Here is a 72,089-nt window from a genome sequence, read left to right on the forward strand (position 1 = left end):
GAAAGGCCAACCCTACTAAAAATTACAATACACATTGTTAAATGTGACTTGGTTAAAGGATTTCAATCACCTTGTTGAAAGTGAGCCTTGTTAGAGGACTTTAGGCCATTCAATTGGAATGCCACCCTGTTAAAGGATTTACAAATGAATTTTAAGTCAACCTTAATCCAAAGGATTTACCTAAACTGATTACAATTGCTAGAGAGTAATAGTAAGGCTTGATCTGATACAAACTTACAACTATACTTATAGATTTTAGATCTTAGCGTTAGTCCTCCATTTTTCTTGGCTTATACTCATTGTAGTTTTGATTTCTTGTTCATCCTTCAAGCACTCATCTCCTTAAGCCTTCTTGCTTAACATGCCATTGCAAACTCTTCTCTTAGGTCATTTGATCAAGCATAAACCCTTATGTCTCCTTCTCCCTTAGGTTCTCACATTTGACAACCTTTGCTTCTTGACCAGTCATTCCTTATATAGGAAGTTAAGATATTTTGCAGCTCATTTTCCATCATCCATTTTAGGGTTAGGTAGGATAAAATGTATCTACCCGATATCTCATTTCTCTTTTAGAAAGTTCTCCTTTAGATCCACTTTAGATTCGTGTTAAAATGGTTTACATAGAATTATGTGCCACCAGCTCATCATCCTTATTTTCCACCTCGTATAAAAAATCCAAGGAAACAAACTTTTTGACTTGGATTCATCGAATCTACGATCATTAAAATAATGCAACATCTTGGCACTATCTTATTTCTGATGCTTGGCACACATTGGGTTACTTGGCATCCTCTATGAAATCACTTGGCATCAACTAAAGTTTATTGATGTTGGACACAAACTAACTTGCTCGACATCCACTAGAATTTGCATTTACTCAGCACTAACTAATTTTTTGCTCAGCTTACACTGACTTTTCTCGGCACCTACTATCCATTCAGTCAAGCTTAGCAGATAAAATTCGTATTACATGTTCTTCTATTCTTTCTAAGTATAGCCAAAATTTGTGACCTCAAGTAGATAATCAATACATCATGTTACCACTATCTTAATTGATTCTTGTACTTCATTACATAATCATAACTCAACCTTTCCTCTAGGTGCTATTGTTATATCTACTGATCAAATCCTCTTCATCAATCAACTAAGTGATAGTACTTGAATCTTATAAGTAATTGTCTTACTAGAAAACAATGAGTTTATCAAGTTTGACATCAGTGACAAAATAATGATTGAAACACAAAAAAATCTCCCTCATAATAATCTTTTTCATACATTGATCTTTTCAATTAGATTTCAACAATCTCCCTCTTTGGCATTGATGGCAAACCAAACTGATCAACCCGAAAACAAAATGATGAACATCTTGTTCAATCAGTTTGACTAGGTTAAAACAGTAAGACAATACCAAAAAGAAAACTTGTATCAACATTACTCCCTCTATTAGCCACTTCCATCTTCTGATTAGGTTACAAAAACTCTCACTTACAACTCTCTTTGAGTTTCTTCACTTGTATCTGCCTCTTGTGCTTTCTTATAACTCCCTCTTTCTTGTACTTCCTCTCTCTCTGATCAACAACAATATCAACATATCATTAACCTCTTTGTCTATCAACAACTTTTGGATATTTCCCTCTTTAATAATACTGATGATTAGTTTATGTACTATCTCCCTCTTTGAAAAAAATGCCATAGACATATACCATCTTAACATCTTATCATGCAGATATAGAATTTGTAGTTTCTTTAGTTTCTTCTTTTGTCACCTTTCTTGTGATTGATTGGAAGTTTCAGCTCTATGAATACTTTAGGTAGATCCTAAAGTAAGATCCTCTGCATCAATTTGTAACATATGTCAATCAACTAATTTGATGCAGGAACTCCCTTTGTTACTTAGATAGCCTTAGATAGGGGTATCACCCCTAATTTACCTCTCTGATACTCATGAGCATCCTTAGGTAATGCTTTTGTGAAGATATGAACAATTTTCTCCTTTGTGTTAACATATTCCATCTTCACCTCTTTATCTTCAACTAGCTCTCTTACATAATGATACTTGATTGCAATGTGCTTAGTCTTTGAGTGTATCACTAGATTCTTTGATATGTTTATAACATTTGTATTATCACAATAAAGTATCACTGGTTTTGTAATCAATTCCTTCATTCCTTTGAGTAGCTGTTTGATCCATACAATGTTTGTACAATTTACAATAGCATCAACATATTTAGCTTTAGCACTAGATTGTGAGGTACAATTTTGTTTCTTACTAGTCCATGTAACTAGTCTCTTGCCTAAGAAAAATGCTTCTCCATTGGTGCTCTTTCTGTCATCAATGTTTCCAGCACAGTTAGCATCAATGTAGGCTCTCAATTCAAATTTCTCATTCTTCTTGTAGTATAGACCAAACTCTTGTGTTCCTTTGAGATATCTCATTATTCTCTTCACAACCATTAAGAGATTCTCCCTGGGATTAGTAGAGAATATTGCAACTATCCCTACCGATAATGCAATGTCAGGTCTACTATGTACAACATATTGCAATTTACCAATCATAGACCTATATAATGTTTGATTCACCTCAGCTGAATCATCATTTTTTGTCAACTTGTGTGTTGTTACCATAGGTGTACTTATAGGTTTGGAATCCTCCAATCCAAAGTCTTCAATATCTCTTTCACATATTTTGATTGAGTGATGTTAATACCATATTTCATCTGATATACTTGCAAACCCACAAAAAATTTAATCTCTCCAAACATAGACATTTCAAATTCTTGCTTCATCTAATTTGCAAACTCCTTACATAAAGCATCTTGACCTCCAAATATGATATCATCAACAAAAATTTCAGATGTTAAAATACCTTTGCCTTTGTTTGTCTTCATGTATAGATTGCTATTATCATCAGCCCTTTCAAATCCAATCTTCACAAGATAGCTATGAAGTCTCTCACACCATGCTCTTGGTGCTTTCTTTAAACCATATAAAGCTTTGTGAAGTCTACAAACCATGTTCTTATTGTTAACATCAACAAATCCTTCTGTCTGTTCTATGTAAACTTCTTCCTCCAATATGCCATTCAGAAATGATGACTTAACATCCATTTGATAAACCTTAAAACCTTTGTATGCAAAATAAGCAAGTAGAGTTCTTACTCCTTCCATTCTTGCAACAGGGGAAAATGTTTCACCATAGACAATTCCTTCGTCTTGTGCATATCCCTTGCAAACTAATCTTGGTTTGTTCCTTGTGACTTCACCATTTTCATCTAGCTTATTCCTGAATACCCACTTGGTTCCAATCATAATTTTATCTTGTAGTCTAGGAACTAAACTCCATCTTTTGTTCTTCTGAATTTGTTCAATCTCTTCTTCCATGGCCTTATACCAATCATCATCTTCTAATGCATCTTTTACTATTTTGGGCTCCTTCATGCTCAGCAAACAAGTATCACTTCTCATTCTATTCCTTGTCATTGGCCTAGCATCTTTATCTCCAATGATTTGTTTAGCAGGATGATGTTTTTTAACATATTTTGCCAATCTTGGCTTTGCTCTTGTTTCTTCATTTTGTCTCTTAGCTTTTGAATCACTATGTGCATCTCTGTTAGGTATTTTAGTATTTCTCTCATTTATACTAGCTTCAAAGTTAGAGTGTGCATTTACTTCATTCTTTAACTCAACATCTAAATGTAGCTTGGTTCCTGACTGTAACTCGACATTTACAGTATGTGACTCTGCATACACTGAAACTTGTTCTTGATTTATGACTTGATTCATAGAATCCTCTTCAGCATGCATACCTTTATAAAAGTATAGAAATGCGTTGTATTGTTTTGGTTCCTTTGCTGGTTAGCCTCATGTGTTTCTATATATTCATCAAAGTTCACATATGCACTTTCCACAACTTTTTTAGTGTTAGTATTCAAACACTTATAAGCTTTACTTCTTGTGGAGTAACCAAGGAATATACCTTCTTCACTTTTTGCATCAAGTTTATCTTTCCTAAAATCTTTAAGAATGTAACATTTACTTCCAAATACCTTAAAATATTTCACATTGGGTAAATGTCCATACAATAGCTCAAAAGGTGTTGTTTGGGTACCTTTCTTGACTTGTACTCTATTCAAGGTATAGATAGCTATACTTACAGCTTCTCTCCAGTATTTCAAAGCAACATTCTTCTCCATCATGAGTGTCCTAGCACAATCCATTACAAATCTACTCCTCCTTTCAACAATTCCATTTTGTGGAGGGATTCTAGGAGCATATGTCTATCTTTTGATTCCTCTGTCATTACAAAACAACTCAAATTCATGTGATGTGGATTCTCCTCCTCTATCTGATCTGAAGCACTTTAGACTCTCACTTGTTTCTTTCTCAACTCTTGCTAAGTACCACTTAAACATTTGGAAAGCATCAAATTTCTATTTCAAAAATATAACTGTCATCATTCTAGAATAATCATCAACAAACAACATAATATACTTATCTCCTTTGTAGCTTTGCACATCTATTGGTCCACACAAGTTAGTATGAAAAATCTCAAGTATTTCCTTAGATGTATAAGTTTTACTCTTAAAACTTGACTTTGTCATTTTGCCTAGTTGCCATTGTTTGCACATTGTATTGTTAGGTTTCTTCAATTTTGGCAAACCTCTAACTTTCTTCATGTCACTGATACTAACCAAGTTATCAAAGTTAACATGACATAACCTCTTTTTCCATAGCCATACATCATCAAATTTAACAACTAGACAAGTAGCATCTTCTATATCAAGGTAGAATAGATTTCCTCTAGTTTGATCACCCTTTCTAATCAGTTTATCATCAACATCAAATATCTTGGCAGTCTTATTCACAAATTCAACCTTGCATCCAGTGTTATTCAATTGTGACACACTTAAAAGATTATAATTTAGTCCTTCAACATAGTAAGCATTGTCACATGAAATCTTATCTATGAGGTTGATAGAACCTTTTCCTTTTATAAAACATGGTGCATCATTACCAAATCTTACACTATTTCCATCATAAAAATTTAGGGTAATGAACTTACTTTTGTCTCCACTCATGTGATGTGAGCATCCACTGTCAATGATCCATCTATCATTCTTGTTCACACATGTCACAAGTGAAATTGCGTCATCTTCATCAGATTCATCCTTCATTGCAACATACACCACTTCATCATCATGATCATCAGAATCATCCATAGTATCTTCTTCAACAATGTAGCATGACTTCTTTCCTTTGTCTCTGTAGTCCTTGTTTTTATCATCCCTTTTGCTCTTGTATTTATCACCACCTTTATAGTTCTTCTTCAGAATCCTTCAACAATAGTTTAGCTTTGAAAGAAGATTCAAGAGCTTCAGGTTTGTAATTATCAAAGTTAGACAGCTCAAAAGTAGTGAGTCTACCTACTAGACCTTCAAGGGTTAGATCATTTCATGCAAGACATCTTAGTTCTTGAATTGTAGAAACTCTAATAGCATAAACAGGCAACAATGTCCTCAAGACTTTGCTTAACATAGTATCATCATCTATCTGACCAGTAACACCTTTTATTGCACTAACAACTTCTTTTATCCTAGCAACATATTGAGCAATGTTTTCACCTTCTTCCATTCTCATGTCATCAAAATTACCTGTGAGACTTTTAGATTTGTCTCTTTGAACATTCTTGTCTCCTCCATAGATAGTGGTTAGGGCATCCTGCATCTTCTTTGCTGTGTTACAACCTTTGATATCATCAAATTCAGCATAGCTTAGGGCAAAGGCAATCTCCAACATTATTTGATAGTGTTCTTTTTTTTTCTTCAAATCCTTAGCGGTTAGGGCTCCATCAGGATCAACATGTTCAGTATCAATGGTAGTCTGCGCATGATCTCCAATTCCTCCAAGGTGTAACTTCATCAGACTTTTCCATGCTACAAATTTATCTCTGTTGAGCTTGGGTACATCTTTTTTTGTCATCTTGATCTTTGTGCTTCTAGTACCTTCAAACTAGTCCTTTTAAGTAGATGGTTTTGATACCAATTGTTGGAATTCTTTAGAATAAATGAGAGGGGGGGTGAATGTATTATCCAAGGTCCAAATGTAAAAATAAAACTTTTCACAGCTTAGTTAACCCATAAAACATTTATCATTATGCATCCATCCATAAGATTATGCAAAATAGAAATAGTCAATGTTAAAAATAGAGAGTAAAATATTATTCTTGTATGCCCCATCTATTGTCCATACCCTAGTATTTAGATGGATGATGCATCACTAATGCATTGTCTTATTCCATATTTTTTCGATTGGGAAATTATACAATGAATCAAATTCACATAATTTAAAACACAACATCTTTTTTTGAGTGTGTTTTAGAACTTTTCATGTAAACATCACAAGAATTTGGCAGTGATATTAATGAGATAATACACCCATACTTTAACCAATTGGATAGTGTGTTCTTTCAAATGCTATATTTCACATTTTAGTTTATATTTTCCTCACAATCTTCTGTGTACAATTTAAAATTTTCTCCAAATATGCAAGTGCATTTTTAAAATTTTGAAGCACTGGACAATCTATATCAAAATTTAGATAATAATCACATTTTGAGTTTGACTCAATAGAGACCCTTGTGTTTTGGAAGATTAGAGTGAGAATGGAAAAATAATTAGTCAAATTAGAGAATAAAAATCATAATTTTCATCTTACAACTAAATAACATAGATAAACATATAGACATTTTGTCAAGGAAAATAAATTTTTTTGTAAATGGACTACTACAACAACCCCAAAATATCCTAGATAGAAAGATATTTAATAAGTTGTCTCTATTATTACTCGATCATTTACCTTTAATTTATTTCCATAATAACATACTCTATGGAATAATAAGGGATTAAGCCCTCTTCATGCCCCTTCTCAATTCATGACAACATCCTCTACAATCATTGTCCAATGTTATCATGTCTTTACAAAAGTAGTACCAACATATTTTCCCAAACTAACTCTCCCCAAAACTTCTCTATTATAGACCATTTAGTTTTCTAGACCCACTTCATTCTTAATTCATCATTTGTTCTTGTGTCAAAGTCATGCTAGCTAGTAGTTTTAATGATGAATTATAAGGTCCCACATGTTAGAATGGTGATGAAGACGTAAGCATGATATTTGAAATAAATTGTAGGTGTTAATCTCATTGGAAGAACTAAATTATTAAGGTCAAAGCTTTGATTTTTTTAATTTTACCTTAGCAATCACCATACTATACATGGTGAGTTTACTCTTACGAGCTAATTATATCATCCTAATTTTTTTTTTTCCTTTTTCTGGATAGCGAGAACATTGTAAACATGTGAGGATGTAAGAAAATACTATCAAATTAGAATTAATAATATTTTTATTCAAAATGAACAAGAAATAGCATAAGTTTTCTTTTAAAGGTATTTTTTTCATTTTTCTCTTAATTCAATAAAAGACAATTTTTTATACTTCAAATGAATCCAAGGAAGTTGGATTTTAGAATTGGAAAAAGAAGATAGCAAATCTTTGATTCACTGATTAACATTCATGTATTACATATATAAGATTTGAGTACTAACATAAATGAAAATGATGTAATTATATGAAAAAAATCTTAAGGTAAAGTCAGAAAAGGGTTTGACCCTCATATGTCATTTTTAAAGATATTTTACCTTCTAACACAAACAATTTTCTGTTTAATATTAGGGAAGATTGTCAAAAGATACTTGATTTAAAGATGAAGTTTATAAATAGAAATCTAAATGATGCTCTTTTACATTTAAAAAACAGTAAAAAAATGAAAGAAAGTTAATAAATTATTAATGTAAAGAAAATGAATCATAACGAGTCCAACACACAAAAAGAAACCATTCTAGTTTTGAACATGATTTTTCAAATGGACAATTCAAATAAATATTGCAAAGGTTGTCAGCACTCACAACCAAACTGACAAAGAAATTGTCACAAAAAATTTGAAGTTCATATCATTTTTTATGGCTGCTTAATTAACACCCTAAAGAGAGAAAATACACATGACTAAATAATCTTCAAGTAGAAAATAATATCCTTACTATTCCCATTTCTTCACCAACCATACTTATCTATGATCTCGACTTTAAGTAGTCAATTATGTAACTTAGTGTTGTTATTTTTCCATGCAAGAAAATAGGTATTTGATATTGAGTTACGAGAGACACATGATATATTCTATTTGCACTTTATGCATGTGAAATATAATATGTTAGAATGGCTCAACAACAAACTAAAACAAATGTTTAATGAAAAATATGAAAATAATAATTAAAGTATCCCCTAGGGGAAATGACCTAGTAGCCACCCAGGCTAACATCGCACACCTACAGTTCCTAATCTATATATTGAAATTTGCAAAATTTTCTAGTGAACCTTTGTAGGTGAGTGAAGAGCTTAAAACTAACCTTTCAACTTTCTTGTATTTATGGAGATCTTTGTAGAACTCATAGAGTGTGAGGTGGTCTAAATATTCCATTTTAAAATGTTCGCGTGATACGCACCACTAAGACCCTGAATAGACACTCACCCAAAAAATAGTACTTTTTGCATAAATAGACCAATAAGAAACCAAGAAAATAAAAAAAATGACCAATTATTAATACATGTGTGATCAATAATTATTACATGTACAATCAATTTTTGGGGCTTTTTATGACAATGATTAGGGGGGAAAGATAGTGATAATTAGGGGAGTGGATGTGGAGGCAATGCGTGCAGGGGCGACAATTGGCTTGTTTCCCCTACTTAAGTCTTGCATTTTAGTTTTTTCTTTAGACGACCCTGTCAACTAAAATACTCATTACAATAAAAGATTCATCATGTCATTATTTAAATGTTTGCACATCCCTCGTTGTATCTCTTATAGTCCATTATGTCTAATTTTAATAGCAGTTATAATCTATATGAAATTGAATTCAAAAAAAAAAAATTGAATACAACTAGAAGAAATCACAATCATAAACATTTTTGGAGGCAATTTAACATGTTATAAATGATGAATATGATTAGAGAAATTGGTACACACATGGGAGAAGGGAAATCATGAAAAGGCAAAAAATTCCCACACAATTGCCTTCCATTCAATTCTAATTTTTGGGGTTCAATATTCTTGAATTTTCGTTGGTGGAGGCCTTTATTCTTGGTTTTTTTTTCTCCTTTTTTTGAATAGAAAATTTAGTAAAAAATATAAACTTGGGTCATGGCAAGCAGTGACAAGGGGGTGATGACTTGTAGTAAGTTGTGTGGCATTTTACATGGCTATGTATATGACCTTAGATTATTGTCTTTAATCCCTATTCATTGTGGAAATCATGTAATGGTCATATTTTTCATTTGCTAAGTTTACTAGATTTGTGTTGTTCATTAGGCTGTGTAGATTATAGCTCCATTTAGCCAAGCTAGGCCTGAGATACATTACTAAAGAAATAAATGCATTATTCTTGGAATAAAACAAACTTTATGAAAGTCTTCTCGTATGTAGATACGTCATGGTTCTAGGGGAGAAATTTGATTCAACTATGAATTCTTGGGGTTTATAAATACCCAATTCAAATATTGTCTTTATTCCATTTTAATTAGATTCATTGTTTGGTTTTGTATCTGGTCCATTTGCCAAATTTTATCAAACAAAAGATTATGAAGAGCTACCATTACAATCCATTGAAAAGGAATTTGATTCAACTCCTCAATTACTTCTAAAGTTAGGAATTTATGGAGGGTGATGAATATTTGATAAAACTTGCTAACATAACCAACCTATTCAGTGGAAAATGAACTTTATGTTTCTTCGTTGATGACTCTATATGAATTGTTGATTTTACACTAACGATACCTACAACCAAATTAGTGTCATGTGAGAAGCCCTTGAATTTTCAGCAATGGAGACTATAAAAAGAAATACTAGACTTCTAGTGCAGGTGGGGTGTGTGTTTAATGCTCTTGAGTTTTTTTTGTATGTTGTAAAGGGTGATTAGAATTTATACATTGCATGAATTTTTGATACAAAATGGTGTCACTTAGAGTCCTCTCGCCTTGTTTTTTCTTCAACATTTTGCAAATTCTATTAGAGAAAATGAAAATATAACACTTTTTGTTGTGTTTAAGTAGGAAAATGGACAAACACTTGTTGTATATTAATTTCATTTTGATGCAGGAGCATCTTAGGTGTAAGAGCAATCTTGCATCACCCAAAAATATTTTTATTTTATTGTTTTCTATTTTAATAAGGGCTAGTAGACAGGGGGCTTGCTATTTTTGGGAACTTGCAATTTTTAGTAAGTTTTTCATATAAGCTAAGAATGTTCTCATTTTCTATAGGAAGGTTCACTTTAGAGTTGTAAGCCTACCATAAAAATCTCATTGCTCCAGCTTAAGTATCAGAGAAGTTATTACAGATTTTCAGTGGAAAAATTTGCAGAAAAAATTTCAGACTCATTGTTGGAGGCCTTAGAGTGCCCAGATGAGGTCCAAAAACTCGATAGGAGGGTGCTAGAGATGTTTCAAGCCTATAGATCAGGAAATGGCATTTCTGAAAAGTGGTTATAATAGTCAATCAAAGCAACAGTTCGAGAGTTATGGCCTTCCAAAGTTGGGCTACCTAAAATTTTTAAAATAATTATTAAAGATGTATTTGGCTGACTCTATATGTATTGTTGGGGTCTGTCGGCCCTAGGTATTAAATTTCAATGTCTAGAACCTTCTCAGGCGGCATAAAATTGCCTATTTAAGAAAGGCCCAAACATTGTCTAGGACAACTCTGTGTGTAATTTGCAAAATTTTCTTCTAGATTACTATAATGAAGGTGCCCATGTGGGTTAGCATATTTTACTTGTGAATTATGTAATTTCACATTTGTGGTGATAATAAGAAGTCCATATTTTGTTCTTGCATTTGCTGTTGTTTCTTTGTTTCTGTTATGGGTTTATGGTATTAAGGGGAGCACCCTTCATCACATTTCATGGATTTGGTATAATAAATTATCTTTATACCTCCATTATCAAATATGTTGTGTAACGCTCTTTCCATAGAAAAAAATTATTAGCTCTTTTTGCAATTTGTTTAGGCTATTATAAGATAGTAAGGTTATAACAAGTGCAATATGTGTATATAATCAACAACAAGAAGCTTCATCCCTTACAATGTAATAAAAATAAAGAGAGATTATTTTTCAATGCATTTACTATTTAGAATCTGATTTGTATATAAATATCTTTGTTTAAGTCATGTGTGGCTGCTAGACCAAATTCCTATTTTGCAAGAGAAAATTATGAAACATGTTATCAAGTCAAAGTGATTGTATTATATGGTGTACTCATATATATAATTTCATATATGAGCATGTGAGTGGATTTTCATGTTCCTATATAAAAAAAAATAAATACAAATATTATAGGAACAATTAAGGTTTTACAAATAATGAAATTTTTATTCTTGTTCTATAAGTGTGAGCTACCAATGGTTCTACTTATACTCATGAATTTACCAAATAGATTTACAAACTTACTATCAATTATTATTCATTTTGATTGGAACTTATTTAAGAGCTTTACTAAATTATTTTTCTCTTTTCAAACGGTAAATCTTTTCAATTCCAATATTTAAGTTGAAATCCCACCTCAAGTCACATGAATATATACTACCACCTTGAGATTATAGAGACATATGGTGATGAATTGCATGCACAAAAGCTTAATGAATATTTTTTCTATTGGGATATCTAAATGTATTGGAATAGACCATTAATACATTAGGACTGGAAATGCAACCCACATGCGTAATAACCAAACACTAGGAATGCCCATAACTAAACACAACATGATTTTTAAGCATCTAAGGTTTCCTTCTAGAGTCCAAGAATACTAATATGATTCACAACAAGTCTAGATGTTTGTGTTGAAAAATAAGGCACATAGGAAAAACCCATTAAAGATCTCTGCTAAATAAATGATGTTAGTTTGCGGTGATTGATCAGGGAAGTATTGTACATACTCCATAATTCCACTCCATAATTCCTTAGTGGTGTTTGACATTTTTTGGGTGGACATGTTGTAACTAATTTTAACCCTAAAGTGGAAAAAATACTTGTATAAAATAGCTTAGGGGTAGGGATTTCATAATGTGTGATGTGAAAGTTGCTTCTTGCAGCAGTATTGAATTGTAAGGGATAACAAATTTTAATCAAGTTGTAATTACTGGATTATAAAATATTGGACTCACTATTGGAGGATGTAGCATAGGGATTTGATGAACCACATTAAATCTTTGTGTCTTGTGTTCTCTTCTCTATGTATTATTACTTTTTGATATAGGTTATATTTGCATGTGATTGTTATTTCTGTCTCTTTGAATCCTAACACACACCCAATCCATTGTATTATAGATAATTGCATACATAGACATTGATGATGAGCGTTAGATAAGACATTAATGATGGATGATATATTTGATTGCTAGAGTTTGCTGTGAACTGATAAAATTGACACTCAGGTGGCTTGAGTCAACAATGATGGCTAGTTGGCTGGTGTCAGCTCTTGTATGCACTAACAACCTATTTTCATCATGATAATTAATTTAATCCTTCTAACATCCCCTCATAATCTTGAAAGGATAAGTCTTGGCCTAAAGTCTTGTTAGGTAACCATTTACAATCACTTAGCAAGTACTATCATTCATATTGTTTCCCCTGCATCACAATCACTTCAGGTCTTTACGGTTTACCCCTAATCAATGTAATTCTAAAGTGGTTTTAAGCTCACCAAAAAATTTCATGCTGAAGTGGTTTTGGCTCACCACAAACCAAGCACACACTTCTTACAAACCATGAAAGATGGTGAAACCATCATCACTTTGGGCTTTTCTCCTTATATACGTGCATCAAATTGATTATTGAGTTCATATAAAAATAAATCTATCTATTGAAATACGTGGGTACCCAACTATTGTACTCGTCAATTTTATAGGAATACTTTTTAGGTACATAGTTCATCAATCTATCAAACCAAACTCTAGGGTGTTGGTACAACCAATAATACACCCTTTATAATAACTTAGGTACAACATACATTTTGATTTTTCCTATTAACAAATGTGACTAACACTCAATTTTTTTTTCCAAAATACATAGCCTATCAATAATCATTATTAATTCAATTTTCATGACTTCCAGCACATTATTTGGGTCTGGCCTCTTTTCAAGAACCACCCAAATATGATAATTAGCTTCACATAATTTTAAAAATAGTTATTAAGGGATATCTTTGACAATGACATAACCTTCATATTTAGATAGACACATTCTCTTACTGTCAACCCATGTATTTGATCTAAAATTAGAACACACATTTAGAAAAGACTGTTGCACTGTAACAAAAACCTTTAACACACCATCTCACCACCAATTGGAACCCTGTGCACCTAAGACAATTACATAAGACTCCTACAAAAAATATGTGGAATACTAGACACATACTTATATGCAAGCCAAAATACTTAAAGATTCTATTTCAAGTACCAATGAATCCTAGCGTAATAACCATTATTCACTTCTGCCACTACTAACATATGATTAAAATGTACCAAAGACTCATATGATAAAAAAACATAGAGAAATGGATACTCTATTTAAAAAAATCAAAGGACTTTCCCAGACAACATAAAACTAACATCTTCAAGGTTAACAATCTCTTTAAACAATTTTGTATTCTCTACTTAAAGCAATGACACAATAACAATGCTTAATCTCTCAACAAAAGAACTCAATGATCTTCCACTTTATTTGACTTACAACTTCTTTACTGCTATGATATCACTCATGTAGTATAACTTATTAAAAATTAGAAACCTCTTTTCTGATTTGCAAACAACATACTTGTTACATATAGTTACTCATAATGTGCCAATTACTAGCTTAGTGATTTGACAGTTTTTTCTTTTTAGATCTAATGCCACCAATTCAAAAAAAGGGAAGCTCCAAATTCCATTGCCTATAAACAAGGAAGTACTGGGCTATGATGCCTCAACCTTAAAAACAAAAACCCCACAAATTAAATGGATCTTTTTCCTTTGGCTCTAATACCATGTTGAATAACAAGGCACAAAGGAGAAACCCATAAAAGAGCTCTGCTAAAGACATGCCCAATCTATTATATTTATAAACAAATGTATATAGGAACTACTGATGAGTTTTAGATAATCCACATAATGGTGAATGGTAGATTTGATAGCTAGACTCAGGTGTGAATGGTTAAAAACAACGCTCAGGTAACTTGAGTCAACAATAGTGGCTAGTTGGTTAGTGTTGGCTCTTGTATGTGTCGATAACCTATCTGCATTACAATGATTAATTTAATCCTTCTAACAGATTGGTAGTGTCCAAGGCTTCATTCCCAAGTCCAATAATGGGATTTCTAGCAAGCTCTAGTATCTTATAACCAATTTCTAGAAATGCTCTTCCAATGCAATGTAATACAATAAAGTTTGGAATAAATGATAAGAACTATAATATATAAGGTATGATATAACGTTGGGAAGAACAAAAGTTTGGAAAATCAATATATTACACATAAATCAAACCATCAATGCTCATGGTAACATTAATAGTGCAAAAATATACATAAAACTAATCATTGTATGATTTGTCACATCATTAATTTGATTTTCATTTATCATAATATAATTAATTAATCATAACCATAAAAATATTCGTTTTAAGGCTTGATTTATTTTTCCATTTCATTTCTCAAGAAATTTGACTGCGGCAAGAAAACTGTATGCAAAAAAGGTGGTAGGCGGATCTACATTACAAAAAGCTAAGGAAATGGGGCCTATTTAGCATTGCCTTTGCAGTTTATTTTTTGGCTTCCTCCAAGATGATTTGGGCTTCTAACCTATCAATGTGATGTAATAAAACCAAGAATCTCACAACCTCCTTATTTTGCTAACACAAAGTGAGGGGTGAGGGGATTGCAATTTATTTTGTTAGTATGGTGGGGAGCATCTTTATATATATTTTCAATTAGTAGAAGTGTTTTATTTGGTATAATGGAATATTAGAGATATTATTTTTTTAATTATGGATATATACCATATACAAAAAATAGATCATTCTCATTATTCTTATATTTCCTTAATGTGTGTAGAATTTATTTCTCTTGTTTTAGCTACCTATGAATTCACTCAAGCTCCTTCAATACCTGACTTTCTTAATTCACACAAGTTTTTTCTTCACACATATGCTTATTTGTAGTGCTTTGTACACTATTTATTATAATATATTTATTTAATTTTATAATTATACATCTATTACTACTATATGCACAAATATTTTAAAAGCCTTAATAAAAACATAAATGTCAAATCCAGGGACAAAAGCCTAAGGTAAAAGTGTTAAATAGTTAAAAATGACTTATTTTTATAAGCTTAATTTTTCCCTTAATGTATGATGTTTAAAAATAGGTAACAAACAATGATACTAAATTATAGAATATCAATCTACCTTTCCAAAATAATGATTAAAAAAAAAATTAAAACTCTATATAAAGAACCTCTACATTGCCATGTGATAGGAATTAAAAAAATGCCTAAAATTAAAATCTTCCTAGCCATAGCCTTCGAACAATTACAATGCTTCTATGTTAGATGCCAATGCATACTAATATCCAAATTATGAAAAAAAGACTATAAAAACGTCAATTCAACAATAACAGAAACAAAAACTAGCATTAAGATCTATTTCATCGAAATTGTGGTATGATAGTGCCACTATAAAGATAATTTCATAAAACTCCTTGTCCAAAAATCCTTCACCACCTCGATCATAATCTTGAAAGACGCTTAAGATCTATACCTCTATGCCTAGTGTAAAGTAGCACAAACAAATTTGAATGGATCGTAGATCTCTACGACTTCCTCTCCATAATCCTAGACAAAATAGTCGCATTAAATTCTCATTAATCATCTATGGTTCAAAAAATCTTACTAATCACAAACAAACCACATAAAGTTTCACGCCATCCCAAACAATCATGGGAATGAGTTATTAAACACCTGCAATGCCTTTCCAATCGTCAATTTATCATTGGATTTGTAGAAGGTTCTGGCATTATATAAAGATAGAAAACTTAATAGATTGATCTTTGAAAGAACATACATATGTATGAAGTGTGTAGATGCACTTACTCGGTTATTGAATGATGGACAAACACAACACTCACAACACTCAAACAATGGAGTAGAGAGTAAAAATATCCCAAATATTTAATTATTAATGTTATAGAAAACTGAAAAACTTGATAATTAAAAATTCATCAATAAATTGATTTCTTTTTAAAAACCACTATTAAATTTTATTGTATAAATAATTGAATTCATATTAATTAAAATTTTAATTGGACTTATAGAACTTTGTCAGTATTTATAGAATATAATGTATTGACAATTTTTGAGGTGGTTGAGTATAATTATTAAAAGATTTTTAAGTAAGTATTGATTAATATTTTGAAATGATCACTTTTTTACTCTTGATACATAACATATCTCACATTATGCATTGATCAAATAATCATAATTAAATAATATATGAATTGTCAAAATATAATATACTCTTTAAAATCTATGTATGCACAATATTAGTTATACTACATACTAGTCCTCTCAAAAAATACATGAAATTACCAACCTTTTAAATTTTAAGGTATACCTCCCCCATATAATATTTATTCCCTCTTCAAAAAGATGCATACAAATAAAATTTTCCTAAAAATTTCCTTTTGGTACTATATTAAGGATAACAAACGAAGACATAAAGATGACCACACACGACACACTAATGAAATTAAGCTTGAAAAATAAGTCAACTTTGTCTATTTAACACTTTTAGCCTAGAAATCAAGCCTTAGTATGTGATGTGTAAGCCATCCGCAAAGTTGTAGATCAAGAAGAGAGCAACACTAATTATAATTAATAAAATACTCACTGTAATTTACATAGTAAAAAGTGACTGTCTGACATTCCAAAGGATAGTCATAAACACAACTCTTTTGATATAATAATAGAAATAATTAGATTATTCAATATTTGTATGTTATTTACAAATATATCACAAACATTGATAAAATTTGTTAAATTTAAAAGTTTTTATGATGTTTTTAAAAAACATTAATAAAAAAGAAAATAAGAAAAAAGATGGCAAAGTCTTTGACATTGATATGATACAGTTAATGTGAAAAAAAGTTAAGAAAATTTGATGTTCTCTACATCAGTATCTAATCAAGAATAGTTGAATTAATTATTTAGAATTAAAAATTAAAAAATAATAATTATAGACTACTTCTACTTGGACCAATTATTTGGAAATATAAATATAAACAAATGATGTGCATAGACTAATTCTACCTTAAGCTATTGAAAATTGAGGCCCACTTTATTATTGATTCAACAAAATGATCTGAATTCCCTCCCCGAGAAGTAATAATAATTAATTGTAATTCTTGGAATGCATGAGACTAGATTGAATGAGGACTTGATTATTTTAAAACATCGAATGCCTCAACATTCTATAGTTTTAGCTATGGAAATTTGGTTTTTATATTGAAGTTTAAAAAACCATATATCTGGTAAAGTCAAAACGCACACGAGCAACTCCATAATAAACAATTGCATCATATGATAAGGACAAAAGCATAAAATTGAGAGTCTAAATGTGGTCTTACAATTTCAAACTCATATATGCTATGTTAAATCATCCTCCAACATTGCTCTGCCAAAAATTATCATACTTCCCAGCTCAATCCTACCCAAAAGTTAAACTAGCAATCTACCCAAAAGTTAAACTAGAAATCACACCTTAGGGTGGGATGGGGTACGTCAAAGAGTCACAAATAGGAATATAAATGTAGTCCATTATCATAAGCTTTAAATCTTAGTTGTGATCATAATCCCAACTGAATATAAATTAGTCCATTATCGTAAGCTTTTAATCTTAATTGTAATCATAATCCCAACCTTGAAACTTGTTCTTGGGGGTTGAATGACTAATGTCTTCACATCATGGAAAACACAATGATTTCCAATCTGAGTTTGTGGGCAACATCTCTAGGAGGCCATATATTTTTCATATCAATGTCAATGTTATACTTTTTGGGCAACATGCCTTGGAGGCCATCCATTTCATTGATCAATGCAAATGTTTACTCCAAGGGAGTATATAGCCTTACAATCGAAATTCAATTGCTAGTGATTAGTGTTGATGTATAGCATCAATAGAAGTAATGATCAATTGTGATGTCTTATGTGATTCATGTTCTTCAGATGTACACACACACACACGCACACACACACACACATGCATTTGGATTATTATCATAGCAATCTGTATTGTTATCGATAGACATTGTGAGAGCTGTTATTATTATCAAGGGCTTTATGGTTTGGTGCTAATTGCATAAAGGTTGCCAAAAATATGATGTTGTTTATGTAAACTAACTAATGGTTAGTTATGCATCCAAAGACGCATGACCCTTCGCGGCCAAAGGCCACGTAGAGTCATGACTTTACAGAGGCATGACTCCTAAAAAATATATATATGTTCAAATGCAGATCGATGAGGACAATAATCAATACATGGCATTACAAGTCCCAATGATCTGCATATTTCCTCTACAAGATAATTCTCAGCGATCTACATTGAAGTTGTAGACTAAAGATAAAGACTCAGTGATTACCATTCGAAGAACAAATTTTGCATCTCTATTTCAACAATTTTTCAAGTAAGGGCATTCATTATTGTTCATATCTGTTGTAATAGTTTTTTCTATTTGAGATCACTAAAACTAAAATGGTATCAGAGCCATTCTGATAAGAAACTTGATTACTTAGAATTAAAATCTAAAGTCTTAGATTTATAAAATTTAAATTATATCCTTAAATCAAAATGGTGAATCATGTAAGGCTAGAGGATAGACTTAAGGGAGCATCAAATTTTTCATCATGGAAAATTTGAGTCATGATAATATTAAGAGAAATGTAATTAGAGGAGTATATAGAAACAAAAAAATCCATGCCTGAAAATAATCCAACTAAAATAACATGGAGAAGACACAATAACAAGGCAATAAAAATTATAATAGATTCTGTAAAAGATCATATTCTTCCATCCATATTCAATCTCAAGACTACATTTGAAATGTTCTCTACTATTAGAGACACATTTGAAATCAACAATAATAGTAGATTGTTAACCCTAAAACAAGATCTACTATAAATAAAGATGAAAAATGGAGAATCTATTACATCATATTTTCTAAGGATTTTTGAATTAAAAGATCAACTTGCAACAATGGAAAATCAAGTTGATGACAAAGAACTTAGCATGATAGCATTAAGAGGACTTCCTCTATCTTGGGAAACATTTATACAAGGTCTAAGCTCTCGAATGGAGCTTCTTAAATTTGAATTACTAAAAAATGAATGCACACAATAAGAATCAAGATTAGTCTCAAGAGGACTAAGTATAAATCAAGAGGGAGACATTCAAGATCTTCATGCAAATTCAAACAAGAAAAGAAAATTCAAACATTTAATAGAAGGGAAATTGACAAATCATATAAGAAACGTGATTGGTCCAAAGTTAGAAGTTTCAAATGTGATAAAATTGGTCACTCTAATAACTTCTACTCTGAACAGAAGAGAATTCAAGTGGCCCTAGTAGAAATCAACAGAAAGGAAGTAGAGAAAGAAGAAAAAGAAAACTATGCATTTTATTTAGCTCTTTCAAGTGAATTAAACTCAAAAAACAACACTTGGATTATAGACAGTGGAGCGTCTTGGCACATAACTGGTTTTAGAGACAAATTTGAAAACTTCTTAGAACACTCCTTAGAAGAAGTCACCTTTGGAGATAACTCCACTCATCCTATCAAAGGTATTGGCTCCTACTCAATTTACCTAAATTTAGGAATTACTCTCCAACTCAAAAATGTTTTATATGTACCTAGAATTAAAAGAAATCTGGTCTCTATTTCTGGTCTTGCTAATCAAGGATTTAGTATTGCTTTTCAAGAGGACAAAGTTCTATCCTGGCCAAAGAACTCTAATATCAAGAAAGCCATTTCTATTGGATTTAGAGATAGAAGTCTATATAAACTTTGTAACAACAAAACTTATCTCTAAGTCATGAAACCTCAAATTCTACCAAAATTTGGCATAGGAGGCTAGGTCACCTTCACTATCATGCATTATCATCTATAGGAAACTTTGTAAAAGGTTTACCTAGTCTTAAAACTGATCACTTAAGCATTTGCAAAGGATGTGCCCTAGGCAAAAACACAAAGCAATCATTTCCTAAAAGTGTTCACAAATCAAAATCCATTCTTGAACTAATTCACACTGACTTTTGTGGTCCTATGTCTATACCTTCTCTTAACGGGTGTCTCTTTTATGTAATTTTTATTGATGAATACTCGAGAAGAACTTGGATCTAATTTCTAAAATAGAAAGAATTAGCTGAAGTATTATCAAAAGTCAAGGAATTCAAAGCTCTAGTTGAAAATTAGTCAAGACAAAAAATAAAAATACTAAGGTCAGACAATGGAGGTGAATACATCTCTAAAATTTTCAAAAAAAATTGTGTTACTCTTGGGATTAAGAGGGAGTTTTCTGTACCATATAATCCTCAATAGAATGGAGTTGCAGAACACAAAAATAGATCAATTGTTAGATCAGCCAGAGCAATGATGCACAATCAAAATCTTCATACTTTCTTCTAGGCTGAAGCATTTAACACTGCAGTCTACATTCAAAATAGATGTCCACACTTAGTATTAGAGAACACCACTCCTAAAGAAGTATTTACAGGTATTAAACTAGATGTAGGTTACCTAAGAATATTTTGATGTCCTATTTATATCCACATTCCTAAAGAGAAAAGAACAAAACTAGAACCATCCAGAAAGAAGGGGATAGTCATTAGATACAATGAAACAACCAAAGGCTATAGGGTTTTTGTTTCGGGTCAAAGAACAATTAAGATTAGTAGAGATGTGAAATTTGAAGAAGATATTGCCTTTAATATTTCTAGAAACAGTGAAGAATCTCTTACTAAACCTATTCCTAAAGTAGATGAAAATCACCTAGCAGAAATTGAGAGGGAGAATGATATTGAACCATCTTCTACCACTACATCTAATCCTAAAGATTCTAAAAATGTTAACAATAAAAAGAGGTTGCTTTGGGCTAGGAAAATAATAGAAGAAAATAAAGTTGAACCTAATGAAGTGATTCAAGAAAGTAAAAGAACTAGAAATCAGTCATGCTATGTTGCATTATTAACTGAACTTATAAAAATAGAACCTTCAAATGTTAAAGAAGCACTATCAAGTCAACCTTGGAAAGAAGCAATGGTTGAAGAATATAATTCGTTACTAAAAACTGATGTATGGGATGTTGTACCTAGACCTAAAAACAAATCAGTTGTTTCTTCTAAGTGGTTGTTTAAAATTAAGCATACATCTGATCGCAGAATTGAAAAGTACAAAGCCAGATTTGTAGCACGAGGTTTCTCACAGAAAGAAGGCATTGATTATGAAGAAACATTTGCTCCAGTTGCTAGATACACTTTAGTTAGAACTATCTTAGCTATTGCAGCATCCAAAGGATGAAAAGTTCATCAAATGGATGTCAAAACAACATTTCTAAATGGTAAAATTAATGAAGAAGTTTTTATCGAGAAACTAGAAGGGTTCTACACTCATGACAAGAAAACTCACATTTGCAAATTAAAGAAAGCATTGATGGTCTCAAATAGGCTCTCTGAGCATGGTATGAAAGGATAGACAACCTTCTAATGAAGTTAGGATATTCTAAAAATGAAGCTGATCCTATCTTATACTTCAAAATAGATGGTGATGATATGATTATTCTTGTGTTATATGTTGATGATTTGTTGATAATAGGTGAATAACATCTCATAAAGAAATCCAAACAAGAACTCAGAGTAGAGATTCATATGAAAGATTTAGGTCTTCTACACCACTTCCTCAGATTGGAAGTCTGGCAAAAGGGAAACTACATTTTTCTGAATCAAGGAAAATATATAACTAATATTTTAACAAAATTTGGAATGATGATATATAAACCAACTTCTACTCCTATGGAAGTCAATCTACACAAGTTGAAGGATGGTATTATCAAATCAGAATCTACAGATCCTACTTACTACAAGCAAATTATTGGATCTTTAATGTATTTAGTGAATACTCATCCTGACATATGTTATGCAACTAAAACCTTGAGTCAGTTTATGTGTGCACCAGAGAAGATACATCTACATGTAGCTAAATACATTTTGAGATATCTAAAAGGCACTATTAGCATGGGAGTTAGATATGATCAAGTAAACATTAACCTTCATTGATATTCTGATTTTGATTGGGTAAGTAGCCCTACTAAACGTAAGAGTACTTATGGATGTTGCTTTAGTCTAGGATTTGGAATGGTTTCTTGGTTCAGCAGAAAATAGTCTTCAGTTGCATTAAGTTCTACCAAAGTAGAATACATTGCCTCTTTCTTGGGAGCTGGAGAAGCTGTATGGCTACAAAAATTGCTAGTTGATTTGTTCAAAAGACCTTTGAATCCCACTGTGATTCATTGCAATAAGCAGAGTTGTATCAAGCTTTCAACTAATCCAGTTTTCCACAATTGTTCCAAGCATATTGAAATTCCTTATCACTACATTAGAGATATGGTGGATTGAGGAGTCATTCAACTGGAGTACATCAGTACTAATGAGAAAACAACAGATCTTTAATAAGCCTCTTGCTAAAGTGAAGTTGGAATACTTCAGAGGAAAACTTGGTATGATTAAATTGTAATATTGAATATTGAATTAAAATTTTCAATTTATATGAGTTTATGCTTCTATTTTTTGTTTAGTTGCATCAAATATGTAATGAAAGGTGACGATCTTTCATAGACATATTTATTCAGAAGGTAATCATTTTTAAGGTGACAATCTTGCAAATGATAGGCCTATTATCATGAAAACTCTAGATATTGTTTCGAACAATTAGAGATCATTGATAACAAATGCATTATGATTACTCTAGATATTGTTTCAGACAATTAGAGATCATAATATATGTTATGATAGTGTTCATAGCATGGTGATTTTAATTCTTTGACAAGTCACTATTTCAGAGTGTTAAGATCAGATAATGTGCTCAGATACTCTATTCTGAAATCTATTAAAAGGTGTATTACTTCTCCCTTGGTAAGAGGGAGTGTTGATGTATAGCATTAGTAGAAGTAATGATCAATTGTGATGTCTTATGTGATTCATGTTCTTTAGATGTACAGACACACACACATAAATGCATTTGGATTATTATCATAACAATCTATATTGTTATTGGTAGACATTGTGAAAGCTGTTATTATTATTAGGGGACTTATGGTTTGGTGCCAATTGCATAAAGGTTGCCAAAAATATGATGTTGTTTATGTAAATTAACTAATGGTTAGTTATGCATCTGAAGAGGCATGACCCTACATGGCCAAAGGCCACGTAGAGTCATGAATCTACCGAGGCATGACTCTTCACAAATATATATATGTTCAAATGTAGATCAATGGAGACAATAATCAATACATGGCATTAAAAGTCCTAGCGATCTGCATATTTCCTTTGTAGGATAATTCTCAGTGATCTACATTGAAGTTTTAGACTAAAGATAAAGACTCAGTGATTACCATTTGAAGAACAAATTTTGCATCTCTATTTCAACAATTTTTCAAGTAAGGATATTCATTATTGTTCATATCTATTGTAATAGTTTTGTCTATCAGAGATCACTAAAACTAACAATTAGATCAACAACAACTCATAAATTCTAGTGCTCTTGTTAGAATTTCTTGATGCATTCATTACAATTAGCTTCATGTCCATATTCATTAGCTTCTACCCTTAGTGCCCCTAAAATGAATAGGAAATCCTATAGCTGGGAAAGACAAAAAAATCCATTTTTTGCTATGATTTATCATAGGCCACTGGCTACACAAGTTAGGTGGGGAAGCCATTAGTTATCTTGATGTGAAGAGTAATCACTAATCTAAAAAGTATTGGCTTGGTACAAGAAACTGCACACAGGTCTTACATTTTCCTCTTCCATTAAGAACTTATCCCACAATAGATGAAAATCCCTTAAAATATTGTGTCTACAACTTACTTTATTCAACCAATAACATACCATGTATCAAATAGTCTCACATGAGAAAATTAAGCTTCAAAATGTAAAGAGACCAGTTCATACCCTGTAAGGAAGAATGTTGAGCCCCTCAAGGCTAGGGGCCATACTCAACACCATTTTCTCCATTTTTAGGTAAAATTTCTCCATGGGATGGCTATGCAAGCAAGATTACATCCCACAATGTAAAATTTTGCCCCTGCATGGATCCTTGCCTTTGCATGCCACTAAACCTCTATAGGACCTGCATAATGCATAGAAGATGGGAATATTGCCACAATTGTTGTCTCTAGATCAAGTACACCTTCTTCAAGTACCTAAGAAAAAATATGTGAGATAGAAAGTGAAATTCCACCATTAATGTTCTCTCATGAAGACACACATATAGGTTATGCCTTTCCTTATTAGAAAAGAATCATGAGGGCATTGATTTTCAAAGAGTTAATTTGGAATATGCATTCCCTATTGTAAGATTTATGCATCTATTTACATAAAACAAGACATAACTTCTTGTGTTGTTCCATTTGCACATCTAGAGGAACATCATTTGCCTTGGTATAGCCTCTAAAAGGATGGAGTAACAAAATAGGATTTTTATATCACATTTCAAGAAGTTGGTTGTAAGTATGTGTCATCAGTAGGGCATGCCCATTGTGGGAAGGAGTCTTGAGCTAAAAGGAAAAAAATTGCATCTGCATTGCATCTTTCAAACTCTTTGTGAAGCTCTTTGGGAGACAATTAACCTATAATGGTCAAGACCATAATTATACTTGATTGACTCAAGAACCTCCAAATCACCTCCAACCAACCAATGTCTAGCTGAAGTGATTGAATCTTCCACATAGGACAATCCTAGAGCTATAGTTCCCCATGTTCTTGAAATCCATTCCTCTTTGTTGTGCTTATATATCTTAATGTTGCAGAAATACAAAACCTAAGCTTAGTTATCAACTTATTATTTGCAACTTTCAGAGGAATCGAATGAAGTTCACTTTGATATATAATACTTATATATTTAAGAGATAACACATTTGATCAAGAGATCAACTACAAATTATTAGAAACTAGTGCATAAATATCTAATTAGCCATTTTACTTTTCAAACTTCCACAAAAATCAATGATATTGGAGGGATCATCTATGGTTATTGGTTAAATTGTGCGATAGGAAAATCATAAACATAAGACCATCAGATATCATAAATACATAGAAAGTCAAGAATGTTCTCCATAAATAACACAATGATAGAATACTATAATGCAAAAGGAAATTAGGGTGAATATATGATTTGGCCTTTTTGAGCAGACATGCACGCTACAAGTACATACATGTAACTTGGATTCCATACACAGAAAAAAAAAAGTGTCAAGTTGAAACATCATCTTTGGTCCAAATACATTCAACAAAGAACCTAAAACATGAGACTATCAAAAATTTTAAATATATAGAAAGTCAAGAATGTTGTCCTCAAATAACACGAGCACAAACTTCCATTATACAAAAGGAAGTTAGGGTGGATATATGATTTGGCCTTTTTAAGTAGACAAGTATGCTACACATGTAACTTGGACTCCATACACAACAATGTAAATGTGTCAAATTGAAAAATCATCTTAGGCTCAAATACATTCAACAAAGAACCTACACCTCTATTAAAAAAATGTTATCTTACAGATGTTAAACTTATAGATAGTCTAACATTTTGTCATACAATTCACCAACACTATCTGTGGCAGGCTCACAATCCAATTACTAATTTTTTTTTCTTCCAATAACTGGAAATCCCAAAATGAGAAGATCACACAAAATTACTCAAATAAAATAACAAATGAAGGAAAAATTTGGGGAGGTAAATAAAAATAATGAATTCTCAGTCATTGAAAACATAATCCAACATATATGTTACACAATTTGAGTTCACTAGATAGTAGGAAGGGTAAAATTAATTTGTAAAAACTTAACATCTACAAAACCTAAACAAATTCTTCCTAAATGAATGCGATTGAACTTAAACTAGCTGATTTTTTTTAGAACAACTCCAAAATAGGTGAATAATTCTCAAGTAAAACTCAACTCTTATTCCTCACCCATAAATGTGTTTATTTAGAACAGCTCAAAGGTGAACAATTCCCGAGTATAGCTCAACTCTTACTCCTCACCCAAAAATGTGTTTATAGAGTCAACTTTCCAATTGAATTTGAGTATTAAGACTTCTTAATTTTCTATCAGATTAATAATTAGGAGCCACCAACTATATGCTCATTTCTCTCAACACACATTGTCTTGTTATTTTGCCTAAAATATACAACAAAATTTTATTGATGCATACAAATTGAAAGTTTAGGATTCGATGAGAAGAGTACTTTAAAAAAGATAAGGATCAAATATGAGAAATATGAAGACGTAAGAAGAACTTTGATAGAAAAAGAGCCATAAAGAATAGACTTCAATAGTACTATTCAAAAATAGAAGATCATATAATAGTCACTCTTCTAGTGGAAAAAGGGAACAACAAGAACATTGATTATAGTAGTCAAAATAGTGAAGTTTCAAGACCATAAGATTTAGGAAATAAGGACATGTTATCATGGTAGAGGATGCAAAGACTAAGGTATATCTAATATAGAGGACAATAACTATTATGGAAAACACAAATGTTGAAAACATATTGAAAGAGATAATTGTTGAGAGATTGTTAGACAAGACTATGTGTCTCAATCATTGTTTTGTCACTGATGTCAAACCTACTAAACTTACTGTTTGTTGGTAAGAAAATTGCTTATAAGATTTAAGTACTATCATTTAGGTGATTGATGAAGAGGATTTGATCAAAAGATATAACAATAGCACCTAGAGGAAAGTTTGAGTTATGCTTATGTAATGAAGTACAAGAATTAGTTAAGATAGTGGTAACATGATGCATTGATAATCTAATTAAGGTTACAAATGTTGGCTACACTAAGTAAGATTAGAAGAACATGTGATACAAAATTTGTCTCCTAATCTTGACCAAGTGGATAGTAGGTGCCGAGCAAAGTCAGTACAAGGCAAGCAGAAAATCAGTTGGAGTCGAGTAAATGCAAATTCTAGTGGATACCAAGAAATTTAGTTGATGCCAAGTAAATTTTAGTTGATGTCGAGCACTAGTAAACTTTAGTTGATGTCGAGTGATTTCATAGAGGATGTCGAGTAATCCAGTTTGTGTTGAGCATCAGAAATAAGATAGTGCCGAGCAGCTGCATTATTTTAAAGATCAAAGATTCGATGAATTTGAGCCGACAAGTTTTTTTTCATGGATTTTGTGAACCAGGTGGAAGATAAGGAAAATGAGCCGGTGGCACAAAATTCTATGTAAACCATTTTTAGGTGAATCTAAAGAGGATCAAAGGAGAACTTTCTAGAAGAGATATGAAATATGGGGTAGATACATTGTATCCTACCTAATCTGTTCTAACCCTAAAATGGACGATGGAGAATGAATGACAGAAGATCTTAATTTCCTATTTAAAAGATGGATGATCATGAAGCAAATGTTGTCATATGCGATAACCCAAGGGAGACAAGAGGTCATAGGGGTTTGCTTCATCAAGTGACCTAGAGAAGAGTCTACAATGGCATGTTAAGCAAGAAGGCTTAAGGAGACATATGCTTGAAGGGTGAACAAGCTAACAAAGCTGTAGTGAATGATATCCAAGTAGAATGGAGGACTAACAATGAGATTTGTAATTTGCAAATAAAATTGTAAGTTTGTATTAGATCAAGCCTTATTGTTACTCTCTAATAATTGTATCAGTCTAGGGTAAATCCTTATTGATTAAGGTTGAATTAACAGTCAGTTGTAAATATTTTAACAGGGTGACATTCCAAGTGAATGGTCTAAAGTCCTCTAACAAGGCTCACTCCTAACAGGGTGATTGAAATCCTTTAACAGGGTCACATTTAATAGTGTGTAATGTAACCTTTAACAGCGTTGGCCTTTCACAGGGCATCACTTCAGAAGAGTGAAAAAGAGGTAGCATGTTATTGGTGGTTTTTTCCAAATTGGGTTTCCACATAAATCATTGTGTTATGTGTGTTTCTGAATTTTTTATGTTTCATGCTTTACATTTCTGCAAGTTGATTTGATAGTAACCTACAAGTTTTAAGTAATTGCATAATCTTATGGATGCATGCATAATGGTAAATGCTTTATGGGTTTACTAAGCTGTGAAAAGTTTTATTTGTACATCTAGACCTTGGATAACTAATTCACCCCCCCGCCCCCCCCTTTTCGTTATTCTAAAGAATTCCAACAATTGGTATTAGAGCCATCTACTTAAGAGGACTAGTTTGAAGGTACTAGAAGCATACATATCAAGATGTCTAAAAGAGAAGTACCCAAGCTTAATAGAGATAACTTTATTGCATGAAATTTTTTGATGAAGCTACACCTTGGAGGAATTTAAGATCATGCAAAAACTACCATCACAACTAAACATGCTAATCTTGCTGGAGCCCTAATTGCTGAAGATTTGAAGAAGAAGAAAGAACACAACCAAGCAATGTTGGAGATCGTCTTTTCCCTAAGCTATGCCAAATTTGATGATATCAAAGGCTTTTACAATGCAAAGAAAATATGGGATGCCCTAACCACTATCTATGGAGGAGACAAGAATGTTCAAAGAGCCAAATCTAAAAGTCTCAGAGGTAAGTTTGGTGATATGAAAATGGAAGTAGGTGAGAATATTGCTCAATATATTGCTAGGATAAAAGAAGTTGTTAGTGCAATAAAAGGAGCTACTGGTCAAATAGATGATGACATTGTGTTAAGCAAAGTCCAGAGGACAATACTACTTGTCTATGCTATTAGAGTTTCTACTATTCAATAACTAAGATGTATACTTGGGAACAATCTAACCCTTGAAGGTCTAGTAGGTAGGCTCACTGCTTTTGAGCTATATAACTTTGATAATTATAAACCTGAGAGTCTTGAATCTGCTTTCAAAGCTAAGCTACTTTTGAAGGATTCTAAAGAGCCCAACAAGAAAAAGAAGAGGAGAAAAGTAAAATATGTGTCTAGTGATAGTGATACTAATGAGGAAGATGTTGATCATCTTGAGGCATTTCTGGCAAGAAGATTTCATAGAGGTAAAGGGAAGTTCAAAGGTAAGTTGCCTATCATTTGTTTTAATTGTGATGAGGTTGGTCATATTGCTGCTAGATGTCCACAGAAGAAGAATAATAAAGGTGGTGACAAATACAAGAGCAGAAGAGATGATGATAACAAGGATTACAGAGACAAAGGAAGGAAGTCATGCTGCATTGCTGAAGAGGACACCAAAGATGAATCTTATGATCATGATGATGAAGTGGTATATGTTGTAATGAAGGACAAATCTAATGAATAAAGACAACTGCACTTGTGACTTGTGTGAACAAAAATGATAGATGGATCATTGATAGTGGGTATTCACATCACATGACTGAAGACAAAAGTAAGTTTATTACCCTAAATTGTTATGAAGGAAATAGTCTAAGATTTGGTATTGATGCACCATGTTTGATAAAAGGAAAAGGTTCTATCAAACTCATAGATAAGATTTCACATGACAATGCTTACTATGTTGAAGGATTGAACTATAATCTTTGAAGTGTGTCACAACTGAATAACACATGATGTAAGGTTGAGTTTGAAAATAAGACTACTAAGATATATGATACTGATGGTAAAATGATTGGAAAGGGTAATCAGACTAGAGGTAATCTATTCTACCTTGATATAGAGGATGCTACTTTTCTAGTTGTTAAATTTGATGATGTATGGTTATGGCACAAGAGGTAATGTCATGTTAATTTTGATAACTTGGTTAGTATCAGTAACATGAAGAAAGTTAGAGGTATGCCTAAGTTGAAGAAACCTGACAATACAATGTGCAAACAATGTTAGTTAGGCAAAATGACAAAGTCAAGTTTTAAGAGCAAAACTTATACCTCTAAAGAAATACTAAAGATTGTTCATACTGACTTGTGTGGAACAATAGATGTGTAGAGCTACAAAGGAGATAAGTACATTATGTTATTTGTTGATGATTATTCTAGAATGATGACAGTTATGTTTTTGAAATAGAAATATGATGCTTTCCAAATGTTTAAGTGGTACTTAGCAAGAGCTGAGAAGGAAACATGTAAGAGTTTGAAATGTCTAAGATCAGATAGAGGAGGAGAATTCACATCACATGAGTTTGAGATGTTTTGTAATGACAGAGGAATCAAAAGATAGACATCTATACCTAGAACACCTCCACAAAATGGAATTTCTGAAAGGAGGAATAGATCTGTAATGGATTGTGCTAGGACACTCATGATGGAGAAGAATGTTGCTTTAAAACACTGGAGAGAAGCTATAAGTATAGTTGTCTATACCTTGAACCGTGTACAAGTCAATAAAGGTACCCGAACAACACCTTTTGAACAATGGTACAGATACTCACCCAATGTGAAATATTTTAATGTATTTGGAAGCATATGCTACATTCTTAAAGATTTTAGGAATGGTAAATTGGATGCAAAAAGTGAGGAAGGTATATTCCTAGGTTACTTCACAAGAAGTAAAGCTTATAAATGTTTGAATACTAACACTAAAAAAGTTGTGGAAATTGCAAAATTGAACTTTGATGAATATAAAGAAGCACATGAGGCTGAACCTACGAAGGAATCGAAACAATACAAATCATTTGTATACTTTTATGAAGGTATGCCTGTTGAAGAAGTTGCTACAAACCAAGCTACAATCCAAATTCAAAAGAACAAAATATGGAGTCTAGTTCCTAGACCAGAAGACAAAAATGTGATTGGCACCAAGTGGGTATTTAGAAACAAGCTAGATGAAAATGGTGAAGTCACAAGAAACAAAGCACGATTAGTTTGCAAGGGATATGCACAAGAAGAAGGAATTGACTATGGAGAGACATTTTCCCCTATTGTAAGAATGGAAGGAGTAAGAACTCTACTTGCTTATTCTGCATAAAAAGGTTTTAAGGTTTATCAAGTGTATGTTAAATCTGCATTTTTGAATGGCATATTAGAGGAAGAAGTTTACATAGAATAGCCAAAAGGATTTGTTGATGTTAATTATAGGAACATGGTATGTAGATTACACAAAGCTTTATATGATTTGAAGCAAGCACTAAGAGCATGGTATGAGAGACTTCATAAGCATCTAAGAGGTAAACTAGGGGTGATACCCCTATCTAAGGCTATGTAAGTAACAAAGGGAGTGCCCTGCATCAAACAAGCTAATTGCCATATTTTACAAATTGATGTAGTGGATCTTACTTTAGGAACTACCTAAAGTAAACAAAGAGCTAAAATTTCCAAATCAGTCCCAAGTAAGGTGACAAAGGGAGCAATTGGAGAAACTGGAGAAATTGAACAAGTTTATATGTACATGAAAAGATGCTATGTCTTTGGCATTGTTTTCAAAGAGGGAGAGATTGAACTGATTTACAATGAGGGAGAGATTCATAGATTAGAGGAAGAAAAATATATCAGAGGGAGATATCGAGAAATTGCCGATGTTGTTGATATAGAGACAAAACAAAATACAAGACATAGGGAGAAATCCTGATCTACATAGTAAGAGGGAGATACATGAAGGAACTTAGAGGGAGTTATAAGAAAGAGTTTTTATAACCTAATCAGAAGATGGAAGTTTCTGATAAAGGGAGCACTTTTTTATACAAGTTTTTTCTTTTTGGCATTGTCTTACAATTTTAACCTAGTTAGATTGGTTGAACAAGATGTTCATCATTTGATTGTCTTTGGGCTAATCAGTTTGGTTTTCCATCAATGCCAAAGAGGGAGATTGTTGAAAACAGATTGAAAGAGATCATTTTTGAGAGATTGTTGGACAAGACTATGTGTTACAATCATTGTTTTGTCACTAATGTCAAACTTGCTAAACTTACTATTTGCCAATAAGAAAATTTCTTAGAAGATTTAAGTACTATCACTTAGTTGATTGATGAAGAGGATTTGATCAAAAGATGTAACAATAGCACTTAGAGGAAAGGTTGAGTTATGCTTATGTAATGAAGTACAAGAATCAGTTAAGATAGTGGTAACATGATGCATTGATAATCTACTTAAGGTTACAAATGTTGGCTACACTAAGTAAGATTAGAAGAACATGCGATAAAAAATTTGTCTGCTAAGCTTGATCAAGTGGATAGTAGGTGCCAAGCAAAGTCAGTGCAAGCCGAGAAAAAATCACTTTGAGCCGAGTAAATGTAAATTCTAGTGGATGCTGAGCAAGTTAGTTGATGTTGAGTAAAGTTTAGTTGATGTCGAGCACCAGTAAAATTTAGTTGATGCTGACTGATTTCATAGAGGCTACCGAGTAACCTAGTATGTGTCGAGCATTAGAAATAAGATAGTGCCGAGCTACTCCATTATTTTAAAGATCAAAGATTCGATGAATTTGAGCCGAACAGTTTGTTTTCATGGATTTTGTGAACCAGGTGGAAGATAAGGATGATGAGTTGGTGGCACATAATTCTATGTAAACCATTTTTAGGCAAATCTAAAGAGGATCAAAGGAGAACTTTCTAGAAGAGATATGAAATATGGGGTAGATACATTGTATCCTACCTAATCTGTTCTAACCCTAAAATGGATGATGGAGAATGAACGACAAAAGATCTTAGTTTTCTATTTATAGGGATGGCTGGTCATGAAGCAAAGGTTGTCATATGTGAGAACCCAACGGAGACAAGAGGTCATAGGGGTTTGCTTCATCAAGTGACCTAGAGAAGAGTCTACAATGGCATGTTAAGAAAGAAGGCTTAAGGAGACATATGCTTGAAGGGTGAACAAGCTAACAAAGCTGCAATGAGTGAAAGCCAAGCAGAATGGAGGATTGACAATGAGATCTATAATTTGCAAATGAAGTTGTAAGTTTGTATCAAATCAAGCGTTACTATTACTCTCTAATAATTGTATCAGTCTAGGGTAAATCTTTATTGATTAAGGTTGACTTAATAGTCAGTTGTAAATCCTTTAACAGGGTGACATTCCAAGTGAATGGTCTAAAGTCCTCTAACAAGGCTCACTCCTAACAGGGTGATTGAAATCCTTTAATAGGTTCACATTTAATAGTGCATATTGTAACCTTTAACAAGGTTGGCCTTTCACAAGGCATCACTTTAGAAGAGTGAAAAAGAGGTAGCATGTTGCTAGTGGTTTTTCCCAAGTTGGGTTTCCACATAAATCATTGTGTTATGTGTGTTGTTGAATCTGTTATGGTTCATACTTTACATTTTTTCAAGATGATTTGACAATAACCTACGAGTTTTAAGTAATTGCATAATCTTTTGGATGCATGCATAATGGTAAATGCTTTATGGGTTCACCAAGCCGTGAAAAGTTTTATTTGTACATCTAGACCTTGGATAACTGATTTACCCCCCCACCCCCCCTCCCCTCCCCCCCCTCAGTTATTCTAAAGAATTCCAACAATAGATGCATGCAAACTTAGAGGTATACATGATTACAGTTGAGAGACAAAGTTGTAAAGTACCAAGATTGGGGTCTAAGTCCACAAAATTTACAAATCCCTATGATGGAAGAATATATTCAGCTAAAATTCATTCAAAATTTAGACTCAAAATAAATATTGCAATTTGAGATCTCAAACTTATCTATGAGACCTTATCTAGTATCTTTTTTTCAACGTTTAGATGCTAAATTCATGCATACGAAATAACTCCTTTATTTACCTCTTCATCAATTGGGTAACATTACGATAACAATTATCATTATTTTTTGAGATTTGTTGCATATATGTTGCCAGATGCTATGGTAGGTTGTATGCAAAGTATAGTGTAATAGAGACGAGAAGAGATATAAGTGGGTACAAATATCCTAGTTCTTATTTATAAAATATAATAGAAATACATATTTATAAAACAGTGTGAATTAATAGTTGAGATAATTTTGAATAACCTTCACGTGAATCTAGAGTTTAACAACAAAGTAATTGAACTTGAGAAAAAGATAGAAATGATGAGCAACTATTCAGTCTTTTATTGAATCCCACTCAAACTCTATGACACATAAATAGTAAATGTAAATTTATTTAGACTTATTCCAACAATTTTCTAAATATATATCTTGGGGAACTAGCAGGCTCTTTCAATTTTTTGCTTTACTAGGGTCTCTTGCTTCATGCAAACTTCCAATTTTTTTTGTGTACGACTCTTCATCTGAGCTTTCCTTCTATAGGCACCACTTATCAAACCACTATTATTGCGGGAGCTTTTATGTTACGATATAATAGCTCCGGCTAGCGGTGAACTAGTTGTTTCTGGTTCTCTTGTTGTTGCTTTAGAATGTCATGGTGCCACCTCTGAATAAATGCCTGCACAAGTTTTTCTTGAAGGTCTTTCATGAGGTAATCTTGATATTATCCTTCCTTTACAAGAATTTGGTGCTACTTGTGACTGGTTAGAACACCATACCTTGATAGGTTATTTTGTTGGTAGGACTCCTCCTGAAGCTATGCTCTGAGATTGGGTTAACAAATGCTAGACTCCTCATGGAGTCCGCCTTGATGCTGTGCAAAACCTTACCAAAGGTTTTTTCTTATTTCGCTTCACTAACCTGTCACAAGCAGACGTGGTCTTTAACAACGAACCTTGGTCTGTGCATCCCTCTCTGCTTGTTTTCCAAAAATGGTCTCGAGACTTCACAGTCTCAGATGATAAAAAGCTTAGGGTTCCTATGTGGGTCGAGTTTCCAAGTCTTCCCTTGCCATGTTGGCTTTTCATTGAGTCCATTGCCAAAACCCTTGGCAAAGTTGTCACCAAGGAGCCTGAGAAATTTTTTAATGCCTGCCCACAGTGATGCATTTGCATCAAAGTTGATCTTTCCAAGGATCTCAAGGATTCTTTGGAAATATGGATTGGAGATCAAACCTTCTCCCAGAAGGTGCTTTACTTGAATTTACCCAACACCTGCTATAGGTGCCAGTTTGTAGAACACAAGATCGAGGATTACCCTCTGGCTACGCCTAGGGTCAAGCCCACGCCTAAAGAAGTGCCTTCCAAATAGGGCAAAGGAAAGAAGGAAGAATGGGTTATTATTGGGTGCAAGGGCAAGGGTCCCTTGAATCCCTTGTCCCCCAAGCTGTCTTATGTGGCGATCACCGCAGTTCCTCCTATTCCCACAGAAGCGTCCACATTGGCTGGCATGGGGCCACAGGCGGCTCCCATAGTGCCTATTCTTGGGGTTTCACAGTTTCTAAACCCTGCTAGTATGTAGGGGATTTAGGTGTCCACCAGGGTTTCTAACTTGGCTGGGGTTCATGCTCCTATTGTAGTTTCTTCCATCGTGCCATCAGTGACAAGTCATTCTTGTAGTCCTCCTGGACATGCGAAGAAACCAGAGGTGAAATAGTAGGCTATTAGGTCAGATGATTTCTTGTCTAACTTCCACCAGGTTTCTACCTTCTTGTAAAATAGCTACTCCTCTCTTGAGGACGAGGATGATATGGAAGAGTTCTCATGAACTTCCTCTCCTAGAATGTTTGAGGTCTTTCCAACCTCTCTAGAAAATTCTATGTTCGGGACACCCATCATAGACTTGGTAATTTAGATTTTCTCTACCTGCAAGAAGTTAAGATTTTTGGTTTCATGCTTTCTGCTGTGTGCCGCGTCATTTGGCAGGATGGCTTTCTATTTTCCTCTCAACATGAACTTGGCTAAGGTGGTGTAGTTACTCTTCTATCACCTCGTCTTCATTCTACTATTATTTTGCATGGTTTTGAGCCTACGCATAGAATTATCTAGCTTTTGCTTTCCATTCACAATCATTCTTTTGGAGTCATTAATGTTTATGCCTCCAATGATGCTATGGAAAGGTCCTAGATGTGGGTTTGGCTAGCTGACAACTTGCCTCTTGCTACTTGGGTCATGTGTGGGGACTTTAATATGGTTGAAGTTGCATCTGAAAAAGATGGCATTCTGCCCCTTTGGTGGACAACTGGGGAAAGAGAAGCCTAGTACTACATGTGAAATAATTGGGCCTTTTTGATCCCAATACAAACTGCCGCCAGGGTAGTGGGTTCTAGCACACTTGGTCCAATTTTTGAGCTGGCTCTAATCGCATTTTAAAGTGCCTTGATCATGCTATGATCTTTGTGCAATCTTTTTTCTCTTTTTTTGAAGATCAAGATCTACTTGTCATTCCCCTAACAGATGTGATGTTATCCGACCACTATCCCATCTATTTTGTCATTTCTTGGCAAACAACTATCCCCAAGGTGGCCAATTCTCAATTTTTCCTCAACACGTCTGTACTGCTGGATGCTTCCACCATCTCGCACATCTAATGTGTTTGGAATTTAGAGCCATGTCCGCCATCCCAACGGGGATGGATTTAACGGTGGAATGATGCCATTACTAGAACTGCATAATTTTTCGCATCTATGGGCTCCAGCTAGCAATTTTTAGGAAACACTCTTATGAAGCAGACACCCTCACCCTCAAAAAAGCCTCTGAGGCTCTCATCTTCAACCCCTTTGATGTGGATTTGAAAATTAATCTTACCAAGCTTATCCATGACAATTAGATTACTGAAAACTATGCTACCCATGGAGCTCAAATCAAGGCCCGTCTCCAGTGGTTGCAGGTTGGCGATAAAGCCTCGAAGGAGTTCTTTCAGTCTCTCTGGGCTTGTCATACCAATGTTAGAATTAAGAAGATCAAACAGGGAATGTCTATTCTATCTTGTCTCCTTGACATCCTGCAAGCCTTCGTTCATCATTATGAGAACATTTTTGCTTCATAGGGAAATTCGGTTGCTCAGGAGGAGGCTCTCAGAAAGTGTATCTCTATTACTCCAAACAACCTTGCGGTTGAGCAACATGCTTTCTATGAGCAACTTCTTTCCCTCAGAGACCTTAAAGAGGTAATTTACTCCATGGTAGGTGACAAGTCTCTTGGATGTGATGGCTTACCCTATGAATTTTACAAACACCTCTAGGAACAAATAGGTCCTGACCTGCACAAAGTCTATCTTGAAGCATACCATACTAAAAGCTTAAGACTGATAATAAATAAAGAGAATATCAAATTCATACCTAAAGCTGGTGATCCTAAGAACATATGAAATTGGAGGCCCATTATCCTTCTGAATGTGTCTTATAAGATCATTTCCAAGGTGCTCTCTCTCAAAATCAGGCACATGTTGCCTTTAATTGTGCGGCCTGAGCAAATTGGCTTCATCAAGTCTAGATATATTCTTGACAACATCATTGCTTTTTGGGAAGGTATGGAATGGGCTCACAAGTCCAAGCAGTAGGATATCTTTTTAAAGATTGATTTTGCTCAAGCCTATGATCACATTGAATGGCCCTTCATCTTGGCTATGCTTCAGGCTCTGGGTTTTGGCCTCAATTTTCTTCAGTCCATGGAGATGCTCTTTGGTGATGCTAATGCTTGCATTACCATCAATAATTCACAATTTGAGGCTTTTGGAATTTTTCATTCAATCAAGCAAGGTTTTCCTCTAGCTCCAACACTTTATGTCCTTGCTACTGAAGGTTTTGGCTATTTGTTAGCTCATTATGTGTCTTTAGGATTGGTTTGTGGCATTTCCTTGCCTGATTCTTCCTCCTAGTTAGTCAATGGTCATTTTGCTGATGATTCCTTTCTTACACTTCTTGAGGATGAAGAAAATATCAAAAATGCTTTAAATTGTTTGGACACCTTTTGTCAAGCCTCTGGCTCTGCCATCTAATGGCATAAAATGCTCTGTTACTGCCAGTCTTTTTTTCTAGCTCCACCTTGGCTCAACCAGTTCCAATGGAAATGGATTACTCATGGAGAAATCTTCCACTTTCTTGGCATTCCCTTTGCCTTATAGGCCTCTCCTGTGGAGCTTTGGAATGCTGTGCTTGCCAAGATTAGCAAAAAGCTCAACTATTGGATCACTAAGCCACTTTCTCTTGCTGGTAAATTCCATATTTGTTCTAAAATTTTGGCTACCACCCATGTCTACTATTTTTCCTGTTGGACACCATCCAAAGCTTCCTATCTCAAGCTGGAACATTTTCTTGAAGATTTTCTTTGGGCTTCTGGTTCTGACCATCATGGTTTTCACTGAGTTGCTTGAGTTTTTTGTTGTTTCCAAAGGGAGTTTGGTGGTCTTGGCCTACTTTCTACTTGAAAACAAGTCCTTGCTCTCTGTGTCAAATGGATTATCTGAGCTATCTTTGGGGATGAAGCCTAGAAGATTTTGGTAAGGAACTGCATTTCTTCTGGCTTCCCTATTAATAGGCCTGTGTGGAAGGGGATTGGTTTTCAAACCCTTCTCATCATGCATGAACCAGTGGCCATTCAGGGATCATTTATTATTAAGAGTATCTGGAAAGCCTGGGAAGCTCTTAAGCCATGGCTTCATTGGGCTGGAGATGAGTTTTGCAATGGGCTTTCCTTGAATCAATAGAACATTTGGTGGTCTCCCCTGTTTGCAATGTAGGGTACTCCTCTCACCAAGATTCAAGGTGCCAGTGCTTTGTATTTTTTCAAATATGGTATCCACACTCCTAAGGATCTCTTTTCAAGAGTCACTATGAGTTTTAGGTCATGAGAAGATATACAAGTTCAGTACCGCCTTGTTAGTACGGATCAACAAACTTTTGACCTTCTGCTATCTTCCATCCCTATGCACCTAGTTCAAAAGGTGGGGATTTAGTCTGGTTGGCCTTGGTGGCATGATTGGAAGTGGTATCTTTCCACTCCATTTGCAATTATAAGCCAAGTATGGCATACCGATGGCTCTCACCTCATCTTTCGATGGTTGACATGCTTAACTAGCGGTGGCATTTGCAATCTTCACTCTCTCAATGGAGAAAACATTTTGAAACCATTTGGAGTGCTATTACAGAACCCAAGATTTCCCACTTTTCTTGGTGCCTTGCCTTCCAAGGTCTTCCCTTGGGGCCTCGACTCAAGCACATTGGTGTTCCTGATCCTAGATGCCCCTTCTATGGTCAACCTGAGTCCTTTTTGCATTTTTTTTGGTTTTACCGCATGATGAATCCCTTTCCCCATTCGAGCCCTGCTATAGCAAGCAACAAGATCATCCATCTATTCTAGTTGGGCATGTTACGTATAGAATTGGGCCCCCCCTATAATTTTATGGTTCTATGGGACGTCTAGAATCTCAAGCTCTTCTGGGTGGGTTATAAAGAAGAGTTCCTGTTTTCTTAAGTTTGAAACAAAGCACTCGACATCTTCTTTCTCAGTTGGAGCCGAGCTCACTCGGCATCCATTGGTGCCAAGCAATTATTGTGTGCCGAGCTCTTCTTATGCCGATCTCACTCAGCACCTGTTGCCTGTCACTCGACACCTTCATGTGCCAAGCAAGTGCCGAGTAAAATTGGCACTCAGCACCTTCATGTGCCGAGCAATTTTTTAAAGTGCCGAGTATAAATTGTTTTTAAGTTTAGGGTTGTGAGTTGGTTTTAATCTATATTTCTCACAATTTGCAAAAGATTATACTGGAATACCAAAATTACTCTTTGTTGGCAAAATCCAAGCTTCACTGATTTTAAATTCATATTAAATTTATGACAAGAAAATTTGTTCTCATTCACCTGAGTGTAGTAGTATTTTTCCATGGATTTATGCACTTTTGTTGTAAGAAAACCTAGTACCCTAACTACGTTGAATTTCTATAGTTTATTTTTATGTTTTGAAATTGAATATAAGTAGTTCAATGTCAGTAAAAGTTGTCACTGATCACTCAGAAATCTTTTCACTAGAGCTTGTAAGCTCATTCCGCTGTAATATCTCCACGAGCCCCGCTGCATTCTTCATTTGCACTCCATTAAACACTTCATCTGCACTAAAATTGAGTCTTGATTCCACATGCGTCCAAGTGATAGGAACACATCCAAATATATAGCTTGATCAAGACTTCGAATCCATATTCAAACTTGTGACATTTTGGGGATGATAGATCCTATTGTTGCACATTTCTCCATTGCTATTCTTCTATCTACTGAACATTTCATTTTGTTAAAATTTATCAGTAACCACAATTTTGCCATGTATTTTTGATTTACTTAGTGCTCAAAATGCAGTAGAGGTGGAGTATCTAGTTACAACTCAGAATGGAAGGAGCCCTTTTCTCCAATCCAACTACACAAGTTTATAGTGAATGGGTTGATTTGGCCTCTTTATTTCTGAAAATTACAGATTGCCCATAGTATAGATTAATGTTTTTTCTTTGCCTTGTGATATCTTGGTCGGTTGTATTTTGCATTCTATAATTAGTTTCAGGATTCTTATTGATTTTGGCAATTAAATATTTGCCTAGATTTTTGCTTAGAGGGATTTTTGCAACTTTCTTGTGCAGTTGTACACGAGTAGAATGGCTTTAATTAGAACAACAGAGCACTTAAATTATTCCATGGATTTTTAAAAGTTGCAGCCTTTTGACAGAGTTTATGTCTAAGGTTCACATCCGTCACAATTTTGTTTATTTATTTATTTTTGTAATAGCTGGAGTATCATTGCAATATTTTTATTTGAATCAGTTGTTGAAATTTTGTATTATTTCAAATATATGTAAATATATGAAGATTACGTTAAATTTTGTGCGTAAAATGTTAGTTTCAAAGGGTTTATATTATTCAGGTATATTATTCAGGTTTTTAAATATTCCTCCTAAATAGATTTGATTGTACAATTGGGTATTGCAGTAGAACTTTGTTTTCAATTATTTTGAATTTTTTTTTATAATTGACTTTCAAATGTCATAAAAGCTTCTTTTTTGAAAGAGGGGTAAATGCTTTGACCTGGAGCTATGAACTAGTGAGGTCACAAATGGGGGATCTCATCCCTGACCTGGAGCTATGAACTAGCAAGGTCACAAATGGGGGATCTCATCCCCATTAGATTTGAACCTTGATGGAAAGGATAAAAACTCAACAAATTAACCATCACAACATGCCACTATTGGTGATGTCATAAAAGCTTCTTACCAGTATGTCAATCATTTTTTTCCCCGAGCAATAGGAATTGAAAATAAATAAGTAATGAATGGAGACTCAAATAATCTAAGCAATAAGAATGTGTTGTATTTTACTTTGAATAATCTAGAGAAATGATAAAAGTATTTAAAGCTGCCTTGATTTAGAAATCTACAAATAGATTTTTTTTATAAGAAACTCAGGCCTGAAAAAACTTTCATAAACCCTAAATTAGCCTTTGTCTACTTGTTCTATGTAGAGTTTTGATTAGGTATGATGTCAAGTAATGGTAGTTGCTTAGGTGGCAGTTTATATGGTTGGGTTTATATATGATGATCAAGACATATGGCCCCTTTATTTTGAATCATAATAATAAAAAATCTTAATAATCTTTAAAAATTTGGATTTTTTACCTTCACAAATTGTCCACTCCCATGCAAATAGTTATAAAATGGAAGCTAATGTTGGAACATAATATTGGATTTTTTTGCAAAGTCAATTTATCTGAAATATAATATGAAATAGAAACTCAATTGCTTCAAAACTATATTGATTTATCTTGAGCTATTCAAAATAAAAAAAATAGTAGCCATCAAATTGTTGTAAGAGTGTAGATTTATCTTGAGCTATTTGGAAATAAAAAATAGAAGCTATAAAATTGTTGTAAGAGTAACTTCCTAAAAAAATAGTTTACTAATATTCTTAAAAATTAAAATCATTTATCACCATTTAGAAAAAAATTACTAAATGTGGAAAAAAATATTAAAAAAAAAAATTTTGACTTTTAAAATATAGAATATAATGGAATTTACAAATGTGGCTAGAATATTTTAGATGTTCGATATCAAAGCATATTGTAAAGAAAAAGAAAAATTAATAAAAGACTACGAGAAAATTTTAAAGGGGATGAAGGAGGAGGAGGTTGATAATAGGTCAAAGCATAATTTAAAGAAAAAAGAAAGAAACATAAGGAAGTTGAGGAAAGATTAAAGGGGAAGGATGACACTTGGTGGATAAGAGATCAAAGATAAATGTAAAGAAAAAGAAAGAACATAAAGTAAGATGAGGAAAGAGAAATGGGAGAAGAGGAAGAATAATAATGATGACAAAGAAAATGAATCACAAAAAAGGTGGAGAAATAGGAGTGAAGAAAAGAAAAGAAATGGAAGGAGGAGGATATTAGGAAGGAATATACTATGAATGATAAATAATTGGAGAAAAATATGTACTCATTTACAAAGGAAAACACATTATGCATACAACTAACATATGGATAGTGGAAAGACTCATTAAGGAAGCTCTTGATGAGATTATTGACAATATTTATCAACTATGTTACAAGCCATCATATGTTCCCATGTATGGTATTGTACATTTTGGTAATTACCATGGGAAACCATGAAACAAACAAGATCCATAAAGTGTACAAGTAATGCTTATAATAGTAAGAAGCTAAGGACAACTCCCCCTCTCATGTCATGTAATATTATGATACACAAAGCTTAAGGGCTCACACTACAAAAGAAAATAATTGACAATTTTAAATAAAGAGGTAATGATTGACATTCACAAGTTGTTAGTTTCATATAGAAAATGATAGCTAGAGGAATAGGGAGAAGTATGGAGAGGGAGGATAGTGACTAAAGTGGTTAAGAGAAAGATAGGAGGGAGATATATATGTGAAAAGATTAATAGAGATAAAAATAGGGAGGACAAAAGAAAGAGTGTAGAAAAATGGATAAAAATATAATATCAAAGTGGGGAAGAGGACAGAAGATGGGGAGATGAAGAGATGAAATGATAAAAATTATAGGTGATAGATAGATATATCAAAGAAAAATAGAGGAAATATTGTATAGATGTAAAGAGATGGAAAACATAGAAATAGGGAGTTAGAAATGAGTGTCCTTGTGTACATGTAAGAAAGATATAAAAATAGGGTTAGGGATGCATATAGAAAAAATATGAGTAAAAAAGAGACACAGGAATTAAAAAATAGTGAGCAATAAGATCCATTAATTTGTTTGAATATTAATCCTTTGAAATATATATTATATAAAATATACATATTTCACTATCGACATAACCTTTGCATTCTTGAAAGGTGCAAGTGCTAGTTTAATATTTTAAGGCTAATAGTATGTACAATTGCATTAAAAGATTGATTTTGATTGAAGTGATGTAATGTAAACATTATAAACTCAATGCAAAAACATAAACAAAAGTTGAGTTGGCTGATTTTTAAATTTAAATTTTGCCAAAGTCCTAGGAGGCAGTGTATGAATATTTGTTTAATTGTTTCAAAGATATCCAACTATATCACAAGGTTTATGTGTAACGATACGTTGGGACTGAATATGTGAATGTATGTAGGGATAGACAAAGGCAAGGGTAATAAGCTAAGCTCTGCACAAGACAACATCATTTACATATCTATACATACATTAAGATTACAAAAAATACATGCAAATTTCAGCATGTCAGTAATATGTTATTGACGACTCGTTAGCAACTACCACAATCAAAGTAATTCTTCTTCTTCAAATTTGGCCAAGATCTCCCATTCAAACAACATGAAAAACTGGGTAATCAGAGCATCATAGCCATAAGTTCCCTTTGTCTTTGTCGTCAAAGAGACAAAGCATCAAAACTCACCAAAAGCATTGACATTGGTGCCCTAGATAGTACTTTCTTAATAATCCGTTCACCCCGCCTCAAGCCGCTAAACAACCCATTCCATCCAGAGACACGCACAGACAATACCAGATGTCATCCGTTTCAATAGGAGAACCGATGGTTTTTATCACAGGTGATTTAATTGTAGAGCAGATCTGGAGAAGCATGCAGAAAGTAGACACACTTTAGGATGTGGAGAAATGAAAATAGTGACAAGCAATCCGACGGTCCACAACCCCTCTATGGTCGTCCATGCCTCTGTAGGTTTCTGACAGTTGATTTACGAATTCAGCTCACTCCTTTCCATACAAGTAAATGCCTTCGGCGTAACAAGGGCCAAAAGTGCCTTCCATTTATTGAAATTTCTTCCATTTAACTTTATTAGTAAACATAGATCTTTTATAAAATTTTAAAAATAATTAAATTAAATTATTATATTAATATTAAATAATTCAAAACATTTTAAAACTAACTCAAGAAAATAACCTTAAATCCATTCCAACATATTTATACCTTAAAATATTCATTAATTTGTTATCTAAGTATCTAATATTATAAATCATACTTAATTATGAATAATTTATTCATTTTTAATTAAAATATGATACAATGTTTTTATATATACTTAAAAATATTCATCAAAGTTATCTAAATATTTGACATAGTAAAATCATACTTAATCAAGTAAGTAACTTACCCAATATTAATTGAAATATGATACTCTGTTTTATATTTGAATTTATTATCTTATTAATTGAAATTTGATACTTTATTTTATATTTGAATTTATTATCTCATTTTATTTGATGAAATTTGAAAATACAACCATCTTAATTTAAATGCATGTCAATCTCACTATTTAATACCTTCATCCAAAAATGGATCTAAAATAATTGAAAGGTTACCTTTGTCTCTAATGTTTTTTCTCTAATGTTCTCTGATTTTCTCAAAATATTACCATTTTATAAAGTAACTCTCCTCAAAATATTACCCTTTATGGAAGACAAAGTAGCTACAGCTTGCCACTTACTCATCCAGCTAATTGTACCACCAAACATCATAAAAGCATATCCACTGGTGGATCTTCTACTATCAATGCCACCTACCCAATTTGAATCCACATATCCACAAATGCAAATAGAATGATGAGATATAGAAGAGTTACCTTGAAAACACAAGCAATACTCACATGTGCCTCTCAAATATCTGAACACTCTCTTAACTACATCCCAATGCACCCTTCCACGATTAGCCATATATTGATTAAGGACTCCCACTGCTTGGGCAATGTTTGGTCTTGTATAGACCATAGCATATATCAAACTACCAACAACACTCGCATAAGGTACTCGAGACATGTCCTCCATCTCTGTAGGAGATTTTGGACAATCCTCCTTAGATAACTTTGTTCCATGTAATATTGGAACAAGAAACTGCTTGCAAGCTGTCATGCTGAATTTCTTCAACATAGAGTTTACATACTTCCTTTGGCTCATCCAAAGCTTTCTGCTAGCTCTATCTCTAATGATCTCAATCCCAAGAATATATCTGGCTACACCTAGATCTTTCATCTCAAACTATGCTACTAACTTAGACTTCAAATCTGAAATCATTCTTTTACCATTCCCAATAAATAACATATCATCCACATACATGACTATGATAAGAATGTGACCATTTTCATATTTATAATACACACAATGGTTAGATTTAGATCTCAAAAATCCCAAAGACAACACATAGGTGTCAAACTTTTGATACCACATTCTAGGAGACTATTTCAAACCATATAGAGATTTCTTCAACTTACAAACAAGATTTTCTTTACCTTTGGTTGTGACATATAAATTTCCTCCTTCAAATCACCATGAAGAAATGCTGTCTTCACATCCATTTTCTCAACTTCAAAATCATAAGCTGTTGCAAGTGATAATAATAATCGAATGGATGTCAGCTTTGGTACAGGAGAGAATATTTTTCCATAGTCAATTCTCTCCACCTGTGAATAGCCCTTCATAACCAACCATGCCTTATACTTCTCAACACTACCATCTAGACCCACTTTCTTCTTGAACACCCATTTAAATTCAACAGGTTTTTGTCCTTTAGGCAAAGGTACCAAATCCCATGTAGCATTCTTCTTCAATGTTTCCATCTCTTCATTCATGGCTTCTATCTAGGAATCTACATCATTCATACCCATAGCCTCTCTAATAGTCCTAGGCTCACCAGTGTTAGAAATCAAAGCAAATATACAATTGGAATCCAACAAAGAATATCCAAACCTCTCAGGTGAATAACCAAATCTATTAGGTCACTGTCTATCATGAGTAGACCTCCTCAAAGTTTGAGGTTCAAGTTCTTGCTATTCTTCAGAACTTCCAGAGCTACTTAAGCTCTCCTCATTCTTAGGTCTATCAGGAGCTCACAATTCTTCTCCCTTAGAGGTAGTAGGAAAATGAACTACTTTCTTTTTCTATTTCTCTTCCTTCTCTGGCTGCAAAAGAACCGTGGAAGGTTTTAGCTCATGAAATATAACACTTCTACTATAAAGCACCTTCTCTGCAACTAGATCACAAAGCTTGTAACCTTTCACAATGACACCATAGCCAATGAAGATACACTTAATTTCTTTGTTCTCTAACTTTGATCGTTTTACACTTGGCACATGAGCATATGCCTCACAACCAAAGACTTTGAGATGTCTCAAAGAGGGCTTCTTATTAAACCACACTTCGATAGGTGTCTTCTCAACAAGTGCTGAAGTAGGAGACCTGTTAATTAAATAACATGCAGTGGCTACTGCTTTAGCCCAAAACTTTTGTTCAAGACCAGCACCACTCAACATACTCCTAGCCCTCTCCATCAATGTTCTATGCATCCTCTCTGTAACTCCATTTTGTTGTGGAGTGTATGGAGTTGTCTTATGTTTCTCAATTCTATGATCCTTATAGAACCTGTCAAATTCTGTTGAACAAAACTCACCACCATTATCAGTCCTCAAACACTTTATTTTTCTACCAATCTAATTTTCAACGAAGGATTTAAATTCCTTGAACTTATTAAAAACTTCAGATTTACTTTTGAGGAAATACACAAATGTCTTTCTACTATAATCATCTATGAATGAGACAAAATACAAAGATCTAGATATCGAAGGAACATTAACTGGACGAAACACATCTGAATGAATATAATCCAAAACCCTAGAAGACTTGTGAGAACTGGAATAAAAGGAAACACGATGTTGTTTACCATAAATACAATGTTCGCATAAGTCAAACTCCATATTACAATCATCAAGGCCTTCAACAAGGCTTTTATTTTTTAGGGTTCTAAGACCCTTCTCACCAATGTGACCAAGTCTTTGGTGCCATAACATTGTCTTCTCAGCAGGGAGCTTCATCTCCAAAGTATTAGCACCCTTAGGAACCCAAAAAGTAGGACCATTAGATGTAGAAACAGTGGTCTTCTTCTTTTCTTGATCTACTGGTGATGATGAAGAATCTAAAGCCCTTTTCTTGGACTTCATAGAACCGCTATTGCACTGAATTGTGCATGCATCTAGCCTATACATGGTGCCAATCCTAACACCCTTAGCAAGGACCATAGAACCTCTTGTCATCTTGCATCCATCATTCGAGAAAACAATCTACACACCCACATCACCAAGCTTGCTGACTGAAAGTAGGTTTCTTGCTAAACCAGGGATATGTAGTACACCATCAATCCCCTTCACTCTACCATTAGGGAATTTGATCTTGACTCTAGCACGACCAACAATATTCAAGTGAGAGCTATCACCCAGATACACCTTTACACCATCAAAATCTTCATACTTTGAGAACCAATCTCTATGAGATGTCATGTGGAAAGAAGCACCTGAATCTATCAACCAAACATCTTCTGATGTATGTGTTGCCAAGGCTATAACAAAAGAATTTACATCATCTTGAGAAAATTTATTAGTATCAGAATTAGAGATATCCTTTTTGCGTTTCTTTTTCTTCTCCTCTTTGTAGTCTCTTCGAAGATGTCCAATTTTACCACAGTTCCAACATTTTGCCTTAGATTATTTACCAGGAGACTTAGATCTCGCAGGAGGCTTGGATTTTCCCTTCTTGTCCTTTTTCTTGCCTTTCTCTATTGTTCTACCATGAGAAACAAGGGCTTCCTTAGCCATCTCAGAAGACTTTCTTCGCATCTCTTTAGATAACAGTGAACCAACCACATCCTCCAATTTGAAAGTGGTTGTTGCGCTTCCAATAGCCATAACAAGGTGATCCCATGAATCTGGCAAAGAACATAACATAAGCATGCATTTATCTTGATCATCAATCTTATCACCAACAAAAATATTACCCTTTATGGAAGAAGCTCAATATTTGAATTTTCATAGAAAACCTTCAACAAGATTAAAAATAGCAAAATGATTGATTTTATTAACTTTGCTTACTATCAATATCATCAAATTTCATGTCGTGCACCAATATTGATTCATATTCTAAAGATACACATTTTAATGAAATGGCCTTCATATCAAATTTGTTGAGATGTTGTGCATAGTTGCTGGTGAATACCAGATCCAAATTTGCAAGTAGATCAAGAAGAACAATAGCAACAAACATAATGCTAAAATAAAAAATAAACAAGAGGATTTAATCAGCTATCTATACATAGATTTTAGCTATGTATGTAGTGATTGATTTTAGTAGCAACAAACACAATGCTAAAATAAAAAATAAATAAGAGGATTGACATGGCTATCTATACATAGATTTTAGCTATGTATGTAGTGATTGGTTTTAGTAGCAACAAACAGAATGCTAAAACAAAAAATAAACAGGAGGATTTACATAGCTATCTATACATAGATTTTAGCTATGTATGTAGTGATTGGTTTTATTAATTGGTCTGCTAAGTTAAAAATATTCCAATTTGAGTACTATTCAATGTCAACGCTAATTTAGATTTTTTTGCACCCACAACACGATGGAAAAATCAAAAGGTTCATAGCTATTTTCGTCTTGTTGAGAAATCCAAGTTGCTTCTCTATATTTGATTCATTCATGGAAATCCAAAATCGGGGAACTTGTGGGTTATAATTCCTAGATAAACACAACAGGTTCATCTTTTTGAGGGTTTGACTGCATCTATCTTCATTGAGATTCAAGTGATAATGTGAATTGCCACACTGGTTACATAACTTGTATGGCTGATTGTGCAAATTGAGGCGAGGATAAAGAAGCGACACACTAAGGAGGAAACTAAACTAAAAATAAATATCAACTTTGACTATTTAGCACTTTTAGCATAGGAATGAAGCTTTTATGTGATGTTTAAATCGTCAACAATAGAAAGACATGAGTCACAAACATCATCTCCTACGTGGTAATTATGCGTCAAAACAAGTTTCTGGTGGAGGTAATATTAAGATTTCTATCAACTCCAACTAAAATATTAACGACATCGATGACTTCACAATGGCCCGTGGCTAGATAGTAGAATAAATGCACCTTCATTTTTAAAAATTTGTTAATTATTTAAAAGTTAAAGTACAGGTGGAGAGCCTCAGCTGGTACAAATCACCTCTGCACTTTTCTTCATTTCATTTTGGTTTTTCCATATCTTGTAGTTGCTAAACAACACCACTTTGTCTACCAATTTCTAGTGGAACAAGAATTCCATCAGAGACAAATTGAGTGAATTGCCCTCTATGATAGACACTTCTAATTTTGTAGATTAGGTGTCAACAAATGTGAAACTAATTGCTAGTGAGGTAGGTATTGTATGCCTAAAATGTGGGCACACTTCTATGAGTCATTATATTCAGATTTCTCAAAAATGAGGTCTTGAATGGCGACTCATAGCTCCCTATTCATGGGGTGTAGGGGTTTGTAATGGACGCCCTCAGTCTGACCTAGTTTGTGCCCATGCAAGTACACCACGAAACAAGAGATTCAATGATCTAATATGCATGCAAATGGAAATGAAAAACTAATCTAAATGATAACAATGCAAAACAATGCAAGAAATGAAATCTAATCTATGAAAAGAGATAACAATGCAGATCTAATCTATGAAAGCAAGATCTAATCTATCAATGCAAGATCTAAGCTACCATGAAAATCAAAATATGGATCATGATGATGAAAGCCATGCATGCAAGAGAGAATGAAACAAGAAGATAGAAGTTCTCCACAAAAGCTTTAATATTCAAAACTCCTTCTTCAAAAATCACTCTCCAAACTTGCAACATAACAATAGCATAATAATGAGTCTCTCCAAAATGAGGAGAGTACTCTCCCTTATAAAGAAAATTGGATGATCTAGATCGAGAGGAAAAAGATTTAATCAAGGGTGGAGAAATAATGATTCATGTGAACTAAAGATCCACCAATGAGAAAAGTGGAGTGGTTGAGAAGAAAGTGGAGAAAGGATTAAGATAAGTCCCATATTAAGTATAGATAAAAGATTTATTTAATTTTTTATTTGTTTTAACTCATTTTTCATCAAAAAGAGATTTAAGTGGGATATTTTATTTAATTAAAAGGGAGCAAGTTCTTTTAATTAAATAGAAAATATTTAATCAAATTAAAAGAGGGGTTTTTCTCTTAATTAATTAAATGTAGATGAATTATTTAATTAAAAGGGAGGTTTTCTTTTAATTAAATAGAGACTTATTTTATTTAATTAAAAGAGAGCAAGTTCTTTTAATTAAATTGGAATTATTTAATTAAATTGGAATTATTTAATTAAATTAAAAGAGAGGTTTTTCTCTTAATTAATTAAATGTGGATGAACTATTTAATTAAAAGAGAGGTTTTCTTTTAATTAAACGGGGACTTATTTTATTTAATTAAAAGAGAGCAAGTTCTTTTAATTATATAAGAAATATTTAATTAAATTAAAAGAGAGGTTTTTCTCTTAATTAATTAAATGTGGATGAACTATTTAATTAAAAGAGAGGTTTTCTTTTAATTAAATTGGGACGTATTTTATTTAATTAAAAGAGAGCAAGTTCTTTTAATTAAATAAGACTTAGGATAAAATGATCAACCTTAGAAATAAAACAAATTGAATTTGATCAAGGAAATTGATTTGAATTGATTTCATAAAATATTACACACCATTGATTTAGGAAATTTGATAAATTGATAAATTGAATAATGGGGGCCCATAGTCTAGGCGACCATTTTAGGGTGCATACATTTGCCCCTCTTTGACTAATGTGTGATCGATTTGGGAACACATGTAGTCAAAGAAAGAAATTGGAGTGTGAGGTCGATTTGGGATCACAAAACAACCCAGATGTGTGGTCAAATTGGGAACACAACAGGACAAAGAATACAAATAAATTTTGACTTGAAAAAGTTAAGGATAAAATTGATAAAACTGAATCAAAGATTGAATTTGATAATTATTGCCCCCTCGTGATCGAAATCGAAATGAGATAGGGGAGAAACAACAAATTGCTAAATTTGATCAAATCAAACAAAAGATAAGGTTCTTGATGTAAGATGAAAGATATAAGAATCATAGAACCAAGGTAGATCATCAAGCATGAAATATTATGCCCCAAAGGTGATTTAGAAGAAAAGAAGTGGGGAAAAAGAAAATAGAAGATAGAAGTTTGGAAAATATGGAAAGAAACATAAAGTAGAAAAGAAAATGCCCCAAAATCAATCAACTATTTAAGATAGAAATTTTGATTGAGATCACAAAAGAAGATAAGGAAATGAAGATCAAAACGTGACCATAGTTGATTAAAAGTCCACAATAAAGATGAAGGGAGAACCCTCTCAAACTCATAATGCAGCCTAAAAATGCAAACTAACATGAAGTCTAATAATGCAAGCTACATGAAAATGCAAAGGCGTACTTGCAAAAGAGCAACTGTAACATAGAATTTTTTTGTTCATCATTCATTAAAGAATGTAAAAGAACTTATTTTCATCATTGGTCCATTATTAGCGGACATTGAAAATCACACAATCATCACTAGTCACAAGTGCAACTATGAAGATATGAATGTAATTTATATCGGATTGGAATGTGGAAAGATTCTAACATAAGCATCAAAGACATAAAGGTCAAGATGACTTAAATGTTAGCTTACCCAATTTAATGTAGAAAAACCATGCTCGCATCAAGGCATAGATGCCAACATGACTATAAGAATGGGTGTGCAAAAAAAATCAATGATGATGCCTCAAATCTCCTAAGCGTTCCAAGGGGACAACAAGAGACACTCTAGAGTTTCGAGACCACACCCGCAAGCAAAAAACAAATAAAAACATGTCCCATGCCCCAAGTCCTCTAGCAATGCATCATGGAGAGACTTATCAGACAAGGACACTCAAAAAAAATCAATAATAGTTAGCACACAAAGAAAAATAAAATCATGACATAAGTCAAGCATTAAGTGTTGCATTTAAAATTTAAGTGTGTTAACTGATACTGAGTTTAGAAGATAAGGATCAAATGCTTGCATGTAGGGAAGATCATATGATGATACTGGGGAAGACCAAACCAATAAGTGTTGAAAAACACTCGATGTCAAAGGTTGTATTGAAAAATACAATTGGGGTGGTGTTGAAAAACACCATTTGCGAGGTGTCCTAAAGACTAACACATCCAAGAGACCAAAGCTAACATAGTTATGCCCCCTAGACAAAGACCAATTCCAAACTGAGGCAACAAGGACAAGGCATGATGAAGAAAGGCTAAGTGTTGAGGACATGCGCTAAGAAATAGGGGTGTAAAGGCCTCAAGTAGAGCCCATTTCTAGGTTTTCACCACATGGGTTCTTTTTTTTTTTTTTTTTTAAAATTTGTATTTTTGGAATATATGATTTTTTTTTGTGATACATCAAAGTGCCTATTGCTAGGTTGTCACTAAGAAGATCATTTTTTTCAAGACATTTTTCAATTTTTAGACTTTTTTACAATATATCATTTTTTTGGATTTTTGAAATATATCAATTTTTTAATTTTTTTTTTCAGGATCAATAAATATATACAAAGATGCCCCTAGACAGAATGAGCATTATGGATAGAACTTCTTCAAGTGCAAGACATTTATAGGATCAGGGAGCTGCTCTCCCTCTGCTGTAGATAGTAAATAAGCACCAGAACCAAAAGTTGCTGTGATAATGTAAGGTCCAAGCCAATTAGGTTCAAACTTACCCTTTTGATCTCTATTCTGTTGATTCTTATGATTCACACATAGGACAAGATCTCCCACTTGGAACTCTCTAGGGTGAACCTTTTTGTTAAATGCTTTTGAAATACGCTTTTGATAGACCCTCATATGGTCAAATTATGCTTGTCATTTCTCATCTAGAAGTTCTAACTCTTGAAGTCTCATGGCACGGTAGTCTTCATCTGTAACTAGACCTTTGAGAGAAACTCTAAGTGAAGGAATCTCAACCTCTAAAGGTAACACTGCTTCAGCACCATATGTAAGAGCAAAAGGAGTAGCCCCAGTAGGAGTGCGAATACTCATTCTATAGGCCCACAAAGCTAGATTTATTTGTAAATGCCAATCTCTACCATTCTTATGAAATGTTCTGTGCGAGATTTTAAGAATGGTTTTGTTTGATGCTTCTGCTTGACCATTCCCTTGTGGGAAATAAATAGAGGACCAATGTTGTTTTATCTTGAACTTCTTACAGAGTTGCTTAAGGTCCTTATTTTTAAACTGACCTTCATTGTCAGTGATAATCTCAGAAGGCACTCCATATCTATAGATAATATGATTCAAAATAAATAGAGAAACTGTCTTACCCAAGGCAATAGAAAGTGGGACAGCTTCTACCCATTTAGTGAAATAATCAGTGGCAGTGATAATAAACTTGTGTCCAGATGATGAGTTGGGATGAATTTTCCCAACAAGATCAAAGGCCCACTGCTGAAATGGCCAATGAGAAATAGAAGGAATGAGCTCCCTACTTGGAGTATGTATCAGCTTACCATGTTTTTGACATTTTTCACATGACTTTGCAAAAGCTACTACATCAATTTGCATTGTGGGCCAATAATATCCTGCCCTAAGCAATCTTCGAGCCATGGCAAGACCATTAGAATGTCCCCCAAAGATACCCTCATGGATGTCAAATAACGCTTGATTAGATTTGTCCTTTTCTAAGCATCTAAGAAGTGTTCCATCTAGACCCTTCCTATACAAATTACCAGAGATAAGGGAATGATGAGAGGCATTTTGAATAAGGTTTCTGCGTTCATATCGGTTAAAGGTTTCAGGTATAATTCCATCATGAATGTATGAGTAAATGGCACCATAACGAGATGACTCATGACCAACAAGGGTACATATATCATGACTTTCTTGGGAATCATAGATAGGGTGATGTAGCTCTTCCACCAGGAATTCAAATCTTGATTCATGTTGCTCTAATTGAAGAAGTGAAGCAAGTGTAGCCATAGCATTAATTGCCTTATTTTTTGTTTGAGGGATTTGTTGAAATGAGACGAATGTGAAGTAGAGTCTCAAGGAATCAACCATTTTCTTGTAAGGTACCAATTTATCATTTTTTGTTAGACAATCATCATTGACTTGGTTGATTATCAGCTGTGAATCTCCATAGATGTATAACTCTATAATTCTCCATTCTATGGCCATTTTAAGTCCATTTGTTAAAGCTTCATATTCAGCAGTATTGTTTGTACATGGAAATAATAGCTTGTAAGATTTAGGAATTGTGTACCCATGAGGAGAAACAAACAACACACCAGCTCCTAAACCACTTTGCATAAAGGACCCATCAAAGAACACCTTCCATGTTCTTTCAGTCATATACATGAGGTGCTCATCTGGGATATCAACTTGAATAGATGCATCATCTTGTAGTGGGAAATCAACCAATTGATCTGCTATAACTTGTCCTTTGATTGCTTTACGCTCAATGTACTCTATGTCAAACTCTGAAAGAATCATCATCCATTTAGCAAGTCTACCTGTGAGGGCAGCCTTACATAGTAAGTACTTGAGTGGATCTATTTTTTCTATGAGGTGTATAGTGTGCGCAAGCATATAATGTTGCAACTTTTGGGAAGCAAACACAACTGCGAGGCAAGCTTTCTCAATTCTGGTGTAATTAACCTCATATGAAACAAGAGTACGGCTAATGTAGTATATTGCTCTTTCTTTCCCATGTTCATCAAGTTGAGCTAATAATGCCCCCAAGGCAGATTCTGTTGCTGAAATATATAGGATAAGTGGTTTTCCTAGGATATGAGGCATTAAAATAGGAGGATTTGCCAAGTATTTCTTGATCTAGTCCATGCTTTTTTGACATTCATCATTCCATACACATTTGACTCCTTTATGTAAGTTCTTGTTGAAATGTTGAGCTCTATCTGCTAATTGTGAAATAAACCTCCTTATAGATTGAAGACGTCCTTGAAGACTTCTCATTTGACTAATATTTTTAGGAGGTGGCATATCCACAATTGCTTGAACCTTTTCAGGATCCACCTCTATCCCTTTTGCTGAAATAATGAATCCTAGTAATCTGCCAGAGGTGACTCCAAATGCACACTTTTTAGGATTTAACCTTAGTTGAAATTGTTCCATACGATCTAGAATGACTTCTAAATCATCTAAGTGTGTATCTCTTCTCTTAGACTTGGCCAAGGTGTCATCCACATAATCTTCCATGTTTTTATGCATCATATCATGAAAAATAATTATCATAGCTCGTTGATAAGTAGCTCCTACATTTTTTAATCCAAAAGGCATAACATTCCAAAAGATGACTGATACGATCTAGATTGAGAGGAAAAATATTTAATCAAGGGTGGAGAAATAATGATTCATGTGAACTAAAGATCCACCAATGAGAAAAGTGGAGTGGTTGAGAAGAAAGTGGAGAAAGGATGAAGATAATCCCATATTAAGTGTAGATAAAAGATTTATTTTATTTTTTATTTGTTTTAACTCCTTTTTCATCAAAAAGAGATTTAAGTGGGATATTTTATTTAATTAAAAGGGAGCAAGTTCTTTTAATTAAATAAGAAATATGTAATCAAATTAAAAGAGGGGTTTTTCTCTTAATTAATTAAATGTAGATGAATTATTTAATTAAAAGGGAGGTTTTCTTTTAATTAAATAGAGACTTATTTAATTTAATTAAAAGAGAGCAAGTTCTTTTAATTAAATAGGAATTATTTAATTAAATTAAAAGAGAGGCTTTTCTCTTAATTAATTAAATGTGGACGAACTATTTAATTAAAAGAGAGGTTTTATTTTAATTAAATGGGGACTTATTTTATTTAATTAAAAGAGAGCAAGTTCTTTTAATTATATAGGAAATATTTAATTAAATTAAAAGAGATGTTTTTCTCTTAATTAACTAAATGTGGATGAACTATTTAATTAAAAGAGAGGTTTTCTTTTAATTAAATGGGGACTTATTTTATTTAATTAAAAGAGAGCAAGTTCTTTTAATTAAATAAGACTTAGGATAAAATGATCAACCTTAGAAATAAAACAAATTGAATTTGATCAAAGAAATTGATTTGAATTGATTTAATAAAATATTACACACCATTGATTTAGGAAATTTGATAAATTGATAAATTGAATAATGGGGGCCCATAGTCTAGGCGACCATTTTAGGGTGCATACAGGTATAAGCATCTTGTGAATATTTGTTTATGTTTTCCATCAATTTTTGTTGTGTTGGGAGTTATTGTAACATCGGTCAACAATAAAAACATGTATATGAAGTATTCATTACAGTTTAGTGTAAATAAGTTGTAACATCTTTATAATTCATTGTTTGATATGAAATTATTCTATTATCATTTATTGATATAGGGAAAGGATCTGGTAATTATTATGAGCATAAAAGCAGTGACCTCCTTGTTTGTTTGATCTTTTAATTGTAGTCATTAAAATAGTTTAAAAAATCAATTGCTAATAATATAAGTATTAATCTAGTAAAAGTATTTTTAGAAAAAGGGTTAAAAATTTATTAAGATAAAAAGGGTTAGGACAAGGAGAACTCAACAATGAGCAACAAGTTCATCAAATTCTTGCACCAGTTCAAAGGGAAGCTGCCCCCTATCCATAATATTCCAGCCCAGAGCATGCCTAGAAGCCCATTTGGCCAAACAATCAGCAACTCTGTTCCATTCACAAGGAATATAAGTAAACCTAATGAACTCAAGAGAAGTACAAAAGAGAAGAGTATGATTAACAACAATGTCCACGAACAACACTGTTCCACAACATATAAAATGACCTTAGCCTCCATGAGATTGTTAGTGTAGTCAACCTTATGCACTGAGAAAAAGAATTTAACTTCAATTTTATATATTTTCAATTTTTTTGGCTTACAATTGGTTAGTTTAGGTAACATTATTAGATCACTTGGTAATGACTATTAGGGCATGTAATGACATTTTTCAGCGAATGATTATTGGTGAAGAACATAACAAGTTTTATGACACTTTGAAATGGTTATTTTTTACCATTTTATGTTAGACCATCTATGTGAGTACTCAAAAATTGAAATCTCAAATTTAAATAGCTAAATGACTTAGTGAAAAATTTTGTGAGCGCAAGTAGGGAAACGAGTCAGTTGCTGCCCATGTATGCAACTATTACCTTTCCCCCCAATTACTACCCAAAAAACAATTCTTGGTACTTGCATGCATATATGCCAAAACAAATCACCATGAACATCAATAGCAATTCACTTTTGTTCATTTTTAAGTTTTCTTGGTTGTTGATTGGTCCATTTGTGTAAAAGGTAATATTTTTTGGGTGATCGACTATTGGGGGGGTCAATGGTGGGTTTTAGGTGAATATTTTAAAATGACACTTTAGACCACCACACACTTTATGAGTTCTAGAGAAAGCTACACAAATGCGGAAAGCCAAATGGTTACCTTTAAGCTCTTCACTCACCTATGGAGGCTTTCCAAAAAAATTGACCTATTCTGACATACGGATTAGGAACTATAGGTGCATGAAGTTAGCTTGAGCAACTATTGGGTCATTTCTCCTAATGAATCATTTCCTTAAATGATTTCTAAAATTGTTATTGTCTCTTTGACAGTGTATAAAAATATTAGATTGCTTAATTATAGATTTGATGTTGCAAAATCTATTATAAGTACTTTTATATAATTTCTTCTTAAAAAATCATTCACATAAATTCATAAAATGCTTTCTATTAGATTGATTCAAAATTTAAAAGTATTATTTGATTGTTATATAACATTAAAAAAATGATTTTCATAGGGACACAATTTAACCTTTCTATGAAGATTCAATCCTTTTCTTTCGACATTTCGATTCGTGCACACTAACAAAATTTGGACAAGTCTCAAGTTAAAGTGGATAGATCAATAACCATAGCAACATGTGGCATTTGTTTGAGATTTTTCTCCTTAGTAACCTTAACATAATTTAATGATTTTAATGTGTTTCAAAATATTTAATAGAAATATTAAAATGGTTAATATGTTCCTATCAACAAATCTCAATTCTATGTTTTGCAGTGATGGTGCACTATGCCATAGAACGCTTGTGATAAATGTAAAATGAATTAAGGTTCATTATTTTATACAATAGTAATAGTATACAAATTTGTGTGTTTTGTAGTAATGACTTGTCCGAATGGATCTACTTAGATCCATAACTATAGGTTGAGTCATTTCTCAAACAAAAATGATCTTATGGATATATAGAATTGAATTAAATGAAATCCCATTTTAAATATTTGGCAACGATTGAACAAAATTTCAGTTTTCTAATCCATTAGTCATGGTCATTCCTAGGCAATAGGTGCATTATATAATTAGTTTTCATTAAATTGAATGCATTGAATGCTTCGTACATACTAATCTACTATGCCTTAGAAAATAATTTATTCTTAAGTTTTTAATAGTAACATTATCTCCATATAACAATCATTCCACTGTTTAGATTATTTTGTGCATATATGTAGTTGATATTTTAAAAAAAAATTCAATCTACAACTATCTAAATATGTAAGATTTTTTTTAAGGCTTAGTTAATTAAATATTCAATTGTAGAACATATAATGTTTATTCTATTGAAGTAGTTGAAGTGTGAAAAACTTTCAATATAAGATCGGAGGATGTTTCAAGTTTTTAGCACTTTTCTGAATTTATTTACACACTTCTATTGTGTAAAATGCTTGTGTATAGAACTCTCAAAAATCAACAACAAAATATACAAAGTAGAAGCAACATCCAAGTATTATTATAATTAGGCTAGCAAACTTAGGCTAAATCTCCTAAAAAGGTTGAAGTTGACACCTGTATGAACAACCATCCGAGTGAGAAAGGGGGTCACACTAATATGGACACAATTAAAGTGTATTTAGACATCCTTTATGATAGGATATTTTCATTGGAGGAGGTGGTCCCTATGGTTGTCTCTCTCAATGAATTGAACAAGGTGATGTCTTTGCTAGGCAAGTTTTATGACTTCCTTATGTAGAAATTTGTAATTGACATCACTACTGGGAGAAGAAGAATGAAGAAGTATATGAAAAAAAGGGGAATAACTAATCAAGATAACTCTGACAACAAAGTGGGCACCACGAGAGCTGGAAGAAGGCCCCGATTCACCTCACCAAGAATTCAGAGGGTTTTAACAAAACCAAATGATTATTTGTTTGCTTTTGTCCTTTTCTGTTGTTTCTAGTTTATTACTTTAAACATTTGTGACATTATGAACACTATTTTATTTTGGTTTCCCACTGTTGTCACACAAGAGATTTACATTGTGGTTAGTATTGATACCTGATGTGTAGGGAGAGATGAAGAGTTGAGACTATGAATTGTGAAAGGTGCAAGAATAATTCCACCAATTAGTGCCGCCTATAAAAAGGGGGTGTGGCACCTTACCTAGAAAGGCTTCACATGTGTGACCAAATAGGAACAAATATTCTTGTGCACAAGTAGAATGATGAGAAGCTCAACCTATTTGGAAATTCATTTGTGGATGATCACAACCTTGATGCAAAGGTGAGTGGCTTCTCTAGGAAGGATATTAAGTTCTATAAGGATAAAAAATTGTTAAAGGATGTCATGAAGAAATTACTAAATATGATAAGGAGATAAGATAATTTATTATTGTTCAATAGGAGACCACAAATGGGTCTAAGGGACTAAGAATACAAATAGGATCTAGATGGAAGCAAGACCACCAAACGGTGTCCAAGTACAATACAACAAAATGGAAACAAGCAGATCAAGAAGTAAAGAAAGAGGAATAACAACAAAAGGGCCAGGGTTACAAAACCACAAAACTAGTAGTTCATAACTATGGAAAAGTAGCTCAAAGTAGAAGGATAGCTAGCTATGCATAGAGAAATTTGAATCCATTTTCGAGTAGATGAGGTATGCTATTGTTGGTGGTGCAAGTTGTCTTTGTGTGGTCTCCTTGATCTGGTGAGAGTATCCATGGACGTGCACCAAGGCTATTTGGTTCCCCTAGGAGAGGTAACTAGAGTGAAAAAGGAAGTGATAAGAGGATGAAGAGATGCAAACCTAGGGAGGGACAACTCCCGAAGGGTGAAATCCCAAAGGTGGAAAGCCTCCTATAGAAAAAGAGGAAGGCACCGATGGTCATCATACTTGAAAAGGAGGAAAAGTACATGCACTCTTTGAATAAGCAATGGAACCACCCTCTAATCTCATAGTATATGGGAGAATAAGATATAAAGTGTATCTCATTCTTGACCACATCCATGTCACAACACTGAAAAATCCTCTCAAATCTATTGGTATGATGATCTATTTGAATGCGGAGCCAGTGAGAACCCACTCTGAAAGAGCCCAACTGGATACGTAGGCACTACTACATTTGAACCAAAATTACCACAATACCAAGAATTGGCTCCCATCGGATGGCCATTAGACTTTTGGTGTCACACATTGTTATGACAACCTCATCCATCACAATTATGATGCTAGACAACATCGCAATTTGGCAGAAGGCAAGGCCAAGAAGTCACTGTGACATTTCATAATTGCGACAGGCCATCGTTGTAATTACAACATCTAAAAATTTCACTTTGCCATTTGAATAGTGATTCTTGTGCTGTATGGATGATAGTCAAGCATTGGAATGTTCATTGCAACCATGACAGTATGCTACAAAAGTGTCATGGGTGCGATGACTCTCCATCGTATTATCTTATTGCAAGTGCGATGGATATGCGATGACAATGCTCTTGTTCCAACATTGTTCTATTAGATAGGTGTTGTAATTATGATGACTTGCTGATATATTAAAAAAACAAATTATTCTTCATTTTCAGAAATATAGTTTACTATGTTGATCACATGCATACGCTATTAGCATAGGTTATGTAGTTTCCTCTTTGGTCCTTCTCATGGAGATTGTGTTTGACATTCTTCTAAGTTGTCTAATTGATACTAAATCTACTCAATCATTTCACAGATAATGTAACATTTCCATTTCCTTTTTATATTACTGTGGATAAGAATCCCAATGTCATGATTATTTCTCCATGCAAGAAGCTATGACTTCAACATACATTTTGTGTGCAACATTAGTTTATTGAGGACTTGACATGAAAATAGGCTGACCATTGCCAAATATTTCCAACTGGCCTCTTGGTAGTGGTCCGCCTATTTTCATGTAAAGTCCTCAATAAACTAATGTCACACACAAAATATATGTTGAATCCACAGATTCTACATGGAGAAATAATCACAATGTTGGGCTTCTTATCTATAGTAATATAAAAAGGAAATGGAAACACAATACTATTTGTGAGGCGCTTGAGCAGAAGCAATATCAATTAGAAAACTTAGAAGAATGTCAAACACAATCTCCATGAGAGGGGAGAAAGAGGAAAATACATGACCTACGCTAAACAATGTACACATGTGATCAACATAGTAAAATGTATTTCTATCAAAGAAGAACAATTTTTTTAAAACATTTTCTTCATATGTTTTCCTTGTGGTATCATTTAATGTTTATTATATCTCATGTCTTCACACATGATGAGATATTGTGTTGTATTTACTTATCTAGACATTTCCCAAGGGATTTACCAAGCCTTTTTATTGCTTAACATTGCTTTTATAAGGTCCTTTCAACATGGTGCAACTTCATTCATGTAGCACAAATTTCCTCCTTCTGAAGCACACTCCATTTTCTCTCCTGTAGGTCTACCTAATATTGCAAATGTCCTCAATTGCACAAGGTCTACTTTAACTATTTTCTTCTAAATCTATTTGTCTTTTACTATCTTTTTATAATAGCTGATTTCAATAGAAAATATTCAATACATAGCATTATATAAGTATCCCTTGAAATCAATGAGCAATGAATGTGATTTTGTGGAGTGTTCTCCAAGAATTACTTGCCTCTAAATAATGTGTACTAATATATTTTGAGTATGATCTTAAAATCTTGCTTAATAAATCACAAAATTATGTAGAAGATTGTGTGATTCAAGAGCCTGTTGTGATGTTTCTAGTTGCTTCTATCATAGTTTGAGTTCCTTTTGTTCTTGATGGTGTTGCCAAAGCTCCTTTTCTTTTGTTGATCCACTTTTCAATGGGGGATGTGTGTCTTTCTTTCTCATCTCTTTCTTGGAGGTTCCTCTTTCTCATATGGTTATGGTCACAACTTCTGTTGGTGTGGCTATCCCTATAGTTGCTAACATTTGAACTCTACAAGCATGTGTATTGCATCTCTGAATTAGTATGTTGTGACAAGGCTCATTGAATATAACACAAATCAAACTAATATTCAACAGAGGTTAATTCAAATTAGATCACAAAAGTTAATCGAAATGTAATACTCTTATTTCAGTATTTAGCCAATGGAGGAAGTGGTATCCCAAGGACTGAAATGTCTAAATTATCATATGGAAAGGGCACAAGTGTACAATGTTATGCATCTATTCTTCAAGCTTATACATATATGTTGTACTGAAACTAAATATTTTCTAGATATATTTATTGCTGATTTCTTCATTGTTAGTTGTAATTGACTGATATAGACATGCATGTGGTTAAGAAGATTACTTAGGACTCCAGAAATAATGTTAGAAAAGGAATTATTCTAAAAGCACCTTCCTTTGAAAAGTATATAAGTGGAAATTGAGAAATTCAATAATCCTCTTTAGAAAATCTATAATTTTTTATATGGGGTGGAAGACTGATTTCAAATGTTGTGGATTACTTTTCTTTGTTGTCTATCTATTATGTGAGAAGCCCACCCATGCCAAAGTTGATAGAATATTTCCTCCCGTCTATGAATTTTGGTTACCATATGTCTCCATGCTATTAGTTCTTCTTCATCAATATTTGTCAATCTTTCAACATGATTCTTGTTTCTTTGATAAGTTTTTGTTTCCAAATACATCAAAAATTTCTTCCCTAGATGAATTCTCACACTCTAGAGTCAAAGATTAGAAATGATAAAATTATTGTGCACTTATGAGAAATTGGTTACATGGAAAATATCTTGACCTTAACCTCCTCCACAATAAAAAAAAATGAGGACAATACAAAGACATATACAATAGAGTATGAATAGGTTTTTGCTTTAGTGACAGATACAAATTGCATGTAGCGTGTCTCATAAGATCTGTGCAATAAACACTTCATCTAGAAAAAAGACCTGTTTCATGTGAACATGAAATAGAGTGATCAACCATGTACTACATAACTGTCTAGATTAGAGTCCTCTCCATAACAGTATAAATCTTCTTTAGTTTAGATCCCCCAAAATTATCCGATTGCATTTTTCTCTTGGAATAATTTTTCTATGCTAATACCATGTGAGATTTTGGGCAGAATTATGGAAGCATGCAAAGATTTTACACAAATAATACTGCGCTTTGATTCTTAGTATCTATTTAATAAGAATAAACATAATTCTTTGCTTTCTCAGATCCTATATTATAGGAACCACCCTAAAAGGACTCCCTAATATATGAATTATTTCAACAACTAAAAAAAAATCCTATTTAATTTTAAAACAACTATGTGAATGGTGTAATATTCCTAACACCTGGTGCATGCATTCAAAATTTCAAAGAAAGTAGAGACAATATACATTTCAAACACCAACAAAACAACCATTTATCAAACACCACGACACCTATGCCATCCATTCATGCTTTCTCCACTTTAAATTCATGACTCAAATTTTAGATATTGTCAATAATTGCAAATATAGGTCAGCACACTTTATAATCTCTAGTGACATTGTAAATAAGAAATATATAGAATTGCAATAACATTCTCTACCACTGAATTCAATGGGGACCATAAGTTTTGCGGAAGGTGGCTAGATGGTATTGTGATAGGGTCTTGATCAATATAAGTGTTTGCTAAAAAAGTTGTTGGGTTTGCTTGAATTTGCCTTTGTTTCTACTCTATTTTTCTTGTCATTTGCTACTCTTATGCAATCATGCCCTGAAAATATCCATGGCAATGACTGTTAAATCACCTTCCTATTTTTTCAAACAAGTCCCATAAATGCAATTTGGGAGGGGATCAAAATATTACTAATTGCTATCCTTTATTTGTAATCATATGTTCAATTATAAATGATCAAATGTCGCTAGTGTATGTTCATTTCTATTATGATTAACATTCATTTCCATTTTTCATGTTTGGGCAAGTTTGCTATATCTTTATGTTGAATAGTCACATTTTACTGATCAACAGTCTTTAGTGTGTGTTCATCTCTATTATGCAAGTTTGATATATAGTAGAATGATTATTCTAAATATATAAGTACACAAAAATATGCTATGACAATAAGAAGTTCAATTCCATTAAGAAATTTTTAAGATTCAACAATCAAGAAGAAAACTCTAGGTTCCACAAGGCATTTGCAGTTTTTAAGGTTTAGTGTTATGCTCAATTTTGAGAGGTGCATGTACTGCATGAATTTTTTGTTGATGTTATTTTTGTCCTCTACTTGGGTCATATATTGTGGTTTTTTTCACACATTTCTTTTCTTATACATTGCACGATCAAATTACATGCATTTTGGTTGTGGTGAGTTAATGGGCAACTTTCTCCAATTGCTAGATGTAGTTGGACAAATGTGAATGCCACATATAGAGTGTCCTCATTCAAGGCTACATGATCATCATAGTTTTAGCACAATTAGTGATCATGCCTCTTACAAATGTGATTGATCTATGTCTAGTGTACATTTTAGGAAAGTATGACTTAAAAACTCTTTTGTTTCAAATTCACTTCATTTTTTTGCTACTACATGATTATAATAGTGTTATACAATTTGTAGTAGGAAAAATCTATTAATAATAGTGAATATTATTTAATTTTATATTTTTCGAGTACAAAATGCTGCTACTCTATTGTATACAGGCAATGATAATCCTCTATTTGAAATTTTTCTTCCTTCTCTTATCCTTTGAAGGATAATCACTTATTGAGTTTGTGGACAATTTTTCTAGATAAGGCTAGATAAGTATTCTCTAGAGATGCTTTAAACGATGTTCTACTCATATAGACTATATTTCATCCTTGTATTTCAAAAATCTGTATTCTTTCATGAAGGTGTCAAGATATAAAAGAGATTGTGATCTTGGCAAGAGCATGGATCGTGAATAAGGAAGCACACATAAGATTAATTGGGATCTATTAGCAAAGATAAAGTGTAGATTTATGAAGGCTTCTATGGACAGATTTATGAGTATATAGAGGACTATGCAAATTTAGAAAGCATTTTGAAGAGAGTATTGTGAGAAGTTTCTATGGAATTTTTATGAGACTTGAAATAACTTTGGTAGCAAATTTATTGTCATCATAATAGGAATTTGAAGAAGAGGGATTGCGGAGAATAGATTATACATCATCTATGGGAGAAGCAACATTTCAAACAATTTCTTGGTACCTCTTTAGGATTGTATCTAAACAAGATGAACTTTGCATTATATTGACCAACTCTACATATTAGTGGATATTTAATACTAATTTCATATGTGTCGTCTAACAACATGTGTATTCAAGAAAGGTAAAGAACTATTAAATTTATCATCTTTTTTGCAAATTGCACTAGACACTCTTCAATTGCAACCTGAAAAGACTTGTTCTAGTTGTTTATATCATCATTGAGATTGGAAGCCTCATAAGTACGATGCATGCTCTTGTGTAAATGCCTTGCCAGATCAAACATGGCAGCAACGATTGAATAATCTAATTATTTATATTATAATATCAAAAAAGTTGAGTTTATGATTTTTTGTCCTTTGTAATGTTGTACAATCAATATTTTTTGCTATGTAAATTGGACATTTGTTTATAGACTTTTTGTGAGATAGGAGTAGTTTATCAATAAAATAATTAATACTGCTCTATTCCCGATCGATAGCTTGGTATGTGGCTACTGGAAATCAAATTTACCAAATTCTTTTAATCATTTTTTATGCTTAATACAATACCAAAAGGAATGTTTTGTTTGTACATCTAGTTGTTTTAAAAAGGGAAGTCATAGTATGTAACTTTTTATATCTATTAAGAGCACTAGTATATATATATATTAGATTTTTTGATTTTTTTTAATTTTTTTTTTAGAGTATATTAGATTTTGATAATTCATATATTATTTAATTCTTTATATTGATTGTTCTAATTTTTAGACAGTATTTATGTATAATGTGCAGTTTGTTATGTATGAAGGGTCAAAAAGCGATCATTTAAAAGTATTAGCCAAAATATAGCAAAAATTTTGAGCCACACACTCAATGACACTTGATCCCCAGTGGGCTCTTTAAGAAGCTTTCAACTTCACCAATAGACCAAAGGCTCATTGACATTTAATTTTTTAAAATTTTATATAACATCAATAATTAAATTAAATAGTTAGACAGTTTAAACTATTTACTTCATTGTTTGACTATTGTCTATCCATCATTCAATTGCTCTAACTGAATAAGTGCATTTACACAATCCTTATATATGTATGCTCTTTCAAAGATCAATTTATTAAGCTTTCTTTATAGAATGTTAAGATAAATCAATAATCAAAAAGGCCTTGTAGGTGTTTAACAACCCATTGCGACGATGGCTTAGAATGTTGTGAAGTTTTATGTGGGTTGTTTGTGATTAGTAAGATGTTTTTGAACGAAAGATGATTGATGAGGTTTTAATGGGACTATTTTGCTTGGGATGATGGAGAGGAAGTCGTAGAGATTTGTGATGCATTCAACTTTGTCTGTTCTACTTTACATCAGGCATAGATCTTAAGGGCCTTTCAAGCTATCATCAAGGTGGCGGATGATTTCTGGATGACAAGGAGTTTATCAATTTCTCTTAATAGCGGGCCAGTCATACAACAATTCCCATGAAATAAATCTTCCTACTAGTTTTTGTTTTTTTATTGAATTGAGGTTTTTATAGCATCATTTTCCCATAATTTGGAAAATATTATGCATTGGTGTCCAACATAGAAGGATGGTAAATGTTGGAAGGCTGCTATCACTCTTTTTTTCAACCCATATCACATGGCAATTTGGAGCTTCTTTAAACATAGTTTCAAGGTTTTCATTTCTAATTTTGCTTCCTAAAGGTAGATTGATGTTTTATAGTTTGTGTCTATGTCTATGGGTCATTTTAAAACATTATACATTAAGAAGAAATTAATCTTATAAAAAATAAGTCACCTTTGACACTTTTAGTCTAGACTTTCTGTCTGCTAGTTTTTATATATATAGTTGCATGAGTAGTAATATTGTCTTACGAGCTCATTTCATATTTGTTTCCCCTTTCAATCTTAGTGACAATTTTTTTTACAGCCTCGGAGGTTTTTTGGAGCTCCATTTTTTTTCGGAACGGCTTAAACATCACACACTAATGCTTCATTCCTATAGTAAAAGTGTTGAATAGTCAAAGTTTGACTTACTTTTCTAAGTTTAATTTCTTGATTAGTGTGTGATGTTTAAGGCCCGCGCATTTTTCCATTCACCAGAGACTTTGACGATTTTTTTTTCCATTCACCAGAGACTTTGACGATTTTATTTTGTAGCGGAGTTCATTTTTGGCTTTGGACGTTTCAGCAGGTGCACGACAAAATGCATGGTTTGCACTTGGGGGTCTACTACTGCTTTTATCGATGGGGGTCTTTATTTTGGCAGGAGTGGCTTGCGTTTTTGTTTTGCTTGCATGGGCTTTCTATGTTCGGACTACGGCTCTGCAACCTTTTATTTTGCATGTTGTGCCCTTTCTGCTACTGCCAGCCTTTCTTAGCTTCGAACTCTCCCATTTGATCTCACTCACAGACTTTTGGCATTTGCGTGACTTCATTTTCTCCAGGGCCAGCGCAGTGAGATAGATTTGGTAGATTTTTGAGGTCTATGAGTTTATTTTTGAGGCTCGTGTTTGGGGGAGAGGACTTAATAGTTAAGTATCTTAGTTTAGATTTGAGCTTCTAAAAATTTTATGTAGAAATTTAAAATCATTCTCAAAATTTTAGTGCATTTTATTTGGTAAGTCAGGTGCTTGTAGCTAATGTTTGAGAGTCCAATTATCAAGTATGATGTAGCATTATTATTCATTTTGTCAAGGTGTCCAAAACAACCCTAAAAAATGCAAGACAAATGATTTGCATCACATTACGTGGTTATCTATATAGAAAGAACAAGTCAGGTTGCACAAGTCTTAGGCTAAGAATAGAGGATTGAGGAGAATCGATTCTGCCAAATTTACATAGGGTGTGATCTCATTCTCACCCTATTTTTTTATATTGGAGCCTTGCAATGAGTAAGGCTTGATCCCTCATGGGCTCATTAAAAATCTTTTAGCTTCAACAATAGACCAAGGTCATTTAGACATTGTGACATTTTGAATTTGCATAGAGTACTCAATTTAGCTTGATGGTGAGCATTGTTTTAAGACTCATGCTTCTAATTGCATATTGATGACTTTTTTACCATATCAATGATGTTATTTTATATTGTCATACTCTACATGTATAGAAGCATGTATTTTGTGAGAGTGGTTTGTGATTTTTATGTTGGGCATGGGCAGGGCTTTCTACATCAACAATTGCTTTGAAATAAAATAGTAACTAAAAAGTATTAAAAATAGAATTAGAAATTTGAAGAATAGTAGATAAAACATCAAGGTTTTATCTGTTCACAATAAATGGCTAAATTCACTCTTTGAATAGGATATTATATTAGCTTTGTATAAAAAAATAAAAAGTAAAGTATCTAGAATATGAAGATCTATAAGTTATTGAAGGTAGACGAAGTGACTATTGTGTTTCACATTCAATAACCTCCCACTTAAAACCCAACCAAAACACTACTGATAGTGATATCCGCTACATTTTCATTCTTAATATCACATCAACCTTGAAGAAAATATGTGAATCCATAATTTTACCAATATCTAGTAACAAACAATTCAGATTAGAATCAATAAGGAGTTTGTATCAAGCTAGCTATCCACTTATCCCAATCATCCTCTCATCTCGTGCAACAATGCTACTACACCATTTTCTTCTTTAATGTTGCCATTAAATTCTTGTTCAAGGCTCAGTACTATCTTCACTATATCAATATGAAAACTTACAAGATTTTTTTTGAAGATCCCAAGGATTAGATCTTTCTTGTAGCTTTTGCATCTACATCATCCTTTATGGTTTCCTCATAACCATTCTTACATGCTTCTTGTGTAGATTCGTGATGTTCCCTTGAGTTTTCCTAGGATAATTTCCTCAAAATAAATGTTATAGCTATAAATTTTAGATAACCAATACCCTTTAGTACACTGAATGCCTTAAACACACACACACACACACACACACACACACACACACACACACACACACACACACACACACACACACACACACACACACACACACACACACACACACACACACACACACACACACACACACACACACACGACCAATTCCTAAGCTAAAAATGTTAAATGGTTTGAATTGAGTAACATTTTTTAGCCTTTTTACTCCAATTTTACTCTAATTTTTTTGTAATGAACCCAGGCTTAACATTTCCAATTTCTTCTAATAAAGCCCTCCTTTTAGCATCTTATTCCCTTATTTTGAGTCTATACCTAAAAACATGGTTTCCTATTTCTATATACAAAACTTTGGCATCAAGGTCAATGATACCTAGTTCAATTTTTAATTGAATTATTACACGTGTCAATACCTTTAACGTCCTCACTGTCAAAAGTAATGACAAGAAAACATACCTATTGTAAAAGGGTCTTGAAGCTTCATGTCAAAAGTATTTTCTTGTTTTCTAATATGATGAATGCACTTGATCATATTTTGGAGACAGATCCTTTTATTCTTAGAATAATTCACAATATCTATTATTAATACTTATCTTCTTTTATTTGAAGATGTTGAACATCAAATTCTATCTAAAATACTATTGGAGACATTATTTAAGGTAGTATTATTGCTCTCTCTTTCTCTTGATATAAAGACAATTTAGAGATGTCTACCAAAAAAGGAAGATATTTAAAAATATAGTCAAAATAAGTCAAAAGATGTATCTTATCATTAGAAGTGATTGAAGTTACTTAACTATATACATGCACTAAGACTATCAACATTTATACAATATTTTATCCATTTTTATGAATGTTTGTAAGCGCTCATTTTTCATATAAACATGAATAACGATTATTTTAAAAATCACCATCCCAATACTATTAGAAATCAAACACACTATTATAAGATTTCCTCCAAAACTGTATCTATTTATTGTATTTGTTGTAGGCTGTACTATTGCAATCAATTATACTCACTTTTCATTTTTCCAAAGTATATACATGTGAGTTTTCTAATTTTGTAATTCAATTTGATTCGCTAATATATTTAGGTGTTATAGGAGACGATTTCTAGGAAACACTACCTATATTATGAGGCAATATGCTAAAATGCTCAATATACTAAAATATATGTAGACTTTACTTCTTTTAAATTAATTATCTCTCTTCTAGTTCTATGTTTCATCTTAATTTATATTTTTATATTCAACTATTTCATGCTATTTACACTCTAAATTTTTTTTTTCTACAAATTATATTCCACACACTAATTCATCCATTTTTAATACTTTATTATATTTATATATAGAAAATATTTGAAATACTATTATATATTACTTCTATATTAATTTAATTGTTTCAATTTCTAATTTTAATATTATATAATCATTTTATTCAAATGAGTTCTTGTCATCAAAATTTTACAACTTATATTCTATTTCTAATTATTAAATTATTTTAATAATGTAATAAACTTTAGATTATTACAATATAGGGCAAATACAAGCCACTATATGGCACTTGTTCTACTACTAATTTTAAACATTTCTTCTAAAATTAAATCTACATATTCTACTACATGCATGACTTAGAGGATCAATGATGAATAAAAAAGGAAAGTTTTTAAATAATAAAAAAATACATCAAATCTGGGAAAAAAAAAAAAAACATTTTATAGCAGATCAAACTTTGGAAAATGTTGTATTTTAAAGATCTAATATTTTAAAAAATAAACCTCAATGACTCTAGGAAAATTTCATTAGGGTGGTGAATCCCTAGTCAATCTAACTCCGCAACAGGGTTTTGTAACATAGCATAAAAAGGGCCAATATTTTCATTCTTGTGCAATTATTATCCAACTATGGGGACCCTTTGTTAATATTTCACAATTACATCATAGATTACTAATCAAATGGTTTGGTATAGATTATTTTTATAAGCAATATCTTGGTGTTATTTTATAACTATTCTTGATTCTCCTAAAACTAAAGTAGAGTTTTAGAAAATCCTTAGGTTTGGTTTGGGAAAAATCTTATTTTCATGGAAACCTAGAAACCTTCCTTTGTTTCTAACTAGGTAAATCCTAAACACACTTGTATCTAGTTTAATATACCTAGATTTCCATATGAATTTGTAGAGTTGCATATTTTAAAATTAATTGGTAGTTTTATTCTATCTCATCCTATCTTAAAAAATGGCAACTATCTTGTTAAGATATGCGTGTTGGTTAATCTAAATAACAATTAACCTAGAATCTGCA

General features: G+C 32.9%; 1 pseudogene; it reads right to left on the minus strand.

Moving 5' to 3' along the window:
• Positions 1–24,021: 24,021 nt before the first annotated feature.
• LOC149529303 (ATP sulfurylase 1, chloroplastic-like) lies at positions 24,022–35,541 on the minus strand (annotated as a pseudogene).
• Between the last annotated feature and the right edge of the window lie 36,548 nt (positions 35,542–72,089).

Source organism: Cupressus sempervirens, chromosome 11 (assembly GCF_028749045.1).
Source record: "Cupressus sempervirens isolate cs-2001-9-10 chromosome 11, ASM2874904v1, whole genome shotgun sequence".
Taxonomy (NCBI): Eukaryota; Viridiplantae; Streptophyta; class Pinopsida; order Cupressales; family Cupressaceae; genus Cupressus; species Cupressus sempervirens.